Below are 72,089 nucleotides of genomic sequence, written 5' to 3' on the forward strand. Positions count from 1 at the left end.
CAGCACGTTTCATGGAAGAAACATTTAAGATAAATGGTAGTAAATTTGTTGTAACAATTGGTTCACCACTTCCTTCTGTGTTTCCTTAAATCCATTTCTTTGCTCCCATTGGCAAGTTTCTATTCTAACTTTTTACCCAGAAATTTAAACCCGTCTTTACTGTACAGAGATTTGAAGGATAAAATTGCACAGGAAATGCAGCCCACACACAACACATTTAATATATTATTAACAGATAATATACAGCTTCAATTTAAGTTATACATAAATCTTAATCAGTTCATGGTGTGAACAGTTAATATTGTGTAAAGCTTTGATAAAGTTACATCTTAATTTTAATTTAAAAAAGACAAATGAGAAAGGCATTTCAAAAAACTTTTTACTAAATGATGCAAATGATTGACAGTTGATAGAACAAATAAATATAGGGCAATTTTTTTTTAGAAATTTGGTGGGAATAAAAGCAAACGTTGAAGATTTAGCAAATGATAGGAAAGAGACAATTGGAAACAGAAACAGCATTTATTACACAACTCTCAATGAGGAATTTTATACAGAACAGGAAATGCACACCACTGAAAACAAAATGATGCATTACAGCATTTAACAAGCTCAACATTCAAGATAAAAACAAAGGATTGGGCTTTTTCTTTTTAAAATTAAAGTCTCAGAGCACAATGCTCTTTATTCTGCTATCAAATTACTGAAATAACTTTGTTTTAAAGTGTAATCCTAAATACAATCATAAGTAAAGCTCTCATTGTGTTATTGTTATTCAGGAACCAGACAAAACTTCTTTTGGACACCCTATTTTTTTCCCTTTATTTCTACCCAGAGAACTATTTATAGCTTCTTAAGCTCTAGTTCTAATATGGATCTTTCTGCGTTTAATATCATTGAGTTTGATAGAGCAAAATTAGGAATTTCAAAGGTTTTTTGTTGTTTCGAGACACACCTTTGGCAAGTGTGATTCAGAACTGGTTTTGACCTATGTTTGCTGCAGTTTTCAATCTTTTTTTCCCACTGACTGCAGCAAAATAAAGGAAAAAGAGTAGAACAACCAAAGTGAGCACACTTGTATCATTAAGGAAATCTTCCAGCAAGATCAATGCAATTGCTGATGGGAGAGGAAATGGCAGGGGAAGAAGATGTACTTTTCCCACCCAAGTTGTCCCTTCTGCCCACCCTAGCTATATACATGTGCTTAAGAGTTTTGCACAGTATTGTACATTTGCCCATGGTTCGCGTAAACCTCTGAATCGTTGAGTCTGATGCCCTCTGGTTCAAATTTCTTTACATTGAAAAGATACAATGGAGATCATATGATGCTTTCTAGACACCACATGAATCAGATGCACAATGGATTCATGATGAAGCGTTGCCATTCATAAATGGCCCACCACTTTCCCTTCTCAGCAATTGCTGTACAATGAATCAGATAATAGGTCAGAAACCTGCTGGTACAAAATCCTGTTTCACCTGTTATGTTATGGGTCATTAAAATGGGCTTTGACCCATAGTGGTTCTTGATGCCGATTGCTCTCCCTTGCAGCTTCTTATAATTGTACTTCACAATGTTGTTTCTTACACCAATTGTCAGAGTTGCAACTGTGATTGTGGCCATACTATCACCTTTACAATTAGTAACAATGTCCGTTAATGGAAGGCAGGAACTAAGATTTAAGTGGTAACATTTCTAAAACCTACAATATGCATGAGAAATACTGAAAGACATCCTGACAACAATTTTAGGTGCCCCTTTAAAACAAGTTTGCCATTAATTTTTCTGGTTGCTACTTATATAAATTAAGTGTTTAATTAACAATAAGGAACTGTGTTTTAAGATGTGGAATAATTAGAATACAGCATGTACAGCAGTATACAAGAGATTACAAAACATTCTTATATACAGCACTAATTAAAATTCACCAGAGAATAAATGCCTTATCCACCTGCTTGCCACAACACAGCCACTATGTACACTCTCTGACAGTAATAATTTGCAAATAAAACTTGAAAGGTCATCAGATTTATACTATAAGATTGGAATTTCTACCAGGGAGATTTCATATTGTAAATGCCAAATGATTGAAATGTCAATCTTGTAATTGTAGCCAGCTTCTGTGAAGTACAGTGTTATCCCATGTTAGATTACAATTTGCTGAACCTTTGATTGTATGTTTTTCCAATTTTGGCCCCTCCTACCAAAACAAAGAAGGCTTCTTCAATGCAAACTATCAATCCAAGTGGCACTTGTCTTTATGGTTTAGTTTTATCTCACACAACAATTTTACCATACAATGTTTGCAAACTAATTTGTCCATGGTTCATCTGAACCTCTGAATTGCTGAGCCTGTTGCCCTCTGCTGTTATCCTGTGGCTGGCCTGACTACCTCCGATGGTGGCTGCGCTCCCTGCTGGAGTCTCTGCGGTGCCGGCTGCGCTCCCTGCTCGTGCTTTTCCGGTGACGGGCCCGCTCCCTGCTCGAGCTGGGTCGCCAGCGCCCCTGCTCCCCGCTCGGGTTCCTCTCCCGGCTGGCAGCCCGCCAGCCACTGGCCCGCTCCCTGCTCTTATACCGCTTCCGCTCACGGCTGGAGTCACGACGACTGCGGCCCTGCTCCCTGCCATGCCGGCCACTGTCCTTCCTCGAGCGGGACTGGTGCCGACTCCATTCACGATGGCGGCAGCTACTGTCACTGCTCGAGTCCCTCCAGTTCCTGCTATGCTCGCTGCTACTGCTGCTGCTCTTGCGGGAGTTGCCTCCTTTGTTAGGGTCCTTTTGAAACTGGCGGGTTTCAGCACTGATAGAGTCGCTTTGCTGCTCTCTCTCCTTGTGGCTGGGGCCATTCTGATATCTACTCTTTTTACCACAGCATTCTTGTGAAGAAAGTCCTTGACTATTAGCCACCGCGGCGGCACACTGCTCGTTCTGCGCACACTTGTCACCACTTCGGCGATCGGCAGAAATTGTATTCCTTTGAGGTTGGGCCTGATCCAAATTATTGACATACCTTTCAGCCGCATCAGTGTGCCCATTTACATCCTTATCGAGCAGCACACTCTTGCTATGCACGACTGCATCATGGCTTACAGTCCGACTGGTACCAGCCTGAGCAGGTGTAGCAATAGCAGCTGCCAATACGGGGGATACACTAACTATAGACTTCTTGTGAGTTACTTGGCCTGCTTGGCTGGGCTTTGACACCTCCTTCTGCTGATTTTCACTCTCCTTCCGCTTGAGGTTTTCCAGTAGTTTCTCTCTCAGCTCCTTCTCCTTCTGCTGAAGCTCCACGACGCGTTCTTTCTCCTCCTCGACCCGCCTGAGCTCAGCCTCTTGCTGCCGCCGCTTTTCTTCCAACCGCTGGAGGCGGGCAGCTTCCACTTGACGTGCCTCCAGTTCTTGCTGTTTACCAACCTGTAGGTGACAGTCAGAGATAAACTAGTCTATTTGAAAATGAAAAGGCATCGACAGGGTATGAACTTAGTGGATGATGGAAATCCCAAATAAAAACTCTAGGTTTACTCAAGATATTGGTTGATTTGTAAAGACTTATAAACAAGAGATTCTGCAGAGAGAGAGACACACACACACACACACACACACACACACAAAATGCTGGAGGAACTCAGCAAGTCAGGCAGCACCTCTGGAAAGGAATAAATGAACAATGACTTGAGCTGGGACCCTTCAAAAGGGCTGGTAAGGAAGAAGGAAGAAACAAGAAAGTGGTGGGGGGGGACGGGTGAAACAGTGCAAGCTGACACATAACACATGAATTCAAGTGATGGTAAAGGTAAGTAAGTAGGGGAGGGTAATGGGTGAAGGTGAGAGGGGATAGGTTGAAAAGGTAAAGGACTGAAGAGGAAATCTGACGAGGAGCGTGGACTATGGGAGAAAGGAGAACCACAGGGAGGTGAGGAGAAGTGGTGAGAGGGGAAATAGAAAAAGGGAAGGGCAGAAGAAATTACTATGTTAGGGTGAAAATCAATTTCTGTCAGGTGAGGCTACCCAGTCAGAATGAGGTGATGCTTCTCCAAACTGAGAGTGGCCTCATCCTGGACCAACACGTTGGAATGGGAAAGTGAAGTAGAATTAAGACATGGGAGCAGAATTAGACTATTTGGACTGTTGAGACTGCTTGGCCATTCCATTATGGCTGACTTATTATCCTTCACAACCCCATTCTCCTGCCTTCTCCCCGTAATCTTAAGACTTTACATAGGTGGCCACCAGGAAAGCCTGTCTTTGTAGCGAATTACACTATGACACTTTCTGATTGATTTCACTATCAGTTCTGATGACAGGTGAACTAAACCATTACCGAAGAATTTTAAGTGCTGGTAATGTTGAGCAATCAGAAAGTATCTGTGTAGACAGAAACAAAGTTAGTGTTACAGGTCAATGATCCTGCACCTGACTGATGATAATACGAGTCATGGTGTTGTTATAAACAGCGATGGAAAGTTGAAGCCAAATCTGAAGCATTTAGTCTGGCTTAAAGTAAGAGGAGCAGTTGATGGTTCAGCCCCGTAGTCGCTGGAGTTTAGAAGAATGAATGGATATCTCATTGAAACTTACTGAATACCTTAAGATGTAGATAGTGTGGACATGGAGAGGGACCTTCCTGTCGTAAGGGAATCCAGGATCAGAGGGCACAGACTCAAAATACAAGAATGTCTGTTTAGAATAGAAATGATGAGGAATTTCTTTAGCCAGAGGTTGCTGAATTTGCAGAATTCATTGCCACAATAGCTATGGAGGCCAAGTCGTCTGGTATATTTAAAGCAGAAGTTGATAGGTTCCTGGTGTGCAGCGGCATCAAAAGTTACAGGGATAAGGTAGGAGAATGGGGTTGAAAGGGATAATAAATCAGCATTGATGGAATGATGGAGCAGACTTTATGGGATGAATGACTTAATTCTGTTCCCATGTCTTATGCTGTCATTTTTCTCTGTGCATATGCTGCCTGACTTGCTGAGTACAGACAACCCCATGCATTATGGCGATTCTGGTAATACAGAATTTGCAGAATTGACGAATCACCACCCAAAATTTGGAGATACAGAATAAAGTTTACTCAGAGAAAGCAAGCAAAATTTATTTCTCTTTCAGCCCATAGCCTTTGATGCATTTGCAATGACATGCCTTTGCATTATGGAAAATTATGATACAGACCATTTCACAGAAAGGTCACCACATCCCCTCAACTCCCCGCACCTTTTAACATGGCAGTGCTGAAGATTATTTATTTATTTAGTAGGCCCTTCAAGATCACCACCTCAGCAACCCCTGACAAATGCAATTAACCTTAACTTACTCAGGGGACAATTTACCAAATAACCTACACAATATATCTTTGGACTGTGGGAGGAAAGCAGAGTACTCAGAAGAACCTATGCATTCCACAGGGAGGACATACCGAGACTCCTTATAGAACCGTGCCGGAACTCAACTCTGAAATGCCCTGAGCAGTAATAGTGTCTCGCAAACCACTACGCCACCATGGCTCCCTCAGTATTTTCTGTATTTCCAGCACTTATTTCTGATTTCCAATAGCTGTAACTATTTTTGCTTTCTAAACTACATTAGGAATCTTGCAAACCTAATTGAAAGATTAAAATTCTCATTCAAGTTTTAAAAGTAATGACTATTTTTCTGTTTATCATTTCCCAGATGGTCAGTAAATGGAAGTGCTAAACATCAAGCTCAATAGTGCACAACTTTTATTATAGGGAGGACCAATATTATAATCCAAACCTCTTTACAGGGTCACTCATCAGGTGGAAAACATTAGCGATGAGGAGGTGTACATGCATGAGATAGGCTGGCTAGTTGAGTGGCTTTGCAACAACCACCTCAGTAGCATGACCAAATAACAGATTATAGACAAGAGAAAAACTGCAGATGCTGGAAATCTGAGTGACACACACAAACTGCTGGAGGGACTCGGCAGACCAGGCAGCATCTGTAGAAAAAAGTATAGTCGGAGTTTTGGGCCGAAGCCCTTCAGCAGGACTGGAGAAAAAAAGCTGAGTAGGTTTGAAAGGTGGAGGGAGGGGAGAGAGAAACGGCAGGTGATAGGTGAAACTTGGGGGGTGGGGAAAGAGATGAAGCAAGCAGCTAGGACGTTGATTGGTGAAAGAAACAAAAGGCCATGGAAGAAAGAAGAAGGGAGGGAGGGGAAACAACAGAGGGAGGCAATGGGCATACAAGGAGATAACACAAGAGGGACAAGGGGATGGAAAATAGTAAAGAGGGTGTGGAGGCATTACTGGAAGTTTGAGAAATTGATGTTCATGCCATGAGGTTGGCGGTTAGTCAAACAGAATACAGGCAGTACCCGGGTTGCGAACGAGTTCTGTTCCTGAGTCTGTCTTTAAGTTGGATTTGTACTTCAGTCGGAACAGGTACATCCAGTATTATTTAGCGTCAGTTAGTCAAATGTTTGTCTTAGTATATAGTATATATTTTACACATATATATATATATATATAAAACTTAAGAAATGTATGTATTTTAATAATTAAACCACTGTGTTGCTTAGTAATAATTGTAGCTTTCATTGGGGCAGGGTGTTTCGCATGTTGCATTATTCTCACTTTATCTTTTAAAATTGTTCCGATCATTGACCGACTGTAGCCTAACACTTTTCCAATGACCGATAGCATTTCAACTCTGTCCGATCGCTTTATTTTCAATTGTGATCGTTTCCCGTCAACGGAACAGAAACACTGCGGATTCAGCAGCAGTGAGCTCCCCCAGGTCCTAAAGTCTACCACACTGTATTTGCTGGGTCCTAAAGTCCACCACACTGAGACAGGTTAAATGGGACAAGTGGGGGTGGTGCTGACTGGAAAACTGGGGTGGGGTGGGAGTCAGGGTGAATCTTGCTAAGAAAAATTTAAGCCAAATACAAGGTTACACACACACACAGTGTCAACAGGAACGACTTAAAATGGCGGATGGCATTCTCCTTCCTCGGTTTGTAACTATGAGTTGTTCATAAGTCGGACATTCATAATTTGGGGATTGCCTGTACAAGGTATTAATCCTCCAACCGAAGTGTGGCCTTATCCAAATAGTGGAGAAGGTCATGGCTGGACCTATCAGAATGGGAAGTGGAATTAAAATGGGTGGCCACTGAGAGATCCCACTCTGTCCACTGGTGGACAGAGTGTAGCTGCTCGGCGAAGCAGTCTCCCAAGCTACGTTGGATCTCAACAACATACAAGAGGCCTCACAAGAACACAATATATGACCCCAACAGACTCACAGGTGAAGTGTTGCCTCACCTGGAAGGACTGTATGGGGCTCTGAATGATAGTGAGGGTGGTGGTGTAGGGGCAGATGAAGCACTTGTTCCACTTGCAAGAATAAGTGCCAGGAGGGAGATCAGTGGGGAGGGAAGAATGGACAAAGGAGTCACTTAGAGAGCAATCCCTGTGGAAAGCAGAAGGGGGGTGGGGGGGGGGGGGAGGGAAAGATGCATTTGTGGTGGAATCCAGATGGGGGTGGCGGAGGTATCAGAGAATCATGTGCTGAATGCAGAGGCTGGTAGGGTGGTTGGTGAGGACATGCGGAACCCTATCTCTGGTAGTATGGCGGGAGGATGAGTTAATAGCAGATGTGTGTGAAATGGAAGAGATGCCGTTGAGGGCAGCGTTGATGGTGGAGGAAGAGAAGCTCTTTTCTTTATAAAAGGATATCTCCTTCGTTCTTGAATGAAAAGCATCCTGAGAACAGATGCAGCAGAGACAAAGAAATTGAGAGAAGGGGATGGCATTTTTACCTGTAGCAGGGTGGGACGAGGTGTAGTCCAGGTAGCTGTGAGAGTCCGTTGGTTACAGACTGATTATAGACTTCAAAAAGGGCAAGTCAGGAGAATAAACACCAGTCCTCTTTGAGGGGTCAGTGATAGAGTGAGCAGCTTCAAGTTCCTGGGTGTCAACATCTCAGAGGATCCATTTTGGTCTCAATACTGTATATTGATACAATCATGAAGAAATCACATCAAATTCTCTACTTCATTAGGAATTTGCCAAGATTTGATATGTCCAATGCACAGGATAGCACAAGGCTGCAGAAGGTTGAGACTCAGCTAGTTCCATCACAGGCTCAACCATCGATACCAACAAAGACACTTCCATGAGACAATGCTTGAAGGAAGCAGCATCTATATTATCATCATATAAGTCATTAGAAGGTCAGCTTGGATCAAGAAAGTCATTAGGAAGGAAAAGATGAATTATGTAAGGAAGCTGGTGACTAACATCAAAGAAGATACTAAAATCTTTTAAGTACATAAAGGGTAAATGAGAATCAAGGGTAGATATAGGACTGATACAAAATGACGCTGAAGATATTGTAATGAGAGATGCAGAGATGGCAAAGGAACTGAATGTGTATTTTGCATTAGTCTTCATAGTGGAAGATGTCTGCAGCATACCAGACATTCAAGAGTGTCAGAGAAGTGAAGTTTGTGCAGTGAAATTATGACTGAAAAAGTGCTCAGGAAGCTTAATGGTCTGAGGATGGATAAATCTCCTGGACCTGATGGAATGCACCCTCAGGTTCTGAAGGAAGTAGCTGGAGAGATTGTGGAGGCCTTAACGATGATCTTTCTAGAATCAATAGATTCTGGCATTGTACCAGATGACTGGAAAATTGCAAATGTCACTCTGCTATTTGAGAAGGGTGGGAGGCAGCAGAAAGGAAACTATAGACCTGTTAGCCTGACATCAGTGGTTGGGAAGTTGGAATCGATTGTTAGGGATTATGGAGTACTTGGAGGCACATGACAAGATAGGCCAAAGCCAGCATGGTTTCCTGAAAGGAAAATCCTGCCTGACAAACCTACTGCAATTGTTTGAGGAAATTGCAAGTAGGATAGACAAAGGAGATGCAATAGACATGGTGTACTTGGATTTTCAGACAGCCTCTGACAAGGTGCCACACATGAGGCTGCTTAGCAAGATAAAAGCCCATGGAATTACAGGGTAGTTACCAGCATGGGTGGAGCATTGGTTGGTCAGCAGAAAACAGAGTGGGAATAAAGGGATCCTATTCTGGCTGGCTGCCGGTTACCAGTGGAGTTTCACAGGGGTCAGTGTTGGGACCGTGACTTTTTACAATGTATGTCAATAATTTGGACTACGGTATTAATGGACTTGTGGCTAAATTTGTCGATGATACAAAGATAGGTGGACGAGTGGGTAGTGTTGAGGAAACAGACAGCCTGCAGAGAGACTTAGATAGTTTAGGGGAATGGGCAAAGCAGTGGCAAATGAAATACAATGTTGGAAAGTGTATGGTCATGCACTTTGGTGGAAGAAATAAACAGGCAGACTATTATTTAGATGGGGAGATAATTCATAACGCAGAGGTGCAAAGGGACTTGGGAGTCCTTGTGCAAGATACCCTAAGATACCTCAGCCTCCAGGCTGAGTCAGTTGTGAAGATGGCAAATGTAATGTTGGCATTCATTTCTAGAGGTATAGAATATGAGAGCAGGGATGTGATTTTGAGGCTCTATAAGGCACTCGTGAGACCACACTTGGAGTACTGTATGTAGTTTTGGGCTCTTTATTTTAGAAAAAGGATATACTGACATTGGAGAGGATTCAGAGAAGATTCACAAGAATGATTCCAGGAATGAAAGGGTTACCATATGAGGAACATCTGGCAGCTCTTGGGCTGTATTCCCTGGAGTTCAGGAGAATGAGGGGGGATCTCATAGAAACATTCTGAATGTTAAAAGGCCTGAATAGATTAGATAAGGCAAAGTTATTTCCCATGGTAGGAGATTTAGGACAAGAGGGCACGACTTCAGGATTGAAAGACATCCTTTTAGAACTGAGGTGTGGAGAAATTCCTTTAGTCAGAGGGTGGTAAATCCATGGAATTTGTTGCCATGAGTGGCTGTGGAGGCCAAGTCATTGGGTGCATTTAACGCAGAGATAGATAGGTTCATGATTAGCAGGGCATCAAAGCGTATGGGGTGAAGGCAGGGGAGGGGGATGACTGGAATAATTGGATCAGCCCATGATTGAATGGCAGAGCAGACTCAATGGGCTGAATGGCCTACTTCTGCTCTTATATCTTATAGTCTTATCATCATCTGGGACATGCGCTCTTCTCAATACTACCATCAGAGGAGGTAACTTCTGTTAAGATTGCAGCAGCTTCTGTGGAGTCAATCAAAGTTGTTGTCTTTTTAAACATATTCTTTGCTCTCACGTGACCCAAATGGACATTAAGAACATAAATTACCACAGGTCTACCCCATCAGCGAGCTGCTTGTTGGTGGAGAAAGTGAAGGAGTTGCTTGTACTGCTTCCTGCGTCAGAAGCGCATCGGAGCAAAGGTGCAGAGAGTGATGGTCTTAGTCACTTTTCTTGTGATCACAAGACCCTGTTGGACAGTGTTAATCTGAAATGCTGCAAGTCTGATTCACTGATTCAACGACCGACGGCAGGAGAGCTGAGTGGTTTCGGTCATAAGGAGGATGAGGCCTCAACGCAGGGTCGCCTGTTTACAATTCCCCAGAGTAGAGGCGTCAGTTGTCGCACTCCACTGGAGGCGGTGATACAACTCCAAGCTGAGGTCGCTTGGGAAAAGACAAGCTGTATTATGTTCAACTGCAGATTGCTGTAACATTTATGGACTCGGGGTCTCGGAGTATATTTCTTTTGTGACTGTATTTTACTGATATCTTACATGTGCCCTGTGCTGTGTGTCAATATTGGTACTGCATTTTGCTCCTTAACCCTGGGATAAAACTGTTTTGTTTAGCTATATAAATGGGTATTCATGTAAGGTTGAATGACAATTAAAATTAAACCGTAACTTGAGGTACAGGAGCCTGAAGAACCACGCTCAATGTTTTAGTAACAACTTTTTCTTCTCTGCCATCGGATACCTAAACAATCCATGAATACTTGTTCTTTATCTGCCTTTTGCACTATTCATTTATTTTTGCATTTACAATAATTTGTCTTGCATTGTCCTGCTGCAAAACAACAGACTTCACGACATAGGTTGGCGAAAATAAAGCTGATTCTGATCCTTGCAGTTAGCATCCAATGATGCATCCAATTTGGCTGTAATCTGCTGTCTCCGCAGTGATGCAAAATCTAACAGTACTCAAGTACCATGTTTCTAAATGCTTTTCAATATCATTTCACTGACATTGCCTTTTCAATAATAAAACAAAATCTATGAGTATCTTCAATTCCTATGTATATGAGCAGCTCATTGCCTTGACAACACCACTCTGAGAAGTATACAAAGCTTTAAAATCCAATCAGCACTACAGGTAATTTGGTCTGTTGTAGTAATAAACACTCCAATTTATAAAGCTTTCTTCTGTAAGACAGATGGCTAAATTCAGTCCTGTCTTTGTTAGGCAAGGATATTAAGGGATAAGTAATCAAGTATGTGGATGGGATTAAGATTCAGACTTGCCATGCACTTAAATAAAAACTTTGCACACATATTCAGATGTTCCATAAATCTTTCCAGCCAATGTCATTTTGAGTAGCAATGTTAGAAACAGAATCAGCTATATTATCAATGACATATGCATGAAGTCTGTTGTATTGTGGCTGCAGGCAGGGCAATACATAAAAATACAATAAATTATAAGAAATATATATAAAAGATTAATTAAGTAGTGCAAAGAGAGAGCAAAGATCGTGAGGTACTGTTCATTGTCCATTCAAAAACCTTGATGGTGGAGGAGAAGACGCTGTTCCTAAAACATTGAATGTGTGTCTTCAAGCTCCTGGAACCTCATCTCTGATGGCAGGTTAGTTATATCCATTATAGATTTTATATTTAAAACAATAATTTGAGATATTTCTATTGGGTGGCAGAACAATCTCAAGATCTTAATGTCTCACCAGAGTGTAACAGGATTTAGCAGCAGAAGCAGCTGATGTTAAATCCGAACTAGGCATAATTCTCACTCACTCACCTTGGCTCTGCTGAGCAGGATTTAGCAGCAGCCGCTGATGACGTTAAATCCGAAACATGCAGCTATAATTTTCAGACACTCACCTTGGCTCTGCTGAGTAGCTCTACAATAAGGCGGATAGACTGCAGGTTCCTCTGTGCCAACAGGAGTTTTCTTTCCTCCAGAGCTATTTTCTCCTGCAGTTTCTTCTGCTCCTCCCGCTGCAGCTTACGCACATTCCGCCGCTCCTCCCGCTCCTTCTGCTTTTGCTCCCTCTTTCTGACCTTTTCCTCTCTCTTCTTTTCTCTCTCCTGCTCTTCAAACTCTCTCTGTTTCCTGGAAGAAATGGAAGCACATGAAATAAAGCCGTTAGCACTCCATTCTGCAGGCACTGTAAAATTCCAAAAGGTACGACATAGGCAGGCCGACTTAAATTGGGGTCTGAGCAGAAGGGAAAACACTTACAGTCTTGAACAAAAACTAGCAATAGAAATCTCCATCAATACAAATTTCCTTTCATTATTTCCTCAGGTTACAGTTATCATTCGACTCAGCAAATGAACAGTACACACCATAGTCAATTCTATATGTTTCAATAATATTGCAGTATCCCTATTAACCTGATAAGATCAATGAAAATGAAGCTTACCGAAACAGCTCAATGAAAGTAAAACAACTTATAAGCCCATTTTAAATAAGATCAGGCCTGCACAAAACAGCAAACACCACATTAGGATGGCAGTAGTTTCTGGAGCACTGTATTCTGACTTAACTGTGAATGAATGAGATCAAGATATAGGAGCAGAATTCGGCCATTCAGACCATCAAGTCTGCTCTGCTATCTTATCATGGCTGATTTATTATCTCTCTCAACCCCATTCTCCTGTTTTCTCCCCGTAAGCTTTGATGCCCTTACTAATCAAGACCTTATCAACCTTCATCTATTGCCCTCACAATGCATATTCTAGAGGCTAGAATACTCCACTTAAATATACCTAATGACTTAGCCTCCGCAGATGCATGCAGCAATTAATTCCAAAGATTCACCACCGTCTGGCTAAAGAAATTTCTCTTCATTTCTGTTCTTAAAGGGACATCCTACTATTCTGAGGTTGTGCCCTCTGTCGGAAACATCTTCTCCACATCCACTCTATCTGGGCCTTTCAATATTTGATAGGTTTCAATGAGATAATCCTTCCCCACCCCTCTTCTTCTGAACTCCAGTGAGTACCGGCCCAGAGCAATCTTGACTAGATTGCTCGGAAACAGACCAGTTGGACAGATCATTACTGAGGCCCTCACCAGTTGATATAAAGACTCCACAACATTATGTTTTAAATGAAGAAATTTAAATAATCTCAGCCAATATTTATCCCCACAATCAACGGACTTCAGGCACAAAATCTGGTCAACACGCACAAAATTCTGAGGGAGCTCAGTAAGTTAGGCAGTATCTATAGACAGGATAAAGACAAGAGATTGTGCAGATACTGGAAATTCAGAGTAACATGTACAAAATGCTGGAGGCACTCAGCAGGTCAGACTGCACCCATTCCTTTCTATAGATGCTGCCTGACCTGCTGAGTTCCTCCAGCATTTTGTATGTATCTGCAGAGAGGAGCAAACAGTCAACATTTTGGGCCAAGACTCTTATATTCTGAGCTGGCAGTGCACAAACCACCTGCTGCTTTTCCCAACTTAAAATAGCAAACACCCTTCAAAACTATGATGTGATGCACTCTAGGGAATCTTCAGATGGTGAAAGGTGCTACATCAATTCAAGTTTACCTTTCAATGATACTGCATCCCTTCTTCTCTGTAGTGGACATCATGAGGCTGAAAGAAGCTATCAAAGCAAGCAATTTCACATGACAAAGATATCGTAGTTCAGAGTCACATAAAAAATGTTTCTAAACATTTTTTTTGCTTCCTTACTTTCTACACACAGTCACTTTATTAGGCACACCTGCTCTTTAATGCAAACCACCCAATCGTATGGCAGCAACTCGAAGCATAAACTATGCGGACACAGTCAAGAGGTCAGACTAAACTTCCGAATAGGGAAGAAATGTGACCTAAATGACTTTAACCATGGAAACGTTTGTTGGTGCCAGACAGGGTGGTTTGAGTATCTCAGAAACTGCTGATCTCTTGGGATTTCTAACACAAGTCTCTAGAACTTACAGAGAATGGTGTGAAAAACAAAAAGCATCCAGTGAGCAGCAGTTCTGTGGGCAAAAATGTTTTGTTAATGAGAGAAGTCAGCTGAGAATGGCCAGACAAATTACAACAGTGGTGTGCAGAAGAGTATCTCTGAATGCACAACATGTCAAACCTTGAGGTGGATGGGCTACAGCAGCAGCAGATCACAAGCATACACTCAGTGGCCACTTTATTAGGTACCTCCTGTATGTTCAATGTGCCTCAATCCCCCATCATAAAATGAGGATGCGCTTTTTGAAGTTAATTTTTAAGACAAGGATAAATTGATTCCCTTATCTAAGCATTCCAAGCTGCTTCCACCTTCTGTCAAGACCAATCAAATGACAGATGCGATGCTGAACTTACAGTATCAATTGCTTTCAACCCAAGTTAAAAAGAACAGATGGTTGAACATGGGAAAGTTCAGCAGCTGACATCTTAACTCAGTCATTTGTCAAAAGCAAGCTCAGCAGGTGTGGTACCCTGTGCCAAATTAATTCTGCCGTTAGGTATTTTCCAAATATTATTGATGAAGCAACAAAAATAAATTAAATCATGTGTCACCTATACCGCTGATGTCCTTCAAATTAAAAGCAACACCTCTCCCCTGCTGATTGGAGAACTGCAACCTCTCCTTGACTCAGCATTAATGATATTTGTACTGTATGTCTGCTGTGAAATACTGCTGTTCATATGTTGATCCCATCTCAGTCAAGCCAGTGGTACCTTTCTTCATCTTTTCGTCGCTCTTCCTCCTCTTTCTCACGCCGCTTCTGCTCTTCTCGCTGTAGTTCCAGCTCCTGCAGCTTCTGTCGCTCCATCTGTCTCCTCCTGATTGACGAGTCGCTTAGGTGCTTTGTCGTGTCAAATGTCACCTAAAATACAAGAATGCTTCTGAAAACATTTTTGGACCCCATTTTTCTTCTCAAATCATCAAGTATTGACCCTGAAGGGAAATTCCCACTTTATTCTGACAGGCTTCCATTAACTTTAACAAGCATACTCTATGTTTGTGGCCCAGTGCTATGCAGAGAATGCAAGGTACTGACTTAATGCGTCAAAGGGCATCCTTCACCATCATCATGATCTTATGGATCAATATTGGGCACCAACTCCTTAGATCACCATTTATTAAAGCCTGATGCCCATTTCACATGTGAATCCCAAATGAAAGAGCAATTTATGCCCCAAAATTTCAGGAAAAGGGTCTCTGCTTGAAATGTCGACTCTTTATTCATCTCCATAGATGCTGCCTGGTCTGGTGAGTTCCTCCAGCATTTTGTGTGAGCTGCTTTAGACCAGGGATCCCAAACTTTTTTCAAATGCCAGCTTAGGAATTCCTGCTTTAAACAGAGCCAACTTTCTATTTCTTCAGTTGCTAAAGTGTAGAGGCACTGAGTTGTAGAGCAGCAACTTCAGCTGACAAAACAGCTATCCCAACTCATATAACCTTTCAGAAATATTAGCAATTTGCCATAAGAACTTAAAATGCTAGGAATGCTCGACAGGTCAGGCAGCATCTGCAGAAACAGAAACAGAGTTCCAGGATGAAGACCGTGTCAGAACTGGGAAAGAGAACTAAGTTGAAGTTGCAAAGGAGGGAGGAAAGATGGACAGGACATAGGGAACATCTTCGAGGGTGATGCCAATGAGCTGCCGATGAAACTATTCTACTGATGGATTAGTGAGGCAGTGAGCGAGTGCACAACAGTGCGAGAAAACAATGGAACAGACAAAACAAAAATAGTGAAATGCGGTTCAGAGTTGTAAGAAGTACAGTTGTGAATGGAGAGAAAATAAAAGATTATAGAGCAATGTGGGCATGCTATGTTGGCATCAGAATATGTGGCAACACTTGTGGACTGACCCAAGCACATGCTTATGTGTGTCGGTTTTTAATGCAAACGACACATTTCACTGTTCCTTTGAAAAATAAACTTGAAACTTCAACAATCTAGTAGAACTGGACTGTCCAGTTCTGATACACCTCAAGGGTGTGTGCTTAGCCCACTACTCTACTCTCCCTAGACCCATGACACTGTGGCTAGGCATAGCTCAAATACCATTTATAAATTTGCTGATGATACAATCTTTGTTGGTAGAATCTCAGATGGTGACGAGAGGGCGTACAGGAGCGAGATATGCCAACTAGTGAGTGGTGTCGCAGCAACAACCTGGCACTCAACGTCTAAGACAAAAGAGCTAATTGTGGACTTCCGGAAGGGTAAGGCGAAGGGACACATACCAATTCTCAGAGGGACCAGAAGTGGAGAGAGTGAGCAGCTTCAAGTTCCTGGGTGTCAAGATCTCAGAGGACCTGACCTGGTCCCAACATATCGATGAACTTATAAAGAAGGCAAGACAGCATCTATAATTCATTAGGAGTTTGAAGAGATTTGGTATGTCAACAAATACACTCAAAAACTTCCATAGATGTGCCATGCAGAGCATTCTGACAGGCTGCATCACTGTCTGGTGTGGGGGGGGGGGTGGGGGGGGGGGCGACAGCACAGGACTGAAAAAAGCTGCAGAAGGTTGTAAATTTAGTCAGCTCCAACCTGGATACTAGCCTACAAAGTACCCAGGACATCTTCAAGGAGGGGTGTCTCAGAAAGGCAGTGTCCCTTATTAAGGACCCCCAGCACCCAGGGCATGCCCTTTTCTCACTGTTACCATCAGGTAGGAGGTACAGAAGCCTGAAGGCACACACTCAGCGATTCAGGAACAGCTTCTTCCCCTCTGCCATCTGATTCCTAAATGGACATTGAACTCTTGAATACTACCTCACTTTTTAAATATATTATTTGTTTTTTGCACAATTTTTAATCTATTCAATATACATATACTGTAATCGGTTTATTTATTTATTCTTCTATATTATGTATTGCATTGAACTGCTGCTGCTAAGTTAACAAACTTCACGACACATGCCGATGAGAATAAACCCGATTCCGATACAAACTTAGAAAGCAAGTTACTTGAAATTGTTGAATTTGAATTTCTGTCCAGAGGCGGTGTTAGAACAGTATGATTGGCCGGGGGCAAATAGAACAGTGGTGGGATGGAGAATTAAAATATCTGGCAACTGGAGTTTCAGGGTTGCTCCTGTGGAATTAATGCAGGTGGTCTTCAAAGTGGTCATCCAATCTAAGCTTTTTTTCTGCAAAAGGGAACAGGTTATGACTTCATTCCTTCAACTGTAAGAGAATGAGGGGTGATTTGACAGAGGTACACCAAATTATAAGCACTTTTTCCATTAAGGTTGGGTGAGACCAGAACTGAACGGTCATGGGTTAAGAGTGAAATGTGAAATGAACATATTGGGGAGCTTCTTCATCCCAAGGGTGATATAGCTCTATCTCATTACTTATATGCCAACTGTACCCTTGATATGCATAGAACACAGAACATCACAGCACAGTACAATCCCTTCATCCCACGATTTTAACCTACTTTAAAAATCAAAGTAACACCCCCTCCTCCACAACCCTCCATTTTTCAATCAACCATGTGCCTACCTGAGAGCCTCTTAAGTGCCCATAATGATTCTGCCTCTACCACCACCCCTAGCAGGGCGTTCTAAGCACCCGCCACTCTGCGTTCAAAAAAACTTACATACTTAATAAGACCTCTGAGCTAAGGTCATCTCATTTGGATGGATTCACAACATAGAATCAGCAAGTATTTTATAAATGTCAATAGGCACCCTTAATCACTTCTCTTTCAATTAATACAATAATTGTATTTAAAAGTAATTGCTAATTAAATTTCACACTTTTTATATTATTTTACTTTTGCTGTTTATCTTACCCAAGATTTGATGCACAAAACAGCACAGATCACATGAAGCACTCACCTTTATGCTACAGGCTACTGCCTTTGCATCATCACCTTTGTACAATAGTTTCATTCCCCTCAGGGCATCCATTGCTTTTACAAACCCTATGTATTCCTGATATTGGATATAGGCTTCAAAGTTCAAATGGCCACCAAAGCTGAAGGTGTGGAAATTCTTCCCTGTCATTTCCTCCCTGTAAGGGTCCAACATTGGGATGTCCACATTGCGAATCTTGCCAAAGGTTTCAAACACCTTGCGCAGAATAAAGTCACTGGGCTTTTCTGAGCTAGAGTTCTTCACTGCAAACCATTTGCACGGCAATCCTTCCAAATGGATGGTATCTGGCCTCTCCCCTGGTAAAGTCTCATTTACGTCTTTGGCATCACGGAAGAAGGAGTCCCAGTCGTGACGGGTTGGAAAGTCTATTTTTACCTCAGCTGCTCGTACCTTTAAAGTGTCCGTGAAGCCACTGAGTTTAATAGTTTTGGCATCCAGCTTAGACAGAAAATTTTTCACCATGTTCTTGTTTTCAACTTCCCCTTCAAAGCGAACAAAATCCATTGTGCTCTTGGACACGCGGAGCGTGGCGAACTGCTCAGGATGAACCATGCACTTGAGTCTCTCCATCACCTCCCAGTTTGATATGGATTTCCCAGGCTGTTTCAGCTGAGGAAGTGAGACACTAATGGTCAGCTTAGCGATCGGCTTCAGGTACAGTCCTTGTGGGGCAAACAACTCCACAGCCTCTGAGGTATCATGTACAATTGTAGCGGCCATCATCAACACAGGTCAGAGTAACTGGAAAAGGAGAGAATCTGAGTAAGTTCAACAGCATTTATAAACAACATTTGTGGAATTAACAGACTGTACAACTCTTTCACAATACTTAAGACTGCTCCTTTTATAAAGACTTTATCACTTTGCTACACTGGGGATTAATGGGGTACATGCATTACCTCACCACTTTTTTTATATTCTTACTGTAACTTTGTTATATATTGCACTATACTGCTGTCACAAAACAACAAATTTCATGGTTTACATCAGTGATAATAAACCTGATCTGATTCCAATTCTGTAAGTTACCAAGAAGTAAAATATAACTAGATGTTAGATCATGAACAGCAGATCCAGAGAATACCAGTACCCTGAACATACTCAAAAGTGACTGTGGCTGATTACTGGTTCAGGACAGGCCCAAAACATCAGATAGTTTAAAAACTAGATAACACAAGCATGTTGCATTATGAAAAGATGAGAAGTCAGAGTAAGAAAGTGGGTGCAGGTAAGGAGAACAAGGTAGTAGGTTATAGGTGAAATCGGGGGGAGGGGTGAAGTAAAGAGCTGGGAAGTAGATTGGTGAAAGAGATACAGGGATGGAGAAGGGGGAATCTGACAGGAGAGAAGGCCATGGAATAAAGGGAAGGGGAGGAGCACCAGAGATGTTGGGCAGGTAAGGAGATAAAGTGAGAGGGAAATGAGAATGGGGAATGGTGAAGGAGAAGGGGAGGTGGGGCAATTACTGGGAGGTCAAAAAATCAATGTTCATGTCATCAGGTTGGAGGTTACCAGATAGAATACAAGGTGTTGTTCCTCTAACCCGAGCGCAGCCTCATCCCGACAGTAGAGGCGGCCACGGTCTAACATATTGGAATGGGAAGTAGAATTGAAGTGAACAAGGGAGTTGCATAGGGAGCAACACCTGCGGAAAGCAGGATGCAAGGGGGGAGTGAGGGAGATCTGCTTGCTGGTGGGATCCCTCTAGAGCTGGCAAAAGTTATGGAGAATTTTACACTGGAAGCAGAGGCTGGTGGGGAGATAGGTGAGGACAAGAGGAACCCTATCCCTGGTGGGGTGAGGGCAGATGTGCGTGAAATGGAAGAGATATAGGTAAGGACAGCATTGATGGTGGAGGAAGGAAAGACCCTTTCTTTTAAGGATGAGAACTTCTCTTAATACTGGAATGAATAGCCTTATCCTGAGTGCAGATGCGGTGGAGACAGAGGAACTGAGAGAAATGGATGGCATGTTTACAAGTGGCAGGGAGGGAAGAGATATAGTCCAGGTAGCTGGGAGAATCAGTGGGTTTATAAAAAAAAATCAGTAGATAAACTGTCGCCAGAGATGGTAGAGGGGAGAGGGGGAGAGAGGAGAGAGATCGAGAAAGGAGAGAGTGTCAGAAATAAACCAGGTAAATTTGAGAGCAGGGTGAAAGTTACAGACAAAGTTGATGAAATCAACGAGCTTGGCATGGGTGCAGGAAGCAGCACCATTGGAGTCATCAATGTAGTTGGGGAATGATATGGTGTAGTCTTGGAACAGACTATTCCACATAGCTGATAAAAAGGCAGGCATAGCTAGGACCCACTTGAGTGCCCATGGCTACACCTTTAGATTGAAGGAAGTGGGAGGAGACAAAGGAGAAATTATTGAGAGTGAGGGCCACCAGTTGAAGGAGAGTGGTGGTGGAGGGGAACTGGTTGAGACTGGTGTCCAGAAAGAAATGGAAAGCTTTGAGGCTTTCCTGATGGGGGATGGAGGTTCATAGATACTGGACATCCATAGTGAAAATAAGATGACCTGGGTAAGGGAACAATGGTGGCAGTAGATGGGAGATCCCCAGAATTAACAAGGTCAGTGATGGTGTGGGTGACAATGGCCTGGTGCTCCTTAGTGGGATCCTGTTCAAGGGATTAGAGAAGGTGTCTCAGAGTTGTCGCCTGTCCCCAGCAAGGTAGAGATCAATCTGCCAGAATACTACAGCACCCCACTTATCTGCAGAGTTAGTGCAAAGAGTGGGGAGCAGCACATTCAGGAGTGAGGTTAGAGTGAAGGGGGAAGCTGTGAAGTTGATGTCTTGTTAGCAGAAAAGACCCAGGACACGCAAAAGACCTGAGCAGGATGTTCAGGAGGAGGAGGAGGGTTGAAGATGGGAGAAGGGGGTCATCAGCTCAGACTGCAGTCCTTGCCAAAGGAGCAGGCATGGAAACAGAGGCAGCAGAAAAAGAGCTCAGTGTCATGGCAGGCATGGAACTCACTGAGGTGTGGGTGCAGGGGGCCAAAGGTGAACCCCTACTGAGAAAAGAAAGTTCTCAGAGAGGGGGAGATCAGAGGGAATTGTGAAGAGCTGGGATCGGCGGACGGGCAGGCCTGTAGTGTTCTATGATCTGTGCAACCTAGAACTTCTTGATTGTGAATACCATGTATTTGCAGGGTGGGGTAGGGGGTGCTGCTAGGATGCAGAAGCCATCTTGCTGCTTTAAGGAATATTGCTGCTTCTTTGATTTGAGTAAAGCGCAGACACAGTAGAAGCGCTCCTGTGCAAGTCCAGCGAAGAGATTTAAAACCCAGTTATCATAAAAGCGGGGTACTGTCTAGAGGAGTGGTCTGAGTCAGAGTGGTAAGGCTTTGGCTCAACAGGTGGAGGCAAGGTAAGTAGGCAAGTTCATTCCTTATTTCTTTTTTCTTACTTAACTCTTGAGAGAACGGGGTATGTCTATAGGGGCAGTGTTCTGTTCTGGGTGTCAGACGTGGGATTTCCAGGAGACTACCAGCCTCCCCGATAGCCACATCTGCACCAGTTGCATTGAGATGCAGCTCCTTAGAGACTGTGTTAAGAACTGGGGCTGTAGCTTAGTGACCTTGAATAGACAGGAGCCACAGGGAGGTAGTCACCCCGAGGCTACAGGAGACAGATAAAGGGGTGAATGTCAGAAGGGCGGGAGAATATCAGATAGGGGAGAGCACCCCTAAAGGCTGTCCCCTTCAACAATAAGTACTCCATCTTGAGTTCTGTTGGGTGGGGTGGTGGGGTTGAAGGACCGACCCGGGGGAAGCAACAGTGGCCGTGTCTCTGGCACTGAGTCTGGCCCTGTGGCTTAGAAGAGTAGGGAACTGAAGAGAATGGCAGCAGTAATACGGGACTCTGCAGTGAGGGGACAGATAGGCAATTATGAGGATACGAAAAAGAAACAGGAATGGGAGATTCCACGATATCCTGAAAAGTGAGGGTGAGCAGCCGGAAGTCATGGTACATATATATCAACGTAGGTAGAAATAGGGAGGAGATCCTGAAAACAGAATAGAGGGAGTTAGGAAAGAAGCTGAGAAGCAGGACCTCAAGGATAGGAATAGAATAGGCTGGCAGAGAAATGTGTGGCTGAAGAATTGGAGCAAGGGGCATAGCCTCAAAATTGAGGGGCAACCATTTAGAACAGAGGCAAGGAGGCATTTTTTTAAACCAGAATAGTGAATCTGTGGAATGCTCTGCCACAGACTGTGGTGGAGGCCAAGTCCATGGGTGTATTTAAAGCGGAATTTGATAGTTTCCTGATTGGCCGGAGCATCAAAGGATATGGCAAGAAGGCAGGTGTTTGAGGTTGTGTGGGGTTCGGGGTCTGCCATGATGGAATGGTGGAGCAGATTCGATGGGAAAAATGGCCTAATTCTGCTCTGTTGTCTTATGGTCTAATATTAGACTTGGTTGTAGATGACAGAATCTGATAGGAAAGGAAGGTACAGCATGGAATGAAATTTGGAAAGGAGGGTGGACAAATGTAAGCAGTGGGAGGAGTGTCTGGGTAATGAGCAGATTCTTCTCTTTCATAGTTTTGTAATTTCCTACCCCCTCCATCACCCACCCAGTCTTCAAATATTTTCTTACCAACTCTGCTTCCCACAGTTTTTCAAGCTTTTCAATCCAAATTGCAACAATATGCTAAATTGTTTGTGCTGCCTCTGAAAGTCAAGAACTGATACCTATTGTATGGAGGAGAAAACAGGAACCCTGTAAACAGGCTGCAGGAACAAACTGTATTTTGTTTATGAACAAATTGTTCATTTCTCTCTACAATGATATGGAATATCTAGAATAGATTGTAACATCATTAACAGTAGTGCAGTGGTTAGTGCGACACTATTACAGCTTGGGGCGTTGGAGTGCAGAGTTCAATTCCATCGCTATCTATAAGAAGTTTGTATGTCCTTCCTGTGTGCGTGTGGGTTTCCTCCGGGTGCTCGGGTTTCCTCCAACCGTTAAGTAGTTTAATTGGTCAGTTTAAATTGCTCCGTGATTGCGGTAGGATTAATAGGTGGGCTGTTGGACAGTGTGGCTCGTTGAGCTGGAAGGGGCTGTTCCATGCTGGATCTCTAAATAAATAAAACTGTCATTTACCCCAGAATGTGCAGCCTTTCCACATACAGTTCTAATAATCCAGCCCGCTTGTGAAATTGCTGGTACTGGGCCCATAGATTTTCCAGACTAGGGGATATAATTCAAAATGCTTCCATTTCACTTTCCTACATTGCAATATTTTTCTTTGTGGAAACCAGTGAATTTAAAGGCAGTCCTGCTGAAAGGTCCCAGCCCTAAACATTGTCTATACTCTTTTCCATAGTTGTTGCCCGGCCATTTGAGTTCCTCCAGCATTTTGTGTGTGTTGCTTGAATTTCCAGCACATGCAGATTTTCTCTTGTTTGAAATTTAAAGGGAGATGGAAATGTACAACCCTGGTTCCAGCTCCAAACCTACTCATGCTTCTGACCTTTGGTGCCCAGGATGCCAACACCAACAAAGGCCACACACCTTACTTTCTCTATGAGTAACTGGATCACAATCTGGATATCTGAGTTAATCAGGTACTGGATTGTCACGATTTTTGAACAAACTGATCACGAATTAAAACGTATAAAAGTACAGTATGGGCCCTTCAGCGCATGATGTTGTGCCAACCCATATAAACTTACTCCACAATCTACCCCTCCCTCTTACACAGCAATAAAATTCAATTTTTCTTATATCCATGTGCCTCTTTAATGTCCCTATGGTATCAGTCTCTACCACCACCCCTAGCAATGCCTTCCAGCCACCCACCCCTATGGAAAAAACTTTCCTCTGACATCTCTAAACTTTCCCCAACTCATCTTGAGTGTCCTCTGGTATTGGCCACTGTCGCCTGGAGAAAAGGTGCTGCCTATCCACTCCATATCCCTCATAACTTTATAGACCTCTATCAAGTCACCCCTCAACCTCCATAACTCCAAAGAAAAATGCCCTAGCTCAACTTTTCCTCCTAAGATATGCTCTCTAATCCAGGCAGCACCCTGGTAAACCTCTTCTGCCCCCCTCTAAAGCTTCCATATCGTTCCTATAATGAGGCAACCAGAACCAAACACGACCATAAGATATAAGACCAGAATCTGGCCATTTGGCCTATTAAGTCTGCTCCACCTTTTCATCATGGCTGATGCAATTTTCCTCTCAGCCCCAATCTCCTACCTTCTCCCTGTATCCCTTCATGCCCTGACCAATCAAGAATCTATCAATCTCTGCCTTAAATATGCATAAAAACTTAGCCTCCACAGCCGTCTGAGACAATGATTTCCACAGATTCACCACACGCTGGCTAAAGAAATTCCTCCTCAATACTCTTCAGTGTGAATCCACAAGAGCTTTCGAGCTGTCCCCTCGTGCCTCTTGAATTCAATCCCCTAATGAGAACCTTCTCAGCCACCCTAACAACCTGATCTATGCGGGATCTGTGGACCTGAATCCCAAATCCCTTTGTTCATCCACAGTGAAGAATTATCAGAACTTTACCGTACTCTGTTCCTTCACAAGAAGAAGGATCAGTTTTACTGTACTGTCTCCAATTACCTTATCTGCACTTTCTCTCAGCTAAAATCTTACTAACTGGCTGTCACAGTGAAAAGCAGAGAGCTGGAATAAATGGGTCATTTTCAAGCTGAAATGGTATAACCAGTGGGATACCAAAGGGAATGATCTTGGCTTTCAACTGTTTACTATTTATATTTGTGTCCTGGGGAGGAACAAAGTCCAAGATTTCCATGTTTGCCAATGGTAGGTAAATAGGTGGAAAGGCAAGTTGTGCTGAGGACTTTGTCATACTGCAATGTGATATAGACTGATCGAGTGACTGGGCTAAAGCTTAGCAAATGTGGGGTAAGTGTGAAGGTATGCACCTCAGTGACAGGACACAAAAGGCAGATTATCTAAACCAGAGGTTCCCAACCTTTTTTTATGCCATGGACTAATGCCACTAAGCGAGTGATCCATGAATGCCAGGTTGGGAAACCCTGGTCTAAATGAAGAGAACTCCAAATGAGCAAAGTTCAGAAGGATTCATGTGTTCTAATGCACAAATCATAAAAACTTAGCAGGTAGATCCAATAAGTGGTATCAGAGTCATTATTACTGACACGTCGTGAAATGTCTTGTTTTGTAGCAGTACAGTGCAATATACAAAAGCTACTGCAAGCTGCAATAAGAAATATATTTTAAAAAAAGACAACAGAGCAGTTTGATTTTTTTTCTGCAGAACCGTTGGAGCTTAAGAGTAGGGAGATTTTGTTACAATGATGCAGGGTGTTGGTGAGGCCTCACTTTAGCTGTACATAGTTGTGGTCTCCTTATATGTAGTACTGGAGTCATTTCAAAGCAGATTCACCAGGCTAACTGATAGGATCATTAACATGAGAAAATCTACAGATGCTGGAAATCCAAGCATTAAATGCAGGAGGAACTCAGCAAGGCAGGCAACATCTATGGAAGAGAGTAAACAGTTGATGTTTCAGATCCAGAACCTTCCTGAATCCATGCTGCATATGTCTAATGGAAACACTCAAGCATTTTCCCGACTATAGATCTTAAGCTAACTGGCCAAGAGTTGCCCGTCTTTTGCCTACATTTTTTTAAAAAGTGGCATGACTTTGCTGTCTTCCAGTCCGCCGGGACCTACCCAGAGTCTAGAGAGTTTTGTTAAATGACTACCAACTCGTCTACTATAGCCTCCACCAATTCCCTCAGCACCCTGGAATGCATCCCATCAGGACCAGGGAACTTATCTACCTTCAGGCCCTCTAATTTCCTCATCACTATCTCTTTAGTGACAATTTTATCGAGGTCCTCACCTCCCCATTTCATCTATAACATCCTTTTTGGCATATTAGACGTATCCCCCACCGTGAAGACCGACACAAAATAGTTGTTCAACGCCTCAGCCATTTCCTTATCACCCAATATCAATTTCCCCTACTCGTCTTCCAAGGGACCTACACTGACTTTAGCCACCCTCTTCTGCTTTATATATTTATAAAAACTTTTGCTATCTGTTTTTATATTGTGCTAATTTACTTTCATTCTCTATCTTCCCTTTCCTTATTTCTTTAGTTGTTTTTTGTTGCTTTTTAAAGTTTTCCCAATCCTCCAGTCTCCCACTACTCCTTGCGACTTTGTACACGAGGTTTTAATTTAATCTTTTATTTCCTTAGTTATCCAAGGCTGGCTCTCCCCACACTTACTGTCCTTCCTTTTGACTGGAATATAGTTTTGTTGACCACTGTGAAAAATCTCTTTGAAAGCATTCCACAAATAGCCTGTGCTCCCAATCCAAATTAGCCAACTCCTCCCTCATCCCATTGTAGTCTCCCTTGTTCAAGCATAATACACTAGTTTTAGATCTATTTCATCCTCCATCTTTACGCAAAATTCATTCATTCTATCATCATTCTTTCCAAGAGGATCCCTGACTACAAGATCATTAATCTTACCTGTCATTGCACAAGGCTAGATCTAAGATAGTACTTTCCCTTGCAGGTTCACTAACATGCTGCTCAAGAAAGCCATCACGGATGCATTCTATGAAATCCTCCTCAAGACTTCCTTCACCAACCGGATTCACCCAATCTACGAGAAGTTAAAATCCCCCATGACAACTGCTGTTCCGTTCTTACAAGCCTCAGTTATTTCTTGGTTAATTGCCTCTGCCACTGCAATATTTTTATTAGGTGGCCTATAGACAACATCCACCAGTGATTTTTTTTCCCTTTACTATTCTTAATCTCTACCCAGATGGACTCAACTTTCTGCTCCGTAGATCTTATATCGTCTCTCACAATCACCCTGACCTCATCCATAGTCAAGAGCACCACCCCACCTCCTCTGCCTTCCTGTCTATCTTTCCGTATTACCTGATACCCTTGGATATTTAATTCCCAGTCATCTCCACCTTGCAACCAGGTTTCTGTAATGGCCACTAAATCATATGCCTTGGTATTGATCTGTGCCACAAGTTAACTAACCTCGTTTCTAATATTACGGGCATTTAGATAAAGTGCCCTTATACTCATTGTCATTTTAGAATCTAGTGACCTATGTGATTTTTGCTTTGTATTTTTATGCACTCTACTCTTACTTTTTTTCTTCACTAACTCTAGCTTTGGTCTCTGCATCACTTCCCTCTTCTTTTCTGTGTGGGTTCCCACCCCACTACCATATTAGTTTAAAACCTCCCCAACAGCACTAGCAAACCATCTCCCTAGGACAATGATCCCGGCCCAGCCCAGATGTAGACCGTCTGGACAGTACTGGTCCCACCTCCCCCAAATGCTATTTGCTTCCAACAAGTATCCCTACAAGTTCAAGGAAGCATTATGGTGTGGCGATCCACTTTCTGAGCAGGCGAACTGGCTCACAAATAGCCAGCGCGCGGGAGGAGACTTTGGTAATGCACCTCTGACATCATTTCCGCCTGGAGAGGGCGGGCGCTAGGGATTAAATGCCAGCGCCGCGAAGTTTGAATAAACTAGTCTCGAAATGACTTACCGACTGCGTGTCATTATTTCAGCGCTGTGTGTAGCACATCGCTACATTGGTGACCCCGACGGTCCAAATGGGATTTGGACCAAAGATGACCGACTCTTCATCTGTTCACACAGTTTCGCTAAAACTGCCGACTTTCTGGACGCTGCGACCACGCGTGTGGTTTAGCCAAGCAGAAGCCCAGTTCCAGATTCAGTGGATATCTTCTGATTCCATGCGTTTACTACCACATGGTGAGCGCCATTGACCAGGAAACGGCCACCCAGGTTGCGGGTTTCATACAGTCGCCCCCGGAAGAAGGCAAATATGAAGTATTCAAAGCACTGCTCATTGGGACCTTTGGCCTCTCACAGCGTGAGTCGGGTGCCTGCCTGCTTCACCTGGATGGTTTGGGAGACAGACTGCCATCAGCATTGATGAACGAGATGCTGGCCCTGGCAGACGGACACAAGCCCTGCCTCATGTTCAAGCAAGCGTTCCTGGAGCAACTGCCCGGGGACATACATCTGCTGCTGGCCGACGCAGATTTCAGTGACCCCGGAAGGTGGCGGCCCGGGCAGACGTGCTGTGGAAAGCCAAGAGGGAGAGCATGGCGTCCGTCAGTCAGATTACCAGGCCATGCGCCCAACAGCCAACCAGACCAGGCCCGACAGGGGGGCGCACACAACACAGAGGCAGGAGTGATGAGGACAGTGAACAGTGGCATTTCTACCACCAGCGGTGGGGCACAAAAGCCCGCAGTTGTCGCCCGCCCTGCAAGGGCCAGTGCCAGCTGCCACTAATGACTAAGGCAGCTGGCCACCAAGACAGCCTCTTGTACGTCTGGGACAAACAGTCGGGACGCCGTTTCTTGATTGACACCGGAGCGGAAATCAATGTCTTGCCCCCAACGGGGTACGACACCTGCAACAGGAAGCCAGGACCCACCCTGAGGGCTGCAAATGACAGCACTATACGGACCTACGGCACCCACACAGTGCAGCTGCAGTTCAGTGCCAGCCGATTCACGTGGGACTTCACACTGGCCACGGTGGCCCAACCACTCCTGGGGGCGGACTTCTTGCGAGCTCACTGCCTGCTGGTTGACTTGCAAGGGAAAAGACTGGTACATGCCGAGACTTTCCAGACGTTCTCCCTGGGTGAAGTCAAGTTGCCGGCCCAACACCTGGACTCCATCACGCTGTCAGACAACGAATTCACCAGAATCCGGGCGGACTTTCCATCGATTCTGGCACTGCAGTTCATGGCAGCCATGCCCAGTCACGGGGGTTCAGCACCACATTCCGACCCAGGGACCACGCCTCCACGCCCGCGCACGAAGGCTTCCCCCCGGAAAAGCTCTGCCTGGCGAAGGAGGAGTTCAAGAGGATAGAGGAATTGGGGATCGTACGGAGGTCCGACAGCCCATGGGCCTCCCCCCTGCACATGGTGCCCAAAGCAGCTGGGGGTTTGAGACCATGCGGCGACTACAGCAGACTGAACGAGGCTACAACTCCAGACCGCTACCCCGTGCCGCACATACAGGACTTTGCAGCAAACCTGCACAGGGCAAGAATATTTTCCAAAGTAGACCTCGTCCAGGGATACCATCAAATCCCGGTGCACCCCGAAGACATTCCCAAAACAGCACTCATCACCCCATTCGGCCTGTTCGAGTTCCTCTGAATGCCGTTCAGCCTGAAGAATGCCGCACAGATGTTCCAGCGGCTAATAGATGCGGTGGGATGCGACCTGGACTTTGCGTTCATCTATTTGGATGACATTCTTATAGCCAGCATTAGTCGCCAGGAGCATCTGTCCCACCTCTGCCAGCTCTACTCCTGCCTGAGTGATTTCGGCCTCACGATCAACCTGGCCAAAATGCCAGTTCGGTCTCGATACCATCGACTTCCTGGTCCACAGGATTACCAAAGACAGGGCAACACCTCTGCCCGCCGAGGTAGATGCGATCCGCCACTTTGCCCAGCCCAACATGGTCAAAGGCCTACAGGAGTTTGTTGGTATGGTGAACTTCTACCACTGTTTTCTCCCCTCAGCAACCCGTATCATGCACCCTTTGTACACCCTGATGTCGGGTAAAGGCAAGGACGCTACTTGGGACGAGGAGGTCACGGCCGCTTTCATTAAAGCCAAGGAAGCCTTGGCAGATGCTGCGATGCTGGTGCACCCCAGAACGGACATTCCGACCGCCCTCTCGGTGGACACATCCGACACAGCAGTGGGTGGGGTGCTGGAGCAGCTCATCGAGGGGCACTGGCAATCCCTGGCGTTCTTCAGCAAGCACCTATGACCACCCAAACTCAAGTACAGTGCTTTTGACTGGGAGCTATTGGCAATGTATCTGGCAATCCGGCATTTCAGGTACTTCTTAGAAGGCAGGCCGTTCACCGCGTTCACGGACCACAAACCATTGACCTTCGCGTTCACGAAGGTGTCCGATCCCTGGTTGGCTCGCCAGCAGCGACATCTATCCTACATCTCCAAGTACACAACAGACATCCAGCATGTCTCGGGAAAGGACAACGTCGTGGCGGACGCACTCGCCAGACCAGCTGTCCAGGCCCTGTCCCTGGGGGTGGACTCTGCAGCACTGGCGGAGGCGCAGCAGGCAGACGACGAGGTGCCCAGCTACAGGACCGCAGTCTGAGGTTTGCAGCTGCAAGACTTTCTTGTAGGCCCAGGTGAGAGGACACTCCTGTGTGACGTGGCTACCGGCCAACCTCGCCCCATCGTCCCGGCAGCCTGGAGGCGGCGAGTTTTCAACTCCATACATGGTTTGGCACACCCATCTATCAGGACAACCGTCCAGCTGGTCTCCGGCAAGTTTGCATGGCACGGACTTCGCAAGCAGGTAGTGAATGGGCCAGAACGTGCGCGCAGTGTCAAACAGCCAAGGTGCAGCGGCACACTAAAGCCCCACCACAGCAGCTCGAACCCACCCACCGGAGGTTCAACCACATTCATGTGGATATCGTGGGCCCCCTACCGGTGTCTTAAGGAGCGCGATACCTCCTAACTATGGTAGACCGGTTCACGAAGTGGCCAGAGGCGGTCCCGCTCACCGACACATCTGCCGATTCCTGCGCCTGAGCACTGATTGCAACCTGGGTAGCATGCTTCGGGGTACCAGCCCACATTACGTCTGACAGAGGCGCCCAGTTCACCTCCAGCCTGTGGTCGGCTGTGGCCAGCCTGTTGGGAACACAGCTACACCACACTACTGCCTACCACCCACAGTCAAATGGACTAGTGGAATGCTTCCACCATCACCTGAAGTCAGCTCTCATGGCCCGCCTGAGAGGACCTAACTGGGTGGACGAGCTCCCTTAGGTCCTGCTTGGAATTCGCACAACGCCCAAAGAGGATCTGCACGCTTCGTCGGCCGAATTAGTGTACGGCACACCCCTGGCCGTCCCAGGAGAGTTCATACCAGCCCCAAGGGGGCAAGAGGAAGAACCCGCAGCAGTCCTGGACAGACTACGCGAGAGGCTGAGCAACCTGGTCCCCGCACCGACTTCACAGCACGGACGGACTCCGACCCATGTACCCAAAGACCTGCAGAACTGTAAGTTCGTGTTTGTACGAAGGGGCGGACACCAGGCACCGCTACAGCGGCCGTACGAAGGGCCGTTCAAGGTGATCAACAACAACGGGTCTATGTACATTCTGGACATTGGGGGGGGGAAGAGGAGTTTTTAACGGTGGACCGACTCAAACCAGCCCATGTGGACTTGGTGCAGCCGTTCGAGGTTCAGGCACTGCGGCGCAGTGGCAGACCTCCCAAACAGAGGCTGTGGACATTGGGGGGTGTATCGCCGGTTCTGGGGGGGGGGGGGGTTGTGTGGCGACCCACTTTCTGCGCAGGCAAACCGGCGAATAGCCAGCGCGTGGGGGGAGACTTTGGTAATGCACCTCTGACATCATTTCCACCTGGAGAGGGCGGGCGCTAAGGATTAAATGCCAGCGCCGCGAAGTTTGAATAAACTAGTCTCGAAACGACTTACCAACTGCGTGTCGTTATTTCAGCGCTGTGTGTAGCACATCACTACAATGGTTACATTAACAGGTTAGTAATCCAAGTATCTACAAACTACAAATATCTGCATAATGTAACTGCAATTGGTAGATTTAAATCTTATTAAACATGTAGCTCCTCACAATTTGGTTGAAGGTACTGGATTCCTATTGAATTTTAAAAAAACGTCTTGGCTAATGGAGAGAAGAGATTGCAGATGCTGGAATCCGGAGCACCAAACAACTTTTGGAACAATTCAATGGGTCGAGCAGCATCTGTGATGGAAAGGAAAAGCCAACATTTTGGGCTAAACTCCTGCATCAGTACTCAAGTGAATCAGTCCTAGGTTAGGAATTCCAGCCTTGCCAGAAATGCCCACGTCCTGCAAATGCATTAAAGGAAAATCTCTTCCCCTCACCCACTTCCCACGAAACGTGATAACAATAATCAAAAGTCCTACAGTACAGCCAGAGATTTGGGCTAGGGCAATGAGGACAGAAGTTGATGAAACAGCAAAGCAAGTAGATTTCAGTCTGCTAATTCACGAAACTTGCAATTGACAACACCTGGATAGAATTCCTTGACTTTAAGACCAGAATTATTCTTTTAAAATGTTCACTATTTAGGATTCTTATCCATCAATAAGCAGCTTGATTTTAGGTCTTTACTTTAAGTCAAGTTGCTTTTTATTGTCATTTCGACCATAACTGCTGGTTCAGTACACAGTAAAAATGAGACAACGTTTTTCAGGACCATGGTGCTACATGAACAATACAAAAACAACACTGAACTACGTAAACCAACACAAAAACTACACTAGACTACAGAACTACCCAGGACTGCATAAAGTAATACAGAACAGTGCAGGCATTACAATAAATAATAAACAAGACAATAGGCACAGCAGAGGTTAGTAGGTTGGTAGTTGATGGCTTGGGGGAAAATCTGTTACATAAATAATTAGCTGAATGGCGGCGCCCGGGATTATTTATTTAGAGATACAGCATGATAACAGATACAGACAACGGGAATTGAACCAAGCTGCCACACTACCCGGTACACATCCCAACATTCATCATATTGAAACAGTCCAAATTGCATCATGCAATTCATTTTTCTTGGGAGTACAGAGATTGTTTTTTTACACAAGAAAACAGTTCCTTCGGTGCCAACAACACCTTATAAGGAATAACAGAATGAATGATCAGACTGTAACAGCAGAGGAGTTATACAGGCAGCACTGGGAGCATACACTGCTCTTTACCAAGAGAAGTCAAAGATTAGCAGGGTTTTTTAAACCTTGGTTAACCCTAACTAACCTAATGAAATAGAGAGTCTGTTTCTCTGTTCTGTAGTACAGCACGATATCTCTTGGAAATGCCATCAGAAACACTTTGAAATTTCACTGGCCTCTTCAGAGTATTTTGTCAGCCACCTCTTTCTACACTGTCAAATCTATCCAACCATCGGTGACAATTACCACTGCTTCAACCTATTGCCATTCAGTTCAAGTCAGTCTATACAGTGAAACCCAATTATGAAAAGACTAAACACGAGGAAATCTGCAGATGCTGGAAATTCAAACAACACACACAAAATGCTGGTAGAACACAGCAGGCCAGGCAGCATCTATAGGGAGAAGCACTGTCGACGTTTCGGGCCAAGACCCTTTGTCAGGACTAATATGAAAAGATTAATTATTCACTGTTGAGATTTCCAAGAAAAAAATATACTTACTAATGTGCCTCACTGAAACAACCTGACAAGGAAAAACTGTGCAGGTACAGTTATGTGAAAAAAAACTCCAGTATTTATTGCAAAATCAGAATAAAATTCTGCAACATCACTTGATTACTTTTCATAAAATGTTTTTATGAAAGTGTTTTTATGAAAGTATGTGAGTGTTTCAGATGAGGAAGATTATTCTCTAACTGGTGGTAGATACATGTTTATCACAGAGAAACAGATCATTTGAGTTACTAAATAGTTCTCCAGCTGTCTACACTAGCAAACCTCGACCCCCACCCAGCTCCTCCCCCCTACACTTAACAAACACAAAATTCAGTATAACCCTGACTTGAATCCCTTCACGTCAAACAAATTCCTTTAAAATAGACAGGGTTCTCTTTAAAAACACATGCAACGGTGCAAACTAAATTGTCAACACGACCACTGTATAGAAACGGTTCCATCTTTCCCTTCAATTTGGATCAATCCCTTGATTATATCACCTCCAGCATAAAAGTCATGAATTTGCTTTACATTGCATTCATCAATATCGTTCATTATCTATCCCATTTATGTCTTTGACCATCTTAGAAAGAGCTCATCTCCAATGCAGATGCATCACTTGAATGAAGAGGTTCACTTCCAAGTGTCGTCTGTCTTCAATAAATCTCCTCCTGCCCAACTGGTGCTGGAAGGGCCTTCTTCGGCCTCCCAAGAGCCAGGTGAGGAGGGATTGGAGTGCGTCGCCTGCCTGTTGCGGCCAACAATTCGGCTCGACTCCGGGGCTTCCGGCGGCCCATTCAACACGGGCCCAAAATAGCCTGCGTACAAGTTCCCTCTTCCACCTCACCCCTCCCTACCAGAGGCGGTAAGCACGGCTCGGAGCCAAACCAGTGGTAAATTCCCTTCACTTACTTCGCTGTCCTGACACGGAGACTTTTTGCTCCGGGCTCCGACCTCTTCCCAAAAGCGCAACGCTGTCGCCTGGCGCCCTGCAGGCTGCGACTCCCTTCAGGAAGGACCCAAATCCGGTCAACTACCACTCGCAACTCCAGCTCTATTCCATTTAAAGAGTTACATGCATAATTTGAGCATGGTTTTATGTATTTTTTGTGGATACCGCTCTCAGGAGTGTTGTCCAAATAGAAAGCAACGTTACCCGGCGACGAAAATATCAGGCTTTCCCTGCGGATGGCACGCATGCTCAGTGACGAGACGAGCGGCAGCCATCTTTGTGAGGGGAAAAGTGGGAACAGTGGGATAAAGCATATCAGGCAAATGGGGGTGGGGGAAAGAGAGACAAGAAACTCTAGAATCTGAAGAAAGAATAAGTTGTTACAGAGTCTCAGAATCATATAAGAGTGGAAACAGGCCCTTGGTTACAACTGGTCCATAGACCCGAAATGTCCTGATGAAGGGACTCAGCCCCAAGCGTCAACTGTTCATTCATTTTTATAGATGCTGCCTGACCTGTTAAGTTCCTCCAAAATTTTGTGTGTATTGCTCTAGATTTCCAGCATCTGCTGGATCTCTTGAATTTATAATTCCTATCGAACTAATCCTATTTGCCTACATTTGACCTATGTCCCTATACATCTCTCCTAGCCGTATATTTGTCCGAATGTATTTTAAAAGATGCTAACGTACAAGACTTCCTCTGTCAGCTCATTCCATACATGCAGAAAATGTTTCTATCAAGTTTCTATTAACCTTCTCCCTCTGCCAAAGGATTTCTGAGTCAACCAGCATCTCTGGGAGTAGCAGCTGGCAATTTGAGTCAAGTTGTTTGCCTGTTCTCCATCTCCCTCTGGTGCCCCCCCACCTCCTTTCTTTCTCCTGAGATCTCCCGTCCCATGATCCTTTCCCTTCTCCAGCTCTGTATCACTTTCACTAATCACCTTTCCAGCTTTTAGCTTCATCCCACCCCCTCCGGTCTTCTCCTATCATTTCGCATTTCCCCCTCCCCCCACTACTTTCAAATCTCTTACTATCTTTCCTTTATAGTCCTGACGAAGGGTCTCGGCCCGAAACGTCGACAGCACTTCTCCCTATAGATGCTGCCTGGCCTGCTGTGTTCCACCAGCATTTTGTGTGTGTTGTTTGAATTTCCAGCATCTGCAGATTTCCTTGTGTTTGCAGTTTGAGTCAAGATCCTGTATTAGAACTGATAATTGTAGAGGGAAGACAGGTGTTATAAAAAGAGAAGGAAGGGGCTTGACGGGGCTGGTAGATGATTGGTAGACTGATGGGGGACACATAGAGCCAGGTAAGGGTAAGGGTGGAGTTGGGAAACACAGATGAAAAGATGATGGATGGAAGCAGACAAGGAGCGAAATACAAGAAGAAGAAAAGGGATCAGCCGTGATTGAATAGCGGAGCAGACTCAAAAGGCCAGATGGCCTAATTCTGCTACTATGTCTTATGGTCTTATAGTCTAAGGAGGGAAATAAGTGGACCCAGGTATAAAAATGAAGGGTGATAACTGGGGATACAAAGGGTACTGGTGTTGAAATCTGATAAATAAGGAAGGTGATAATGGGCAACACACACAAAATGCTGGAGGAACTCGGCAAGCAAGGCAGCATTTATGGAAAACAGTAAACAGTCCACGTTTTGAGCAAGGACCCTTTATCAGGAGCATATCAGGGACTGATGAAGGGTCTCAGGCCAAAACATTGACTGTACTTTTTTCCATAGATGCTGCCTGGCCTGCTGAGTCCCTCCAGCATTTTGTGTGTGCTGCTTCAGCTCGACTTTCCTCTTGTTGCGGGCTTTACATGTTTATTGTGTGTACCTCGTGCTAATCAGCACCCAGAGGTGATCAGTTTCTGCTTTGAGAAATGTGAATAACTTCTACAAAGCACCTTGACTTAATAGAGCAGAATGCTCCAAGATCGGGGAGATAATATTTAATAACTTTGCCCCTCGTAAAATAAAGCAGTGAAGCAAGAAGGTAATTTCCTGTAGTATAATGCAGATGCATCATAAGTCAACTAAGTTCAGTGGATCATCCAGGACATGCCCTATTCTCATTGCCACCATCAAGGAAGAGCCACAGAAGGCTGAACACACACCCTCAATGTTTAGGAACAGCTTCTCAAAGATTCAAAATAGATTTATTATCGAAGTTTGTATGCATTATACAACTCTGAGATTCGTCTTCCACATTTAGCCACGAAACAAAGAAACACCATTCAAAGAAAACAGCAAACACCCAATGTCCAAAAAAAAAGAACAAATCATGCAAACGACAAAAAAAAACAGCGAGGAACACAGAATATAAAATGTCAGACTGCAGAGTCATTGAAACAGTATAAGAATGTTCAGTTTAGTTCAGTTCAATTTAGCGCCGTGCTGTTCATTGACTGCAGGCTGATCAAATTTGCACAAAACAGCAATAAAAAAGAATTACCAGGGACAGATTATAACACAAACTACAGAGTCCAATACACAAACCATGTCAATTAAGCTTTGCCCAGGACCCAAAACTCTAGCACCATCCTCAGGCAGCAGTGAACAAGAGGGGGAGGTGCCATAATGAGGCACACCCTCCAGTTTATTGAAGACAATCTCTTATTTGTTTAAGTGTCTTGGAATTTGTACCTCATAGAAGCATTACTGCTGAAGTTGGAGGTTGAGCCAACGAATAAATTGCTGCCCATGTTGGTCATGCTGAGCTCCAGAATGTCCCATGCTCATGAAAAGCTAGTCCTACTGATCTAGAAATTCTTGTACAAAGAGCTTGCCAATACCCCATCCCCATCATTAGAGGAAGTCAGGTGGAATGCTGGAAGGCAGTGGGATTGCTTGTGGTTGTTGAGTGGGTGAAATAAGGGTGGTGGTAAAGTTGTGGTACAGTTCACGAGCCCATGAATACTACCTCACTATTTCTCTTTTACACTATTTATTTTATTTCTTATCGTAACTTACAAAAAGTTTCATGCATTGCTCTGTACTGCTGCAACTAAGCAAGAAATTTCACCACATAGGGCAGCAACACGAAAAGTGATTCTGCTTCTGACCGGCCTGAACGTTGGGGTGGAAAGCATTGAGAGATGCAGCCCTATGGAATGGGGTGACATCTACCGTCAAGGATCCCTACCATCCAGATCATCACCTCTTCTTGCTGCTACCTTCAGACAGGAGCTACAGAAGCCTGAAGTCCCACATCACCAGGTTCAGGATCAAGGGTCAAGGATCAGCTTAAGTCGCCACGTACATTTACATGTCTTAGGGATTTGCTGTGGTGTGTTGGTGTGGCATGCAACAAAAAGTATAACAATTACCTTCCTTCAGCCAATAGGCTTTAGAGCCCCTCGGTAAATGGTAAGGTTCTATGGCAGAAAAAGGTTGGAACCTCCTCTTCCAGAAGCAACCTACACAACCTTCACTTTACCTGAGCATTGGAACACTCCAGGCCTCTGCTTACACACCATGGACTTGTCCCTGATTGTGTCTGCGTTTACTTTGCACCGCCTTGTGTTTACATTGTCTTTTTAAATGTATTATGTATAATTTATGCTCTGGTGTTGTTTGTACCAACATGCTGGTGATGCTGGTGCAAGCAAGACTTTAATGTTACTACAGCTGTGCTTATGACAGTAAACGTGATATAACCTGACTCAACTGGATTGGACATTGAGAACTGGAATATTTGTGGTGGCGATGGGAGGAAGGAATTGAGCCTGCATTTGAGAAGGAATGTTGCTGGCCAACTGGTTACCAAGGGAGACCAGATGTCTAAGCTGGAGATTTAAGGATGTTGACATTGGGGTCGGGACAGTGTTGCAACAGACAATTCTGTATACTAGGCAAATTACTATATGACTCCAGGGAAATAGGAGTGGCATGGTAGTGCAGGGGTTAGCACAACGCTTCACAGTCCAGGCAACTGGGTTCAATTCCCACCGCTGCCTGTAACCCGTGTGACCACGTGGGTTTCCTCTGGGTTCTCCGGTTTCATCTCACCATTTGGTAGATTAATTGGTCATTGTAAATTGTCCCAGTGATCAAGTTGGCAGTAGATCAAGGCGGCACAGCTTGAAGGGCTGGAAGGGCAAGTTCTGTGCCGTATCTCAATAAATAAACAGACTTATTTTCATTTAACAAATTATGGCATAGGTCTACTTCAGCTTAATGATTCGTACCTTTATCAGGCATCCTATGTGTTTTGTTAATGAGGTGTCAAGAGGTATGTAACATGCCCGAGACAACGTCTGGCAGGCTCAGATTGACTTCATGAATACGTCCTTTGGGTGCTGTTGCATCCTGGTGTGTTTTGCAGACCGGAGCTTGTTCACAAATCAAGAATAAGGCATAAAACTTGTTTCTTCTGGCCATTTAAATAAGTGTTACAAGAATGAATAACAGCCAAAGAAAGGGGGAAAAAGGAAAAAGCTGTTGTGGATACCTCCTATTCACACTCGAGATAAATACAACTTCCGTGATAACAATTAAATTGCGACACTGCCAGATACAAGTAGTGTGATAAATGCAATTACCAGGAAATTCACCAGACAATTACACATACTGTACACCCAGAGGCCACTTTATTAGACACACCTGTACATGAATGCAGATGTCTAATCAGCCATCCATTAGGCCATAAGGTCATACAACATAGAAGCTGAAGAATTCAGCTCATCGAGTTTGTTCCGTCATTCCATGTTGAAAGGACTAGATAGGGTGGATGTTTAGAGGATGTTTCCTATGGTGGGGGCTATTCAGAACTAAAGGGCACAGCCTCAAAACTGAGGGGCAACCTTTTAGAACAGAGGTAAGGAGGAATTTTTTTAGCCAGAGAGTAGTGAATCTGTGGAATGCTCTATCACAGACTGCAGTAGAGGTCAGGTCCATGGGTATATTTAAGGTGGAAATTGATCGTTTCCTGATTGGTCAGGGAATCAAATGATATGGTGAGAAGGCAGGTGTATGGGGTTGAGTGGGATCCAGGATCAGCCATGATGGAACGGTGGAGCAGACTCAATGGGCTGAATGGCCTAATCTGCTCCTATGTCTATGGTCTTCTGGTCTTCCTCTCCAGAATCATTTTCCAATGGTTCAATATTCACTGTTGCTTCTCTTTTACTCTTAGTATATCTGAAAAATAAATGCTTGTATTTTTTTTATATTATTGGCTGGCTTACCATCATATTTCATCTTTTCCCCCTTTATGGCTTTTTAGTTAGCCTCTATTGTTTTTTATACCCTTCGCAATCCTCTAACTTCCCACTAATTTTTGCTTTTTTTTGTCTCTGACTTCCTCTGTTAGCCACTGTTGCCTCATTCTCCCTTTCTCTTCTTTGGGATGTGTTGTATCTGTCTTGTGCCCTCCAATTTGTTCCCGGAGACTCCAGCCATCGCTAGTCTGCTGTCATCCCTGCTAGTGGCCCCACCAATCAACTTTGGCCAGCTCCTCTCCCATGCCTCTGCAATTCCTGTCTGCTGACGGGAAGGTGACAGTAACTCAGATAACCATGTGTTGCAATAGTGGTGTGCAGAAGAGCAGCTCTGAATGCACAACACATCAAACCTGGAAGTGGATGGGCTACAGCAGCAGAAGACCACGTACATACATTCAGTGTCCAGTTAATAAGGCACAGGAGGTACCTAATAAAGTGGCCACTGAGTGTATATGAGGCGATTATCTAAAAAATACAGGCAAACTTAAGAGTGGTAATCTACAAGGGAAGTATAAGAAAAATAACAATTCTATCTCCTAATCCAACAATGCTGAGAAGATCTAATCATGCTTAAAAGTAGGATTTAGTTGGGGAAAACATTTTCAGATCAATGAGCAACATATGGGAATCAACCATGAACAGTGAGAAAGGATCTAGTGTTTTCCCGGCCTATGCGATGAATAAAACTCTTCCTGGCCTTCAGTATGGGTACAGGGATCTGGCTTGACCACCATTTCGATGACAAACACTGCCATCTTCTTCAGGGATGATGCCTGGGCAAGTCTAGTCCGTTGGTATTTACACCCAGTAATCTGTTCCTCCTGATTGGTTAGTCCTCATTAAATAAGATTTCCGCTCTCCCACTTTGTTTACAATCAAATTCCAGTTCTTACTTAAAGCGAGATCTTCGCCTTTGTTAAAATTCATTCCTTCTAGTTTTATTTCTTCAGATTCTGGATCGATCCGCTTACAGAGTTCTACAGCGGGATCCCGCAGGTTCGATTATCAAGATGACCTCTGCTTTACTAAAGAAATCCAGGCTGCCAACAGGCAAGGTTCTTCTGCCTCAGCAGTCGGCATCACCTGGACTTTACGAGGTCCCTAAGATCCACAAGGAGGTTTCCTCCCCACCCCTCCCACCGAGGCCTACTGTCAGTGGAATAAATTCCCCGACTTACTACCTCGCTAAGCATTTAATGACCATGCTGCCTCCCTTTGTTGTGGGCTGTGAGCATCACATCAAGAATTTGACCAACTTCATTAAAATGATAAACAGCAGCCGGCTGAATCCAGAAAGCACAATGGCCAATTTTAATGTGGTGTCCCTATTCAGGAGAGTTCCTGTTAAGTACAGCTTGGTCCTCCTGAGTCAAGGTTTGATAAGGGTACCTTTGAACTTTTTGAACACACCCTTACATCGACGTACTTCTTTTATAAGGGGAACGACATTGAAGAAATGGGCGGAGTGGGATCACCCTTGTCGCTGGGTATTACTAATTTCTACATGGAGCACTTTGAGGAGAGGGCTCTGAGTTCATCACCCTTACGCCCCACATGCTTCTTCAGTTAAGTCAATGACACCATCGTAGCGTGGCCTCATGGACTCCAGGGCACTCCAACAGTTCCACACCCATTTGAACAGCATACATCCAAACATTCAATTTACAATGAACATGGAGAAGAATGGTTGCTTCCTGTTTCTGGACATTCTAATACAATGGAAACCAGACAGCAGCCTCGGACGTGGTGTCTATCAGAAACCCAGTCACGTGGACTTATACCCCAACAGTAACGGCCACCATCATGCCTCCTAACGTGGGGCAGTTCTTTCTACTTTCATCACCGTGCATAAAATATTTCAGACCCGGAGAGTTTCCCCGAGGAAATAAGATGATCACGCACGACGTTCCTAAAGAATGGCCACAAGGTGAAGGAAATCAATCAGGCCCTTAAGAGGGCTGACAGAAATATCAGGAAACCTAACAACGAGGGGGAGCCCATTGCTACTGCCTGAATTTCCTATACTTCCACGGTTTCTGGAAGGATCGCCAGGATCCTGAAGAAATACTGGATTACTGTAGTACCATCCACTAAACCGTAAAGGAAGCTCAAATCACATCTTGTACGAGTCAAAGATGACCTGGGACTCAGATTGGCTGGTGTTTACAGGATTCCCTGTGAATGTGGGAGCAGTGTGTATCAGTCAGATGGGACGCACAGTGGAAACCTGCATCAAGGAGCAGAGGTATTGTAGCCATTTGGATTACCTGGAGAAATCAGAGGTAGCAGAACATTGCATTCGCAATGGCCATAGGATTGACTTCAATGGCACAAAGCTACTGAGCCATTGGGACTTCCTGGTGAAGGAAGCCAATGAAGTAAAACCAGAGGAAAAGAATTTTAACGAAGACAAAGGTCTCGCTCTAAGTAAGGACTGGAATTTGATTGTTAACAAGGTGGGAGAGTGGAAGCCTAATTAGAAAAGCACTAACCAATAAGGATGAACAGACTACCTGGGTATAAATGCCACCAGACTAGACTTGCTCAGGCACCATCCCTAAAGAAGATGGTAGACCTTGTCATTGAAACATTGGTTATAATTGAAAACTGTAACTGCCTGAAACCCGAGGTGTTTTTTAATCAAGTACAGCATCCACACCAAGGTGAAGCTACACCAGAGCTGTGTTCTGTCCACTCTCTTGTACGGGTCAGAATGCTGGTGCATGACAGACAGTGACCTTACCAAGCTGTCGCCAAGCCTCCAGAAGATCCTCTGTACTTTCTGGCCATGAAAGATCTCCAACCACATCCTACTCTTCCAGTGTCACCAAGAGGACATGGCCACAATCGTCATGGGGAAACGTTGGAGATGGATTGGGCACGTGATGGGAACAGACACCAACTCCGTCATCAAGACAGTACTTCATTGGGCCCCGAGGGGCAGAGGAAATGCGGGAGGCCAAAGGAAACTTGGTGCCGTACCACAGAGGCAGAAATGAGCTCTCTGAACCACACCTGGGGAACAATAGAGAAGATGGCCAAGGACAGACAGAGGTGGAGGACCTTAATTGCTACCCTGAGTGCCAGTGGCATAATGGACAGAAGTAAGTTAGTTGGGGAGCAGTGCTAATAAAAATTTTAACTCATTATTTTACTCAGATAAGTGCTTGAGATTTCAAGGTCACTAAAGGTAGTGAAGAAAGCAGAATATACTGTAGAACAGTATAGCACAGTATAGACCTGTCATCTCTCACCTTTTTGCCTACTCTAAGACCAATCTAACCCTTCCCTCCAACATAGCCCTCCATTTTTCTATCATCCATCTGCCTATCAAAGAATATCTTAAATGTCTTTTAAGTATTTCTCTCTATCACCACCCCCAGGAGTGCCTCTGACATACCCCCCCCCCCAATCTTTCCCCCAATCTTTTTAAAATTATGCCCCCTTATATTAGTATTTACTGGGTAAATGCAAAGTAGGGTTAAGATGAGATTCCAACAATGATGCTTCCCCCATTGTTTGCTGTATAGAACTAAAGATCTTGAAGATACTTAACATCAAAGATAAATTATTAACAATTATGTCCCTCCCCAGCCATAGCCTGCTGTACAGAATTAAAGCATCTGGTTACTTTACTCACTAACTGATGTGATATTTGGCAGGATATCCCAGCTAAAATATGCTGATCTCTAGATGTTTCTTAATAACTGGGCCTCACAGTGACACAGCCAGTGGATATGTTGTCCCACGGTGCCAGAGATATGAGTTCAGTCCTGTGTGTGTGGAGTCTTCAAGTTCCCCCTGTTACTGTATGAGTTTCACCCAGACACAGTGCAACGCTGCGGACTCGTGACACAGCCAGTAAGTCAGAGGGTCACTTTGGCTTCTGGGTCGCATTCCACAGACATCCGGGGGGGTTGTGTAGCGACATTGGTAGTGCAAGGCACAGAATATCGGAACTTTGCGCTACTGGTCATGCCTAATCTGTGCGCACCTGTGCTATTGGGGCTGGACTTCCAGAGCCATCTTGAAAGTGTGACTATGGCATACGACGGGCCCCTCCCACCACTCACTGTCAGGAATCCTCAGTTTTGTGGGACCTCACCATATACCCCGCTACTGACCACACACACACAACCGGCCCACACATTCCATCCTGCACCATGCCGACATCTGCACTACCGACACCACTTGCAGTCTCTCCACCCTCAAGGTCCCTCCCCCATCGCTGTTGGCAAACCTGACCCCCGACTGTAAACCTGTGGCAACTAAAAGCAGGAGGTACAGCGCGGGGGACAGGGCCTTCATTCAGTCAGAGGTGCAGCGGCTGCTCAGGGAGGGGATCATTGAGCCAAGCACAAGTCCTTGGAGGGCCCAGGTGGTTGTTGTTCAGACTGGGCAGAAAAATAGGATGGTCGTGGACTATAGTCAAACCATCAATAAGTTCACGCAGCTTGACGCGTACCCCCTACCCCGCATTGTGGATATGGTCAACCAGATAGCTCAGTACAAGGTGTACTCGACAATAGATCTGAAATCCACTTATCATCAGCTCCCCATCCGCCCAGAGGACCGCTCCTACTCTGCCTTCGAGGCGGGCGGCAGGCTCTGTCACTTCCTGCGCGTCCACTTCGGTGTCACGAATGGTGTCTCGGTCTTCCAGAGGGAAATGGACCGGATGGTGGACCAGTACCGACTGCAGGCCGCATTTCCCTATCTGGATAACATCATCATCTGTGGTCGCGACTGGTCAGATCACGACGCCAACCTCCAATGATTTTTCCAAGTGGCCGAAGCTCAGAACCTTATTTATAACAAGGAACAAGCAGTGAGTGATCACCATACTACATTCTGGAGACTGAGGGCCGGCTCAGGCCTTAATCGCCTTTATACAGGGGTCTGTGGGAGGAGCCACAGGAGCAGTCAGCAGGGGACATGTCCAGACAGGTATATGTAGTTCACCACAATGTTCACCTGCTTCTTCCCAGATTTCAAAGCCGTGCAGATTGCTAAGGTAATCACCCTGACTCGGTAGGATCTGAGGTGAGCTGGTGGGAATGCAAGGACATGTCTTTACACTTAGTTAAACTTTCCATATTTGAAGATGACACTAAGTTCAAAGTTTGGTATGTTTTATAGATGGGAGCAGGAAGTCACAAATTGTCAGGTAGCTTTATCTAGAGACTGCAGATACCGGCACCTGGAGTGAGAGACAAACTGCTGGAGAAATTCAGTGCTCCAGAACAATGGATACCTATGGAATTACATCAGGAGATGCTTAATAAAGAGAAAAAGTTACTGACCTTATTCAACGCGCATTGAAACACGTGACCTTGCCCTACATCAAGAATACATCAGAAATGACAACTCAACTGCTCAAACTTCATGGCATCACAATCACTCATAAACCAACTGCGACTTTAAGGAAGCTTGTCTCAAGAACCAACTGACAAAAGCAATGTGGTGCACGGGGTCACCTGTGGAGGCTGCAACAAGAGCTATGTAAACTCTCAACTCGCTTACAGAAACACTAACTGGTGGTATGGAGATGTGATCCACTGTCATTGATCTCGGTACATGAAGGCCAAGAAGGACACCACTTTAGCTGGGACACACAGCGGAGGCTCTGGCGCAGGCAAACACGAAGCAGGCGCAAGAACTTTTAGAAGCATGGTTCTTGTCTGTAAACATATTGGAGTAGGTGCCTTCTATGAACTCCTAAGAGCCAAAGAAACGTGAGCCAATAGAACTCAGAGGTCAATAGAAAAGATAGCCAGTGAGGATTGAGGCTAGCAAATGGGGGCCTATATCAATAAGAGCACTCCTAGAGAGAAACACAAACAGCTGCGCACTGAGGATGTCATCTCGACTGCAAGCTAATTGCCAAGCTCAGCGAGCACCATAACATCAAGCTCAGCGCATCTCAGGCAGCCGCCGTAGAGGAAAATAGTCAGTTGATGTTCCGATGAGATCTACACCATATGAAGGGATTCAAAAACTATAACAGACTCTATTCCCCCCCCCGACTCGCTGAGCTCCTCCAGCAGTTTTCTTTTTGTTTCAGGTAAACTTAAAACCCACAGGGATGGTGTACAGTCATAATAGCGTATGCCTCTGAAATTCATTCTATTGAAATCATTAAATTCAATTTTGAAATTGGTATGCAAAATATTGTAACTGCTCTATGGCAGGTTAGCCCTAATGTTCAATCCTGGGCCCAGCACAAAGGTGCAACCACAAGGAAGACACACCAGGGTCTTTACTTCATTAGGAGGTTAAGGAGCTTCAGGTTGTCGACAGTCTAACAGATTTCCGTTAATGTATACTGTATGCTGATTGGTTTTGTCATTATCTGATACAGTGATTCGAATGAGCAGGAACTTAAGAAGCTGCAAAGATTAGTGGACTTAGCCCAATATATCATGAGTACATCCCTCTTCCTTCATCAGTAGGATCTACAGGAGGCGCTGCCTCAAGAAGCCGACATCCATTATCAAAGCTCTCCACCATCAGGGCCATGCCACCTTCTTGCAGATACCACTGGGTAGGAGGTACAGAAGTCCAGATACTCACAACACCTGGTTCAAGAGCAGCAACTTCCTTTCAGCTTCATCAGATGAAGGGTCTCAGCCTGAAATATTGACTGTTTACTCTTTTCCAAAAATGCTGCCTGGCCTGCTGAGCTCCTCCAGCATTTTGTGTGTGTTGCTTGGATTTCTAGCATCTGAATACTTTCTCTTGTTTGTGATTGGACTTCCTTTCAATATTCAGTTCCTGAACCAACCAGCCTAACCCCTGGTCTCTGCAGTTCAACAACACAATAACCACTTCAAACACTTTGCATTAAAATGGATTGTGTTCTTTCCTGTAAAAATTATATATAATTTATGTTTAATTTCTGTTTTTTATGAATGCTACTTATCTGAATTTATGTTCCTGTGTTGCTGCTGCAAGTAAGTTTTTTATTGCACCTGTGCACCGTGTACTTGCGCAAATGACAATAAACTTGACCTTGACCTTGACAATAAATTTCCAGGCAAATGAGTTAATTAAACTGTGGTAAATGAATCTCAATGTAGAATCATTCATCTCAGATCCGAGGAAGATGAATTGGAATATAAATAGGGTGAATGCATATGTAGGATTTTTCTCCTGAGGTTGGGTGAGTCTAGAACGAGAGGTCATAGGTTTAAGGTGGCAGGTGGAATATTTAATGGGAATCTGTTTCGCTCAGAGAGTGGTGCCTGCATGAATGAGCTACCAGGGAAGTTTAGTTATTCATTATTTGAGATACAATGTGGAATAGGCCTTTCTGGCCTTTTGAGCCATGCCTCCCAGTAAACCCCCAATCTAATCCCAACCTCATCGCAGGACAATTTCCAGTGAGCAATCCACCGACCAATCCGTATGTCTTTGGAAACTGGAGAAAACCCCAGTGAAATCAGCCTTTAGGTTAATATTGAAGAAGGAAACAAGGTCGTTATAACATCATGGGCCGAAAGGCCTGTTCGGCGTTGTACTGTTCTATGTTCTATGATCTTAGCTTTCTCATTTCCGCCTGATGAGGTGGTGTTAATCACAGAATGAATAGGAAGCTGTTCATTATTTGCTGTTTATACACCTGAACCAAGATCACTCTGTCCTCAGTTATCCAGCACACAGACCGTATTTGTGTATGTGTATGCGTAGAGGCCAAGCTCCGAGTCAATCAGTAACTTCCTCACAAAAGCACAGAAATGCTGTAGGATGGGCCTTAGACTGAAAATCTGGATTCAAATGTCCTTCACCAACCTCCCTTGCCTTCCACCCTTCACCCCAATCAAAGTCCATGTAAAGTCCACAAATTACTTTGTCTATCCCTAGAGCTGTTCCTCAGTGAAGGCGGAGACAAGAGATACTGCCAATGCCGAAATTGCTGGAGGAACACAGGTCAGGCAGCCTGTGTGGAGGGAAACTGAGACTTGACATTTAAGGAATAGCTTTGTTTGTCACTGGGCAGCTTCCTACACTTCATTCCTCAAGTTATACAGTACTGGACAGAAGTCTTAGGCACGCATATATATATAGGTAGGAATGCTAAGACTTTTGCACAGTACTGTAGCAATTTTTTGTATCGCACGGTGTGGCTGCCACAGGAAAAAAAAAACAAAGTTCCATGGCGTGTGAGTGATGATAAACCTGATTCTGATATGGGTCTCTATTGTGGACTGAGAGCGGAAAGGGGGAAATCATGATTGAGAAAAGGGGAAGGGAGCAGGGAGGGGAGGGAGCCGTAAGTAGCAGAAAGACATTCTGTAATGATCAATAGACCAATTGACTAGAATCAAATGACTTGTCCGGTGTCAGAGCTGGGTATGTCTGCACCTGAGGCACCGTCTGCCCCGAGCACTCTGCCACCTTTCCCGTGGCGCTCCACCCTCGCCATTCCCAACATCCTTTGCTCCCGCCAGAATTACAAACTTGTTCTCTGCTCCACTTTGACAAATACAGTACTGTGTAAAAGACTTAGGCATCCTAGCTATATATATATATATATATACCTAAGACCGTTGCACAGTTTTGTAATTCAATTATTTTCTCATGTGAGCTAATTCAAATAAACACAACCTTTTTCCACTTAGTTTCTCATGCAACAAGCCACCATCTCAATGATCTGGTGAAAATTTATTGTACTCCTTCAGAATCAGAATCTCTCACATATTTCATGAAATTTGTTGTTAACAGTACATTGCAATATGTAAAATTAATAAAAGTTACAATAAATAAAAAATACTGTAATTAGTACTAAAGAGGAATAGTGAGGGAGTATTCCTGGATTCATGGACCATTGAGAAATCTGACGGCAATAGGGAACAGGCTGTTCTTGTCACGGTCCTGACCGTTAATTCCTCATATTCTCCTAACACCCTTTTCCCTGTGTTCTCCTGGGCTCCTTGATTGCGGCACCTGATTCTCATCTAAACCTGCAGCATAAAAACCCCGGCTTTGCATTCACTCATTGCCAGATCGTTGTTTCATTGAGTGTGGTAATTCACGTTCCTGGCCACTTAGGATTGAGTTAGCTTGATGAAGGGTCTCGGCCCGAAACGTTGACTGTACTTCTTCCTATAGATGCTGCCTGGCCTGCTGCGTTCCACCAGCATTTTGTGTGTGTTGCTCAGATTTCCAGCATCTGCAGATTTCCTCGTGTTTAGGATTGTATATTCTAAGTTTTACTTCAGTACCGAGGTTTACCTGTGTAACTGTCTCTCCGCGTCAAGATAAGTATTGACTGCCATTTGCCTTTCCATTTAATGCTCCGTGTCAAGACAAGCGCTGCCTGCCGCCTGTCTCCTGTTCCAGCACCATTCAGCTCCAGCAACACCCTGTGTCAAGAAAAGTTTTGCCTGCCTCCCGCTCCTCCATTCACTCTCCTGTTTGCCGTTCAGCTCCCACCTCGCTCACGCCCTCGTCTGCATCCTAACTCTATCTCCTACATTTGGGTTCGCCCCTTCTTTGCAACTGTCCCTAAAATGTTGAATGTGGCTCTTCAGGCTCCTGTACATCTTCTCTGATGGCAGTAATGGGAAGAGGCACAGGTCCTGGATGGCGAGGGTCTCTAATGATGGATGTTGCCTTCTTGAGGCATCACCTTTAGAAGAAGCCCTCGATGGTGGGGAAGGTTGTGTCTGTGATGGAGCTGGCTGAGTCTGCAGCCTCTTCCAATCCTGTGCATTGGAACCTCCATATCAGGAGGTAATGCAACCAGTCAGAATGCTCTCCACCATACATCTGTAAGTTTTTGTGACATAGCCATGGTTATGCCTACCTAACCTGCATCAGCAAGGGAGATGAGGTGGAGTACAGGGCTACGGTGGGAAACTTTGTCACATGGTGCGAGCAGAATCATCTGCAGCTTAATGTGAAAAAGACTAAGGAGCTGATGGTGGACCTGAGGAAGGCTAAGGCACCAGTGACCCCTGTTTCCATCCAAGGGGTCAGTGTAGACATGGTGGAGGATTACAAATACCTGGGGATATGAATTGACAATAAACTGGACTGGTCAAAGAACACTGAGGCTGTCTACAAGAAGGGTCAGAGCCATCTCTACTTCCTGAGGAGACTGAGATCCTTTAACATCTGCCGGATGATGCTGAGGATGTTCTACAAGTCTGTGGTGGCCAGTGCTATCATGTTTGCTGTTGTGTGCTGGGGCAGCAGGCTGAGGGTAGCGGACACCAACAGAATCAACAAACTCATTCGTAAGGCCAGTGATGTTATGGGAGTGGAACTGGACTCTCTGACGGTGGTGTCTGAAAAGAGGATGCTGTCCAAGTTGCATGCCATCTTGCACAATGATCCCCATCCACTTCATAATGTACTGGTTAGGCACCCAAGTACATTCAGCCAGAGACTCATTCCACCGAGATGTAACACTGAGCATCATAGGAAGTCATTCCTGCCTGTGGCCATCAAACTTTACAACTCCTCCCTCAGAGTGTCAGACACCCTGAGCCAATAGGCTGGTCCTGGACTTACTTCCACTTGGCTTAATTTGTTTATTATTATTTAATTATTTATGGTTTTATATTGCTATATTTCTACACTAGTCTCGGTTGGTGTGACTGTAACAAAACCCAATTTCCCTCAGGATCAATAACGTATGTCTGTCTGTCTGTCTATGTTGCAGGGACGTGGCTGGGGACTAACCCAGGTGCAGGACACAGGTGCTGAGGCAGAGTCATTAGGCATTAGCACCACTGCGAACAGCGAGTAGGTATTTCAGAGTCTTTATGCAGAGACAAAGTTCATGTGGAGAATCCAGGAGACGATGCAGAACTGCCAGACCTAAATAACCATGAAACACGGTTACTCATTCAAGAGTTGTCTAACCAACTGGCAGCTCCTTGGTGTGATTCCAGGGGTTTTATCCCGCAGTTACTGATGGGAAGCAGGTGTGTGTAATTTGCTGAATTGGGAACAAATGGAAATCAGGCAAGGGGGTTAGGGCCCAATTAAGGAGGTAATAGGGAATTGCCAGATGGGACCATGACAATCTATCCCCCTCCTAACTTTATACTCCTACATTGCTCTTCAGCCAAAGTGAGTCTGTCCAATCTCTCCTCACAGGAGAGTGTTGCTGCTAAGCCTGATCTCCACCCTCCTTGCCACTGGATCAAGACCTCACTCTGTCAACTTAGGATAATAGATGATGTGCAGAAGCTACCCTAAGCTAAGAGCATCGGCCTCTACTACACCACAGAGAGATTAGAGGCTGTGCCTTCAGCTGCCAAGGCCTCAAATTCTCTCCCTAAGTCTTTCCTCCCTAAAGTGTGGTGGGATGTTTTGAGCTTCTCTATATAAGTATATTTTTGAGGCTGGTTTTAGTATCATCTGAAAAATCTCTATAAAATGGCCTTGTATAGGGAATCGTGCAAGTTTCTGGTGAGACAGCAGGTTAGTGATATTTGTTTCTTTCCCCTCCTCCAACCACTCATCTGCCCATCATACACACAGTCCCCCTCTGGGTACCCTTCCTCACAGTGGCCATCTGCCTTCCCCACCTCCCTCACATGATTCCATGGTCCACCTTCCTTACCTATCAGGCTCTGCGATCCGCAACCCTTTGCCATCTCCACTAATCACTGCCTATTTCTGTTCTCGGTTCCTCCGCTTGCCTCTCTCCCTCCCTTAAATGGAACCACCTATCACTTGCTCCACTCATTACCTCTGCCACTTTATACTGGCTATTGCCCTTCTGACACTCAGATCGATCCTGGACATTGACCGTCCACCTCCCTTTACAGAGGCTGTCCGACCTGCTGAGTTTCTTCAGCACCAGCATCCATAGTCTATTGTGTCTCCATAGTGATATTCTATTATGGTTAACGTGTGCTAGCTTCACAAATCCTGGGCCTAAGGGACAAAATCTGTTCCACACAGAATCAGTTTTATTACCCATGACATACTGCATGTTGATACATCTGTTGCTTTGCAGCATCTGTATTGTGCAATACACACAAAAAAGTTATGTTCCAGGAACAAATATAAAATAATAAACAGGGCAAAAAGAAGTACTGTTCGTGAGTTCATTGTCCATTCAGAAATCAAATGGTGAAGGGGAAGAAACTGATCCTAAAACAATGAGTGTGCAATCATGAGGAAATCTGCAGATGCTGGAAATTCAAACACACACAAAATGCTGGTGGAACGCAGCAGGCCAGGCAGCATCTATAGGGAGAAGCACTGTCGTCGTTTCAGGCCGAGACCTTTCGTCAGGACGAACTGAAAGGAGAGACAGTAAGAGACTTGAAAGTAGTGGGGGGAGGGGGAAATGCAAAATGATAGGAGAAGACCGGAGGGGGTGGGATGAAGCTAAGAGCTGGAAAGGTGATTGGCAAAAGTGATACAGAGCTGGAGAAGAGAAAGGATCATGGGACGGGAGGCCTCGGGAGAAAGAAAGGGGGTGGGGGAAGCACCAGAGGAAGATGGAGAACAGGCAGAGTGATGGGCAGAGAGAGAGAGAAAAAAAACAACTAAATATGTCAGGGATGGGGTAAGAAGGGGAGGAGGGGCATTAACGGAAGTTAGAGAAGTCAATGTTCATGTCATCAGGTTGAAATCCCTATTGAGTGATAAAAATCTGGTTTGGTGAAGAGTCAGGATTAGAATCGTGTATTGGTTTAGAGAGTATTAGATTGAGGCTAGTTAGAGAGATAAATATTTCTGAAGTTACTGAAAGTTTGCACAATAATGATTCCTTTTTCCAGTCCTGATAAAGAGTCTCGGTCCAAAATATCGGCTGTTTCTTCCATAGATGCTGAATCAGAATCAGGTTTATTATCAATGATACCGATTCAGAAATTTGATGGCGAAGCGGAAGCTTTTCTTAAAAGGTAGAGTATGCAATCCCTTGTCAAGGTGGAAAATCAAGAAACAATATTTCCCAAAGGGTAATTTGTCCCAGAATCAAAAGACGGCAGAATCTCAAAAGCTTTTTCAAAGAGATCAAGAGCATTTTGTTGGAATTAAAGGAGAATGAGGAGTTTAGAGTAATCGTTCTAGGGAATTCAAGACCCAGCAGCATTAGACAAAGCCATCATAAACACAAGAGGTTCTGCAGATGCTGAAAATCTGTTGAATGTTGAAAGGCCTCAGTAGTGTGGGTGTGGGGAGGATTTTTCCTCTGGTGGGGGAACCTCAGCCCAGAGGACGCAGCCTTTTAATATAGGAGTGTCCTTTTTGAATGGAAATGAGGAGGAATTTCTTTAGCCAGAGAGTGGTGAATTTATGGAATTCATTGCCACCGGTGGCTGCGGAGGCCAAGTCATTGGATATATTTAAGGCAGAGGTTGATAGATTATTGATTGGTCAGGACATGAAGGGATAGGGGGAGAAGGCAGGAGATTGGGGCTGAGAGAGAAATGGATCAGCCCTGATGAAATGGCAGACCAGACTCAATGGGACAAATGGCCTAATTCTGCTCCTAGATCTTATAGTCTTATGGTCTAAAACATAGATGCTGTCTGACTTGTTGAGTTCTTCCAGCATTTTGTATATGTCCCTCAAGATTTCCAGCATCTGCAGAATCTCTTAAGGATAATGTGCTTAAGAATAATACTTGAGTTTATAAGGTGGGTTGGGAAATTTTACAGCACAAATGATTGTTCACATTAGGGTTAAAGTTATGGTTAGGATTAGGGCTCATTTTAAGAAATGATTGGTCTGAGATATTCAAAAAGTTGAAGTGTGGCTCTTATGAAGATTGCAATCAAAGATGTGGTATTGAAAGGAACAACATTTAATATAACCACAAAATAAGCTGCGGAAACAGCTTAAGTTCTTTTCTTTAACGTCTTTTTTTTTCTTCTCAAGGTGGTTGGAGTACTTTTGAGGTCCTGATCTGCAACATCACTCAAACTGCCTTTTTTTAGTGGCGGATCAGTTCCTCTTCCTGGAGCTCGCCAGCTGACCATTCTTCAGGCACAGCTTAGACGTTGGCACCTGCGGGGCGTGGCCCCTTGCGGATGACCGATTCCAGGCTGCTGTTGCCAACTGAGGCATCGTGGGAGATGGAATATCAGGATTTTGCTGTGGTGAATGTATGGACCGAGAGCTCTGTAGTCGAGCAGTCATACACTCTCTCTCTTTCTTTCGATGGGGGAAGAGTTTCCTGTCGATTCTCAGGTCAGGAATCTCGGAATAAAAATCCACGTGGCAGACTGTAATACCGTAACAGCAACTGTTAGTCTCCTTTTTCACTGTGAAATGAGTGATATCTCTCTGTCCCTTGTTAGTGAGAGAGAGAGAGAGAGAGAGAGAGAGCCTGTGCACATGGTCCTGATGTCTGCGGAAAACACGCCCATCGGTCAGTTTAACAATATTAAGACCACTCTGCTCAAGAATAACCCCAGGTAGCCATTGCTGAATGTTGCTCCTGCTGAAGTTTCTCACATAGACATTGTCATCCGGTTCTAATTGTCTGTCTCGCACATGTTGATCATGTCCCTCCTTCTGCTTTTCCTGCCTTCTCTCCACTTTTGCCTTCATGCCTGGGCACCGCAGGTCCAATCTTGACTTGGGCCTATGCCCCATCTGCATCTCTGCTGGAGTGCGTGCAGTCGTAGTCTGTGGCGTGAGGTGGTATTTAAACAGGAAACATGAAAGCCGGGTACTAAGAGAGTCCCCTGTCATCCACTTCAGGCCTTCCTTCACTGTCTGAACAGCCGGCTCAGCCAAACCATTTGAGGCTGGGTGGAAAGGGGCCGTCCGAATGTGATGAATGCCATTCTACTGCATGAACTCACTGAACAGCTCACTGGTGAACGTTGGGCCATTATCAGTGACCAGAGGGTCAGGCGACCCGTGGACTGCAAACACTTTCCTGAGTTTGTCTATGGTTGAGGGGGCTGTGATATTGCTCATGATGTGAGCTTTGATCCATTTGGAGTGTGCATCTACCATTACATGAAACATCTGCCCCATAATGGGGCCAGCAAAGTCCAAATGTAGCCTAGACCAGGGGTAGACTGGCCACCCATGGGTGCAAAGGAGCTGATGGTGGCATGTTCTGATTGGTCTGACATTGCGTGCATGATTTTACCTTGTTCTCCAGATCCTGATCCATTCTTAGCCACCAGACATAGGATCTTGAAAGGCTTTTCATTCGAGACACCCCTGGGTGAGTCTCATGAATTTCCTCCACAATCTGTGAACGGCCAAGGGGAGGCACGATGACCGTCGCCCCCCCAGAAAATGCAACCATCCTGCAGACTCAGTTCGGTCTTGTGTTTGGCATAAGGCCTCAGTTCCCTTCCTTCCACGACTCTGGGCCGACCTTGTAAAAGAAAAGTGTTGACTTGAGACAGGACTGGGTCCCTCTCTGTCCATTGCTTGATCTGGGTCACCTTTACAGATGTCTCTGACAGCCTCTCCAATGAAAACACAGTCTCTGGAGGCACATATGTAGTAACAGGCGTCTCAGGTAAAGGGAGTCGACTCAGTGCATCAGCGTTTGCATTATCCCCACCCGCTCTGTACACGATAGTATACTGGTAGGCTGACAATGTGGGAGCCCAACACTGTATCCTGGCTGAGGCTAGCGGTGGGATGCATCTGGTCTCACTGAATAGGCTCATCAGTGGTTTATGGTCCGTATAAATTGTGAATGCACGTCCATAGAGGTACTGATGAAAGCGTTTGACCGCAAAAACATTGTCCAGACCTGTGTCTAGCTGTGAATATCCCTTCTCAGCAGCTGTCAGGGTACGTGAAGCAAAACCAATAGGCTTCTCTGAACAGTCCTCCATTACTTGTGAGAGAACTGCCCCGACTCCATAGGGTGAAGCGTCACATGAAAGGGTGATCTCCTTGTCTGGGTCATAGCGAACGAGCAGCTTCGTTGAGTGCAGGAGTACTTCCACTTCCTTGAGAGCTTCCTCCTGCTCTTCACCCCACCACCACTTAGTGTCATTGTGAAGCAGCTTATACAGTGGAGCCAAAACCTTTGAGAGGTCCGGAAGAAACTTGCAATAATAATTCACTGGGCCCAAAAATGACCTGAGTTCAGTGACACTCTTGGGGCTTGGGGCCTCCTTGATAGCTCTCACTTTGTCCTCCACTGGGCAAAGCCCCTCAGCTGTGATCTTGTGTCCCAGGTAGGTCACACTCGGAGCCAGGAACACACATTTTCCGCTTCTCAACCGCAGCCCTGCATCTGAGAGTCTCTTCAGCACCTGCTCTAAGTTAGCCAGATGCTCCCCCTCCGTGGCTCCCGTGATCAAAATATCATCAAGGTACACCTCTACATGCGGAATCGCCTGCAGCAAAGAGTCTGTTGTCGTTTGGAAAATTGCGGGGCTAGACACCACTCCAAACACCAAGCAATTGTATTTGAATAATCCCTTGTGCGTATCAATGGTGACGTACTCCTTTGAATCCTCGTCGAGCAGCAGCTGGTGTTAGGCGTGGCTCATGTCCAGCTTTGTGAACAGCTTACCCCTGACAGGGTCGCAAACAGGTCATCCACCTGCGGCAATGACTACTCCTCCAGCTTAGAGACCTGATTCACTGTAAACTTGTAGTCTCCACATATCCTCACCGTTTTATCTGCCTTCAAAACTGGAACAGTAGGAGCCGTTGTATCCAGAGATATCAGCCACGTGACAGACGCACTGCCACCTGGCTGTTCGGAGGACACACCACATGCCAATCAACATTTGCTCCCTCCCAACTAATCAATGCACACCTAAATTATTGGTCACCTTAATTGGATTATCTTGTCCTGCCCCATGCTATAAAAGGTGAGACTTGCCCCTGGCTCGCTCTCTCTTACAGACCACCTCATTGAAGATAAGTGCATTGATTTATGTTTGGGAAGGTCTATCGTTTGTCCTGGTAAGGGAGCCGCAGCTATCCAAGGTCAAGGGGGATAGCTGTCGTAGTGCTTTTCCCTTGTTCTTTGTTTGTGTAACCGTACCCTGTCCCCACACCGCTTCCTGTGTATTGTAGTTGCTTGTGTTGACCTGACTTCCCCTTGTAAATAAATTCCTTATTATTAAAACTGTGTGTGTATCCTCAAAGAATCAGTTATTTCCCTCACAACAGCCGCCCACCTTGAAAACTGGACGGGCTCAATGATGCCCAGCCCCTGTATACGTTCCAGCTCCTCCTTGACTTTGCCTTTCATGGCAAAGGGCACCGACCTGGGCTTAAAAAAACGTGGTGTGGCCTCAGGGTTGACATGAAGTTTCACGGTCATGCCCCGCTCGTTCCTGAAAACGTCACTATACTGCTGCAGAATGTCCTCCGTCGTGTGTGCGTACTTAATTTCATGCCATTTGAGTCGGATTTTACAAAGCCAATCACTGCTCAGAAGACTTCGCCCACTGCCCTTAGCTATCACCAGCCTGGCTTCAGCCTCCTGACCCCTGGCTGAAATATCCACATATAGCACCCCTAAATGAGGCATGGGCTGTCCCTTATAGGTCCTGAGTTTGAGCTTAGATCGTCTGATGGGAGGTAGGTTGGACCCCCATGTCCTCCTGTAGGTCTCCTCACTAATGACCCATGCAGTAGCCCCTGAATCAACCTCAAACTTAATGTCCTTTCCCTTGACAGTAACTATGGCATAATATGGTTCAGGTGGTTCCTCATCCGTTTCCACCCCAAACATGCTGTAGGCACACGCTGCCTCCTCGTCTGCTTCTCCTAGGTGGTGTGTGGCTGCCTGAGTCTGCTGAGCTTTCCCCTGCCCAGGCTTAACCTCACCCTTTATGCTCCTGCACTGTTTAGCTAAATGTCCCCTTTTGCTACAAGCATGGCAGACAGTGTCTTTGAATTTGCAACATTTGCATAGCGCGTCCCTCCACGCCGAAAACATTCCACCCGCTTTGCCTGTTTACCAGACTCTCTCCTGACTTGGTGCACTGCCGTCGACTGCGACCCCCCCATATCCTTTCTATATATCCTTGGCATTATTATCAGCCATCTCCATGCCTTGAGCAATCTCTAAGGCTTTCTTGAAAGTCAATGGTGGAGATTCCCTCAACAAGTGGCATTGTACGGTGTCATTATTAATCCCGCATACTAATTTATCATGGAGCATGTCGTCCAACACAGCTCCAAAATCGCAATGCTCTGACAGCTGCTGAAACTCGGCCACAAAATTAGCCACAGACTGACCTGGCTTCCTGAAATGGCTGTGAAACTTGAACCATTGGACTATCACCAAAGGTATTGGATTGTGGTGGTTCCCCACGAGCTTGACCAGTTCGTCATATGGAATTTCTCCTGGTTTCCGCAGCATGGCTAAGTTCCGTATCAACTTGTAAGTCTTTGCCCCACACACACTCAGGAGAATAGAGCGCTTCTTAGCCTCCTCAGTAATTCCATTAGCACAGAAAAAGTGTCCCAACCTTTCCTCATGCTCCAGCCAGTCCTCGTTTCCCTCCACAAATTCACCGATAGTCCCGAACTTAGCCATCCGAACGTGAGGCTCCTCGTCCGCTCACAGCTCCTGTTCGAAATGTGCCGACAAGTCCACAAAATCAGTTCACCTCGTTGCCAAAAATATGTAGTAACTTCTACTTTAAAAAAGGACCACTCGACAATTTCATGGCCAAAAGAACATCTTTTTCTGGGACGGCAAATGATATTTACAATACAGAGGCTTTCAGGTACCTCGTGCGGCATGGCTGGTGGAACTATATACAATGCACACCGGAAGTAAAACCCCGTCAACCCGGAACCAACCCCTCGTTACCAACAGCTCCCGGCTAATATTAACTTACTTTTAATAATACTCACATTACAACAGGCGCTGATGCATTTTGCCGAAATGGTGGGGGTGGGGGGGGGAGGTTGATGCATTGATGCTTGTTGCTGCCTGATTGGAGAGGGGGGAGAGGGAGCTTTGGGGTTCTAATGTCTTTCTGTTGTTTATTCTTTTGGGGTTCTGTTTTTTGTGGATGTCTGCAAAGACAAGTAATTCAGGTTGTATACTGTGCACTCTCTGATAATAAATGGAACTATCTGAATACTGTTCAAGAATTAAAGCATTTACTTTACATGAGGGCAGCTGGAATGTAGAACTTTTCTGAAGCCAAGTGTGTCAATTCATTTTTGTTAAGGAGATAAAAGGGATGCAAGTGTGAATGGGATTACATACAAAATGAGATTAGTTTCTTGTCATATACACCACTGTGCAATGAAATTCCTTTATCACATTTAATTATTGATCAAATAATGGGCAGAATAGGCAGAATAATAGCTCAGCATGGACTAGATGGGCCGAAGGTCCTGTTTCAGTGTTGTAGAGCTCAATGACTCTATGATTATGTAATGGCTAGTACGAGGGAGCATAACTTTAAGGTGATTTATAGAAAATATAGAGAGGATGTTAGAGATAAATTTTCTTTACATGGAGAGTGATGAGTTCATGGAACGTCTTGCCAAGGGTAGGGGTAGAGGCAGATGTAGTGGGGCATTTAAGAATCTCTTGGATAGGTGCATTGATGATATAAAAATGGAGGGCTACGTAGGGGAGAAGGGTTAAATTGATCTTGAGTAGGTTGAAAGGTCAGCACAGCATTATGAGCCGAAGAGACTGTACTGTGCAGAAGTGTTCTATGTTTGAAAAGAGCACAGAGATTGTGCAGAGCTGTGTTCTATATAACAGAAGTATACATGATATACCACAATATACAATTAGATACGGTACCTCCTGTACCTAATGGAGTGGCTACTGAGTGCATGTTCATGGTCTTCTGCTGCTGTAGCCCATCCACTTCAAGGTTTGATGTGTTGTGCATTCAGAGTTGCTCTTCTGCATATAACTATTGTAATGTATGGTTATTTGAGTTACTGTCTCCTTCCTGTCAGCGTGAACCAGCCTGGCCCTTCAGAATCAGAATTAGGTTTAATATCACAGGCATATGTTGTGCAATTCGTTAACATTGGGGCAACAGTACAAAGCCTTCCTCCTTTGACGTCTCTCATTAACAATGAGTTTTTGTCCACAGAACTGCATCTCACTGGATAGTTTTATTTTGCTTTTCAAAACCTCTTCTGGAAACTCTGGAGAATGCTGTGCACGAAAACCCCAGGCGCTTCTGAGATACTCAAACCATCCCGTCTGGCACCAATTCCACAGTTAAAGTCACTTAGATTATTCATCTTCCCCACTCTGATGTTTGATTTGAACATCAACTGAACCTCTTGATCGTAACGCCATAGGATATAGGAGCAGAATTAGGCCGTTTGGCCCGATCCAATTTTCCTCTCAGCCCCAATCTCCTGCCTTCTCCCTGTATCCCTTCATGCCCTGGCCAATCAAGAATTTATCAAGCCTTGCCTTAAATACGCATAAAGGCTTGGCCTCCACAGCTACCAATGGCAAAGAATTCCAGAGATTCACCACTCTATGGCTAAAGAAATTCCTCCTCATCGCCATTCTAAAAAGACCCCTCTCTATTTTGAGACTGTCCTCTGGCCTTTGGCTCTCCCATCACAGTGAACATCCTCTCCATATCTACTCTATCGAGGCATTTCAGCAATCAATAGGTTTCAATTAGATCACCCCTCATTCTTTTGAATTCTAGTGAATACAGGCCCAAAGCCATCAAACGCTCTTCATATGACAAGCCATTTAATCCTGGAATCATTTTTATGAACCTCCTTTGAACCCAGTTTCGGCAGATCCTTTCTAAGAGTAGGGGTCCAAAACTGCTCAGAATACCGTATATTCCAGTGTATAAGCAGAGAATTTGGCCCTAAATTTTGGTCCTAAAATTAGAGGGTGCCAACTTTGGAAAAATGGATACTGTACACGGAAGACGGGTCGGCCCGAAACCCCGACAGCGCTTCTCTCTATAGATACTGCCTGGCCTGCTGCGTTCCACCAGCATTTTGTGTGTGTTGCTCGTATTTATTGGCTGTTTTTTAAGTCAAATTGGTTCCACTGTCGACGCATGAATTCTTTGGTTTGTTTAAACTCACGTCTAGTGGCTGAAGCACGGACATCAAACCACTAGGGATGACTGCAATGTCCGTATTTTCAGCTTTCAGTGCTGCTTTTGCCTCACCTGAAAAGTGCACTTTAAACAGGTCCCAGACAGGTAGCGACTTTTCTTTCCTGACACCTTCGAGACGTCGACGCCACACCTCTTTAACCCACTTCAAGCAACCTGCTTCGTCCATCCAGCAGCGTTCTTGAACGTAAACAATACCCCGCAAGAATTTTCTGAGCAATCTTTGTTTTTTGTCTCAACACAAGATCACGTATACTCATAAATCGGGTGCACCAACTTCACGTAGCTTTGAAGTTTTCGCTGACCTCACGGTGTTTTTCGTCCGATTTCAACGCTTGAACTCGAATCATTTCTCTGGTAACAACATATCCAGATGATCGCTGGTGATTCATCCACTTTTTCTTCCAGTTCTGGCCACTGGCATGATTTCCCGCAGTTTGCAAATTTTGTCTTTGGCATTTCCCTCAGCGTGTCCTCTGCCTTTCTCCACTCTTTCACTCTTTCTCGTTTACACTAAACTCCTTAGCAGCTACAGAATTATTCGTTCCTTTAGCAAAATCAACAACCTTCAGCTTGAAGCCAGCATCATATCACATTCGTTTTAATCTTTTGTACATGGTGGTCCCAAACTCAATACTGAGTGCATGTACTGACCCCACCACCCCATGTTATGTTTTAGTGAGATTACGATGGGCGCTAAATGGTTTCACAGGGGTTACATTTAAGAGGATTCTTTTCCATTGGAAACCTAATCCAAAATTTCTCTCCCTGATCTATTTAGAATTTGCCTATAATGTTCTACAATGTATAGGCCTGTTTTCTTAGCAGGTACTGGTTCACGAAATTTCCAGGTTCCGGATCCGGCAAAGCTGAGTACCGGCATGTGTGATCTTGTGATTGTTTCTGGTTAAATCAAAAACCTCTACAAAAGGGGTCGGCTTATACAAAGGTAACATGAAAAAGTCACTTTTTTAACCTTGAAATTGGGGGGTCGGCTTATACTCCAGGTCGGCTTATTCCCCGGAATATACAGTACTCCAAGTACGGCCTCACCAGTGCTCACCATGGCTGCATGCCTTTATGCATTGAGTTGCTGCTACATGATTGGCTGATTTACATTAACGAGCAGGTGTAGGGGAATACCTCAAAGTGGCTGCAACAGGTGCAAACCTCAGAATGATGCAAAGATAGCAATGCAATGCAAAAAGAAATGCTACAGTGACAATAACGGAAAAGATAAAATCAGGGGTTTGAGGATGTGGCAGCACCTCCTAGAAAGGGGTGTGAAAGAGGTGATTGGTTCAGAAGCCTCACTGCAGTGTGAAAGAAGCTGTTCTTGGGCTGGATGTTTGGGCTTGTAAACTCCTGTATCATCTTCTGGAAGGTCGAGGGGAGAAAAGTGATTGAACAGGGCGGTGGGTATCCTTGATGATACTGTTAGTCTTACCTATGCAATGGACTGTGAAGATGGACTGGAGGTGAGGAGCCCCGGTTGAACAGGGCTCTGACAGAACATAGAACAATACAGCCTATGGAACAGGCCTTTCACTGCTTGATGTGTGTTGAACTAATTAATCTAATGAAGAGTTGTGTTACTAGTCCCTTATGTCTGCACATGGGGTTCAGAGGGAATATAAATCAGCCACGATCAAACTGCAGAGCTGAGTGGGGAAAATGGTCCAATTCTGCTCCTGTGTCTAATAGCTTTGTTGTCCATATCCCCCATACTCCGCCTATGTAAGGTACTGTTAAACACCTCTACTGTATCTGCCCCCACCACTACAATGCATCCCAGACACACCCCACCTCTGTGTAAAAACTTGCCCTGCACATCCCCTTTGAATTCTTTCCCTCGCATGTTAAAATACACACACTCTAGAATTAGACATTTCAGCCCTGGGAGCAAGATACTGACTATCTGCTCTATGCCTTCCATAATTTTATAAACCTCAGTCAGATCCTCCCTCAGTCCCTGCAGCTCCAAAGAAAATAACCCCAGTTCCTCTCATCCAGGCAGCATCCTATAGATGTGTGGTGGAGTGTACATTGACATGGCTGCATCACAGCCTAGTATGGGACACCAATGTCCGAACAGAAAGTCCTCCAAAAGTTAACGGATACGACCCAGTCCATCTCGGGTAAAACCCTCCCCACCGTTGAACAACATTGTCATAGGAAAGCAACACCCATTATCTGAGATCTCCATCATTCAGGACATGCTCTCTTCGCGGGAAAAAAGTACAAGAGTCTGAGGACACACACCACTAGTTTCAAAAACAGTTATTAACCCTCAACCATCAGGCTCTTGACCAAAGGAAAGAACTTCTCTCACCTTCACTTGCCCCATCACTGAAATGTTCCCACAACCAATAGACTCAAGGACTCTTCATCTCATGTTCTCGATTCTTATTGCTTATTTATTTATTATTACTATTTCATCTTTTTGTATTTGCACAGTTTATTGTATTCTGCACTCTGGTTGAATACCCTAGTTGGGCAGTCTTTCATTGATTTTGTTATAGTTGTTATTCTATAGCTTTATTGAATATGCCCACAAGAAAGTGAATCGTAGGGTTGTATATGGTGTACATTGATAATAAAATTTACTTCGAACTTAGAACTTTTAATGGATTGGACTCTCATTTGAAGAAAATTAGCACTGACTTCAAATAAGGTTACTTCCTCAAAAGTCCAGTAGATGTCAGTATTGGCTTAGTTTGCAGCACACTTTACAAAGGAGTTGATTGATTGTGGGTTCAAGTCCCACTCTTGATACTTGAGTACCAAGCCCTAGTTGGTACTTCAGTCAAGTGTAGAAGGAGTCTGATATTCATAGAGAAGAAGTTTCTCGAGTAAGAATTTAAAGTACAGTCCTGCCTAACTTAGGGAAGTTACATTGTTTTTATTTGTAGTTACAGCACAGTAACAGGTCCTTCTGATCCAACAAGCCTGTACCACTCAGTTACACTCATGTGAACAATTATCTACTAACCTGTACATCTTTGGGAGGTGGGAGGAAATCAGAGCACCTGGAGCAGGAGCAAAGCCATGTGGGAAGAACTCTTCAAAGTTCAAAGTAAAAATGTATTTATCAGAGTACCTACATGTCACCACACACAACACTGAGATTCTTTTTCCTGTGGGCACACTCGGCAAATCTATAGAATAATACCCGTAACAGCATCAATGAACGATCAACCAGAATGCAGAAGACAACAAACTGTGCAAATGCAAAATAAATAAACAGCAATAAACAACAAGAACATGAAATAACAAGATAAAGAGTCCTTAAAGAGACCATTGGTTGTGGGAACATCTTAATAGATGAACGCAGTTGTCCTCTTTTAGAAACATAGAAAATAGGTGCAGGAGTAGGCCATTCAGTATGATCATGGCTGATCATCCAACTCAGAACCCTGTACCTGCTTTCTCTCCATACCCCCTGACCCCTTTAGCCACAAGGGCCATATCTAACTTCCTCTTAAATATAGCCAATGAACCGGTCTCAACTGTTTCCTGTGGCAGAGAATTCCACAGATTCACCACTCTCTGTGTGAAGAAGTTTTTCCTCATCTCGGTCCTAAAAGGCTTCCCCTTTATCCTTAAACTGTGACCCCTCATTCTAGACTTCCCCAACATTGGAAACAATCTTCCTGCATCTAGCCTGTCCAATCCCTTTAGAATTTTATATGTTTCAATAAGATCCCCCCTCAGTCTTCTAAATTCCAGTGAGTAAAGGCCTAGTTGATCCAGTCTTTCTTCATATGAAAGTCCTGCCATCCCAGGAATCAATCTGGTGAACCTTCTCTGTACTCCCTCTATGGCAAGAATGTCTTTCTTCAGATTAGGGGACCAAAACTGCACACAATATTCTAGGTGCGGTCTCACCAAGGCCTTGTACAACTGCAGTAGAACCTCCCTGCTCCTGTACTCAAATCCTTTTGCTATGAATGCCAACATACCATTTGCCTTTTTCACCACCTGCTGTACCTGCATGCCCACCTTCAATGACTGGCGTACAATAACCTGGATGGTAACTGTTCTTGAACCTGCTGGTGTAACACCTGAGGTTCATGTACCTTCTACCTGATGGCAGCAGCGAGGAAAGAGCACGGCCTGGGTGGTGACATCTTTAATGATGGATGGCGCTTGCTTGTGACAGTGTTTTGTGTAGTTGTAGATTCTTCACTGGCTGATATAATTCATCTATAATTTATATTCTGAGTGTTGTCGGAACCCATGTGCCTGTGATGCTGCTGTAAACAAGTTTCTCATTGTACCTGTACCTCACAGTATGTGTGCATAAGACAGTAAATTTCACTAGACAGAATGCCAATCAGAATCAGGTTGATTATGACTGACATATGTTGTGAAATTTGTACAGTAAATTTCAAAGTAAATTTGTTATCAAAGTACAGTGCAATACATAGTACAAATATTGTACGTTACAATAAGAAATAAAGTAAATAAAGTAAATTTATTACTGAAGTACATACATGTCGGTACATTTCATTTTCTTATTGGAATACTCAATAAATCAATAGAATAATAACCATAACAGAATCAGTGAAAGACCACCCAGCTTTTGCGTTCATCTGGAGTGCAGAAGATAACAAACTGTGCAAATACAAAAAGAAAGAAATGATAATAATAAATAAGCAATAAATATTGAGAATATGAGACGAAGAGTCATTGAAAGTGAGTCCATTGGTTGTGAGAGCATGTCAACAATGGGGGCAAGTGACGTTGAGTGTGGTTATCCAGTTTGGTTCAAATGTAAAAGGAAAGCAAAGTAGTAACGTAGTATTCTTGGGTTCATGGATCATTCAGGAATCTGATGGCAGAGGTGAAGAAGCTGTTCCAAAAATGTTGAGTGTGGGTCTTCAGGACCCTATACCACCTCCTTGATGGAGAAGGCATGTTCTAGGTGGTGGGCTCCTTAATGATGGATGAGGCATGGCCTTTTGAAGATCTCTTCCACGATGGGGAAACTAGTGGCCGTGATGCATCTGGCTGAGTCCACAACCGTCTGCAACTTTTTCTAATCTTGTGCATTGGAGTTTTGAAACCAGGCAGGGAAACAAACTGTCAAAATGCTCTCCAATACACATTTGTACTGTGGAGAGGTAAGAGCAGCACAGCAACGCAGTGTTAGCATAACACTTCTGAGCGGCAGCTGTCAGATTGGGGTTGGAATCCCACTGCTCTCTCTAAGGAGCTTGTACAAAGTACATTTAGTATTAAACTATGTATACATTATACAACCTTGATACTCCCATGACCACATAGATTTTCTCCGAGTGCTCTGGTTTCCTTCCACTTTCCAAAGACGTATGAGTAATGTTAGTGATTTATGAGAATGCTACGTGGGCACTATTGGAGAATAAAGTTGCAATGTTTGCTGTGTGGCCAGAACTATGTGACAGCCTTGTGTTTGCTATTTACTATGTATCTAACTTATTAGCCAGAATGTAATCTCTGTATTGTCTCTGTACTATTGAACACATCAGTGCCTTGAGAAGGTAGCTAACAGTGAAAGTAAACTCAGTGCCTTAAGAATGTAGCTAACAGTGAAAGTAAACTCAGTACCTTAAGAATGTAGCTAACAGTGAAAGTAAGCATGTAGAGATAACGGTGGTAGATGGGATCGTGGAGTGGTGTGATGGTACGGGAACCAATCAAGGCCGGGAAGGGGGGCACGTGTTCCAAGGAGTAGACTAGACAGGATCATGTGATGGTGTGAGAACCAGTCAAGGCACTAGAACAAGTATATGCCAATGAAACTAAGATAAGAAATTACTATAAAGAATACTGTGAACCAGGGCTCGGCAGACAATTAGTGACTCGCTCATTAATTGTCTCAGCTTTTGTTTGCAGATAAAGGCTTAAACTTCTCGAAGAATTTTCGGCATCTCCTGGTTATTTCAAGAAACCACAATAGCACTAGAGGCATGAGGACCCTTGTGGGCCGCTCAGAACAATCCTCGTTGACCTGATTTGATGCAAATGCTTTTCACTGTGTCTTCCCATGTATAGTGCAAATAAAAGTGATCTTCTACCATAGAGATTTGCTGATATACCAAACTTGACCCGACTTCCTTCTTCCAGAGGTGCAGCAGAGTCTCCACTGTGCCTCGGCCAATTTTTTTTTTACCCGTGCCGATACCTAAAAAAACACACGCGGCCTTCAGCAGGTTGCTGCTTGTGGGACCCTTCTGTGCACAAACCAGCTGGCACAGTTCCTGTAACTCAGAGGTGACTGTATGTCAGTAACTTGTGAGGTAATTTATTGAACAACAGCAGATGGAGGTAAAAAGGTTCAAATGGAAGCTATTGATTCACTGTCATTCTTTCAGCATCATCGTTCAAATCATAATTACCCCCCTGTGAGAAAAATATTTGTGGATTGACTCCAAGTAATTGTTTAGACTATCATTTCACTATATTTATTGTCCCCAGTCTCGCATTTATCTCGTAAATATTTAAATTTCCCTTTATCTTTGTATTTTGATTTTCAGAGAGTCTCTGACTTCACTGGCTTAATGACTAAACTTTAGATGATGTATTGAATCCAATTTATTTATTATTTATTGTTTTCAATTTCATGCTAGGATATTTCATGGTAAATTATTAATGCCCTCTGATGTGAGAAACTTATAGTGAATTGCATCAATGACTAACACTGTCCAAGGATTGTGTTCGGGCCAGCCTACAGTATTGCCATGCTTTCACTACCAACTGAGCAGGCCCACAACCTACCCTAACTTCAGGTCTTTACGGTGTTGGTATAAACCAGAGCGCCCAGAGGAAACCTGTGCAGTCATGAGGAGAACATACAGACTTATAGACAGCGGTGGGGATCAAATCCCCGGTGGTTGGTGTTGTGAAGCAGTTGTACTAACCACTGAACTACAGCTTCACCCTCACAGCTGATGCACATCTCTACAGGACTTGCGTCATGTTGCTAATGTAGACTGTAACGGTGTGGAGGAAAGACAGACGATTGGACCATCCCATTCAGGCTTGTGTTACCAGAAGTCTGGTATGGCTTGCCGAGCCAGTGTCTCACTGAGAGGCTTGGGTCCAATCCCGACCTTTTGTGTCGTCTGCATGGATTGGATCCCCGTGGATTTGTGATCCAAAGCTTCTTTGGAAGTCAAGAGTGGGGCATAAAACTTATTGCTTTCTATCGTTTTACTAAGTGTTACAGGTCGGCATCCAGTCATGGTCTTCTCGTACCCAGACTAGAGATAACAAAATTCATTGATAGCAATTAGCCTATGAAATAGCCAGATTCATGTGGAGTGACACCTGCTGTTGTAAACCCACTCCATGTAGGCCTTTCAATATTCAATAGGTTTCAACAAGATCCCCCTTATTTTTCTAAAATCCAGGGAGTACAGGCCTAGAGCCATCGGGCTCCATCTGCCCTTCACCTACATAGGCCACATACCAGTACAGCACAGGTACTGACCCTTCAGCCCACAATCTTGTGCCAAGCCAATTAAATTAGTCATCAAATGTCTAACTGCTCTGTCTGCACAAAGTCCATTTCATTCCATCTGCCTCACATTCTGAACGTCTCTTAAAAGTCCCCATTGTACAGTTGGTACCTCCACCACCACCCCTGGCAGTGCATTCAAGGCGCCCAAAACTCTCTTAGTAAGAAACCTGCCCCTCACACCTCCTTTAAATTACCCACTTTCACCTTAAATGCATGTCCTCTGCTATTAGACATTTCAACCCTGGGAAACGGATATCGTCTGTCTCCTCTATCGACGCTGCTCATGATCTTATAATCCTCTATCAGATCTCCCCTAATGGTTCCCATTATCACCTTCCATTCTTAGCAGATTCTGGCACCAATAGCCCTTGGTGTTGTTGATCAGTACCCCCATCCCTGTCTCAGCACTCCATCTCTCCTTTTTATGCCATCCATCTCCCCTTTCCACTCTCAGTCCTAATGCTGTCTCGCCACAAAGCACTGATGATTTCTTATCCCCCTGATGCTGCACATCTTACCGTGCTCCTCCACCAGTTTGTTTGTTGAAAACAGCTCGATGAATCTTTGCTGCATTTTCTTTATAAGAGTTATACCTTTTCCTCTGGTAAGAAGGCCAAAATTATCCAGATCCAGTCTCAAAATGTCCCCATGTAATGGGAATTACAGGTAGTCAAGCAGGTAAACATGGAGTTGTCCTTCCCTTATGGATGTTAGAGATGGATGCTATCTTTTCCAGAGACTACATGTTAAGTTCAAGTCTTTTGCTATTTAACATGTACAAACAAGCTTGAGGAACTCAGCAGGTCAGGTAGCATCCATGGAAACAAGCAGTCAACGTTTCTGGCCGAGACCCTTTGTCAGGACTGCCAATCGAAAAAGTGTTCCTCTGGACCAAGGTGTACAACACAGTACAGAACATATAACTCACACACAACAATGAAGTATTATTACCACAAGTAAATTAACAAATAAAATATTTTACAGAAGACTGAGATTTAGCATAAGGTGTATTTACGATATGGGTTAAAAATTAAACACTACAAGGCTACTGGAGCTTCATAAATGATGAGACCTGGATGAAAAAGCGGTTTCCTGGTCTAACAGTCCTTGTCCTAATGCGGCGGTAAATCCTGCCTGATACTAGAGGGTCTAAATGAGAGGGATCATTGACAATGCTAAGTGCCCTGTGGTAAATATCTCGGATGGGATGAAGAGAGACCTTGATCATCCTTAAACTGATGAGTTTCTCCAGAAGCTTATTTTCTGTTCATCATCTGCAGTCTCTTTTGTGCCTCCAACACAAGTGCGTACACAGTTCCCGGTTCTGCCTGCTAAGGGGAGTAGTTTATTTCTTCTGTCCACAAGAGGTCACTGTCACAGCTCTCCAAGGTGCAGTTAAAAGTTACAGGTTATTAATAATCAAATTTACGTATTTTAGTATGTCAATGGATTTGATGATAATTGTTTACAGTTATAAAGAAGTGTTTTCATAGCAAAACTTACTCAACAAAGCCTAAAGAAGGAAATTGTTGGATGATGTTATTTATAAAATATATATTGTTATTACAAGCAACACACACACACACAAAATGCTGGAAGAACTCAGCAGGTCAGGCAGCCTCTATGGAAAAGTGTACACTCAAAGGTTTGGCCCAGCCCTTCATCAGAACTTATTGTTATTTCTTTCATTTTACAAATCAAACTTAATTACTGGATTCCTGTTCTGACTTGCATCCGCAGTCTCCACCTCTTACCTATTCTGTACATCTAATTTAGGTTTGAATTTTACATTCTTTTGTTGTTGTTTAAGGCACAACCTGCTTTGGTCCAACTTTTATCCCACTTGGGAAAAATCTGATCCAAACCAATTTTTATTTCATAGAACATAGGCCAACTTACTCTAAGATCAACCTGACCTTTCCCTCCCACGGGGCCTTCTATTTTACTTTAATCCATCTGCCTATCTCAGAGTCTCTGAAATGTCCCTAACGTATTTGTCTCTACCACTATGCTTGACAGCATCAACCACTTTCTGTGGAAAGAACTTGCCTCTGACGTTCCCCCATACTGGTGTCCAATCACTTTAAAACCATGCCCTCTCATAGGTCCACAAGACCATAAGACATAGGACCAGAATTAGTCCATTTAGCCCCCCAAGTCTGTTCTGCCATTCCATCATGGCTGATTTATTATCCCTCTCAACCTCATTCTCCTGCTTTCTCTCTGTGACCTTTGACGCCATAAGTAATCATCAACCTCTTCTTTAAATATACACAATGACAGCCAGTTGTGGCAATAAATTCCACAGATTCACCATCATCTGGCTAAAGAAATTCCTCCCCAAGAATGACAACTTTCTATTCAGAAGCTCTGCCCTCTGATTCTAAACTCCCCCATCGTAGGCAACATCCTCCCTACATCCAGTCAATCGAGACCTTACAATATTTGATTGGTTTCAATGAGATCCTGCCTCCCCCATTCTTCAGACTCCTGTGAATACAGGCCCAGAGCCATCAAATGTGCCTGATACGTTAATTCTTTCATTCATAGAATCGTTCTCATAAACCTCCTCTGAGCCATCACCAATATCAGCGCATCCTTTCTTAGATAAGGGGCCCAAAACTACTCACAATACTCCAAAAATAGTCTGACCAATGCCTTATAACGCCTCAGCATTACATCCTTACTCTCATATTCTAGTCCTCTCAAAATGAATGATAACATTGCATTTTCCTTACTTACCACTGCCTCAACCTTTATGGAACCATGTACAAAGACACCTAAATCCCTTTGCATCTCTGCCTTTTGAATTTTCTCCCTATTTAGCAGATAGTCTATGACTTTATTTCTTCTACCAAGGTGCATGGCCATACACTATATTCCATCTGCCACTTCTTTACTCATTCTCCCAATTTGTCAAGTCCTTCTGCAGACTCCCTGCTTCCTCAGCACTACCTGCCCCTCCACCTATCTTTGTATTACCTGCAAACTGGGTCACAAAGCTCTTTCCATCATCCAAATCATTGACATATAACATGAAAAGAAGTGGTACTAACCCCTGTGGAACACCACTAGACACCAACAACCAATTAGAATAGGCCCCCTTTATTCCCATTCTTTGCCTCCTAACCAGTCAGCCAATCTTCGATCCATGCTAGTGTATTCCCTGTAATACCATGGGCTGCTCTCTTGTTAAACAGACCTATGTGTGGCACCTTGTCAAAGACCTTCCAAAAATCCAAGCAAACAACATCCATTGACTCTCCTTTCTCTATCCAGCCTGTTATTTTTGCAAAGAATTCAACAGATTTGTCAGGCAAGATCTCCCCTTATGGAAACCATACTGACTTGAGCATCCAAGTACCCTGCACGTTCACCCTTAATATCATATTCCAACATCTTCCCAAACACTGAAGTCAGGCTTCAGTGTTATAATTTTATTTCTTCTGCCTTCCTTCCCTCTTAAAGAGGGGAATGAAATTTGCAATATTCCAGGCCTCTTGAACCATTCCAGAACCTAGCTGAAAATTGAAAGGTCATTATTAATGCCTCCACAATCTCTTCAGTCGCCTCTTTCAGAACCCTGGGGTGTAGTCCATCTGGCCCGGCTGACTTACCTTCATTCCTTTCAGCTTCCTCAATACCCTCTCCTTAGTAATAACCACTACACTCACTCCCGTCCCCTGACACACTCAAATTTATGACATACTGCTAGCGTCTTCCAAAGTGAAGACTGATGCAAAATACTTATTAAATTCAACTGTCATTTCTTTGTCCCTCATTACTACCTCTCCAACTTCATTTTCCAGTGGCTGGATATCCACTCTCACTGATATTATATATCTGAAAAAAAACCTTTTCTATCCTCTTTTATATTATTAGCTAGTTTATTAGCTATATTATTAGCCTTCTGTTGTTTTTTTAAAGCCAACCCCACTATTTTTCCCCTACATTATATGCTCTCCTTTTGCTTTTATATTGTCATGACATTCCTTGTTAGCCATGTTGCCTCATCCTCCCTTTAGAATGCCACGTCTTC

The 72,089-nt window shown here is 44.4% G+C and overlaps 1 protein-coding gene across 1 annotated transcript; it reads right to left on the reverse strand.

Annotated features, from left to right (window-relative positions):
• Positions 1-361: 361 nt before the first annotated feature.
• Positions 362-34,545, reverse strand: akap17a (A kinase (PRKA) anchor protein 17A). Its single transcript, XM_059963781.1, has 5 exons — positions 34,272-34,545; positions 18,013-18,792; positions 14,883-15,031; positions 12,059-12,290; positions 362-3,415 (listed from the first exon to the last, which is right to left on the reverse strand). Exons 2-5 carry the CDS (start codon positions 18,772-18,774, stop codon positions 2,390-2,392), a joined length of 2,169 nt encoding a protein of 722 aa, XP_059819764.1. The 5' UTR covers positions 18,775-18,792; positions 34,272-34,545; the 3' UTR covers positions 362-2,389.
• Between the last annotated feature and the right edge of the window lie 37,544 nt (positions 34,546-72,089).

Source organism: Hypanus sabinus, chromosome 3, assembly GCF_030144855.1.
Source record: "Hypanus sabinus isolate sHypSab1 chromosome 3, sHypSab1.hap1, whole genome shotgun sequence".
NCBI classification, from domain to species: Eukaryota; Metazoa; Chordata; class Chondrichthyes; order Myliobatiformes; family Dasyatidae; genus Hypanus; species Hypanus sabinus.

Coding starts and splice junctions, on each gene's coding strand:
- akap17a (XM_059963781.1), bottom strand. CDS start 18,774: ATGATGGCCGCTACAATTGTACATGATACCTCAGAGGCTGTGGAGTTG. Junction 15,032..18,012: donor CAGTAGCCTGTAGCATAAAG/GTGAGTGCTTCA, acceptor CTTGTATTTTAG/GTGACATTTGACACGACAAA. Junction 12,291..14,882: donor CGACGAAAAGATGAAGAAAG/GTACCACTGGCT, acceptor CATTTCTTCCAG/GAAACAGAGAGAGTTTGAAG.